Source organism: Fundulus heteroclitus, unplaced genomic scaffold, assembly GCF_011125445.2.
Source record: "Fundulus heteroclitus isolate FHET01 unplaced genomic scaffold, MU-UCD_Fhet_4.1 scaffold_73, whole genome shotgun sequence".
NCBI classification, from domain to species: Eukaryota; Metazoa; Chordata; class Actinopteri; order Cyprinodontiformes; family Fundulidae; genus Fundulus; species Fundulus heteroclitus.
In genome coordinates, this window is record NW_023397175.1 from 843260 (window position 1) to 915348 (window position 72089).

A 72089-nucleotide genomic window follows, 5' to 3' on the forward strand; every position below is an offset into this window, starting at 1 on the left:
GCAGGCAGACAGTCAGTTCGGGGCTTTCCAGGGGAGTATTCCAGAGGGGTCCGTGTCCAATAACAGAAAGGCAGAGATCCTGCGGCGGTACAGACAGGGAGATCCGAGAGGAAGGTCCAGGTGCGGTCCATGTCCGATAACTGGTGGGCTCAGCGATTTCACAAGGATTAGGCAGGTTCTGGTACTCACAGGCAGACAGGGCCGGGTATACGGGCAGGCAGCGCAGGTCGGGCAGGTTGGCAGGTCCAAGGACAGATCAGTCAGATTTCCAGGCGGTCAGGAGAATCATGACAGGGTCAGGCAGGCTCAGTAATGATAAGGCAGAACATGTCAGATAACAGACAGGCAGGCAGAATCAGAAACGCTGGAAAGTTCTTACCGGGTGGCTTGAGACAATCTGGCACTGGTGGCTGGTCAGATGGCAGGTTTTATGCTGGTGAGAACAGGTGGAACTGGTGAGGGAGGATTACAGGCAAGGTGGGGTAGGACAGGTGTGCTAAGTTATGATCAGACCCGCACCAGTGCCGAGATCATCACACATTATTTGGAGTCCTTTATCACTTAAATATAACATGTCTGACAACATGAAGTTCATTCCGATCTAAAGAAATTCAAGAACAGCTGAAAAAAAGCCATGATCCAAATACAAGGCTTTCAGACTCGAGAGAACCACAGTGACAACCATTACTCACAAATGGAGAAACATGGAATAGAGAAGAACCTTCCCAGAAGTGACCAACTTACCAAAATAACTACAAGAGCACATTGACTGCTTTTCCAGGAGGTTAGAAAAGAACCTAGAAAAAAATATCCAAAGTTCTGCAGAACTCACTGCCTCATTTAAGGTAAATAAGAAATTACCTTAATCAGAGAGTTCTAAGGCCAGAACCAAAGCTGTCCCAAAAAAAACAGTCACATTTATATAATATAAAGTCACATTTATATAATATATTCATGATCCCCTGTATGTTTATGGGGTAAAATACTGTTGATTGTTGAGATAAAATGGGAACATTTCCGAAGGTAGGTCCTGTTACATCTGATGTAAAACTAACACAGTTTACTGTAGTAATGTAATGGACTGAGGATGCTTCGCTGCTTCAGGACCTGGACAACTCAATTCAAGGAAAATATCTGCCCATCAGTTTGCAACCTTTAGCGCTGACTAGAGTTATTTAGCGCTTAACTGAGGAGAGTGGACTGTGGCTGATTAACCTCCAAATGTTTAAACCCAGAAAGTAAACATAACTTGATATAATAATATAAAGCATGTCAGCCCTGATCAAAATCACATTAAAAGCTGTAGGTAACTACCAGCAGGTTTATAAAGCCTGTTTTGTCATAGTTGTTTGCAACTTACAGGACAGTGTGACATATGACTGCATTCACACCATATTAAACAGTGTCATAAATCAGCACAGATTAAAGGTTAAATATGGTATATATTAAAATTCTATCTTTCAGTCAAACTTTAAAATGCCATTCATAGGTTTGAACAAACATGCTTCCATGGCCTGGAGGAATTATTGTAGCAAAAGCTGTGATGCAATGAAATAAGGACTTTTCCTTTTTTTATCTAATACAAAACTGAATGAGATTTTTAGTTTCAGAATGCAATTCCGCACATGGCCCTCGTCATCACTCAGTGCGGCCCGCGAATAGATCAATAATAATTTAATAATTTAATTTAAAAAATAAAGAAAAATGTAATTATACTTTTGGCCGATAGAGGGCCCACCGTACCCAAACAATAGCGGGCACGGGCCACTTTGCAACAGCGAGGAAGAAAGTCAAGAGCCATGGCAACTAGCAGTGGCACAAAAAGAACACTTGACTGAGAAATTCACATTTTTCAGAGAAAATGGGAAGAAGAGTACCTTTTCATCGAATCCAAAGGAAAACCAATTTGTCTAGTTTGCTTGGAGACATTATCAGCCCTGAAAGATTACAACTAAAGTTGACATTACAACACCTTGCATAAGGTTAAATATGAGAAATACACTGGAGCTGCCAGAACCGCTGTAGTAGCAGACCTCAGATCAAAAGTATGTAAACAGCAGCACTTTTTCACAAATACTACGACGTGTCAAGAGTCAGTCATCACAGCGTCTTATGATGTGGCACTCGAACTTGCCAAGGCAAAGAAGCCACTGTCGGATGGAGAAGTTGTTTAGAGGTGCGCGGTGAAAATGGCCAAAGCATTAACAACAACATAGCTAAAAACTTTGAAGCTGTGTCCTTATCCCGATGCACAGTAACGCGCAGGATTTTTGACATCCACGATTACGTCAATGTAAAAATGAAACAAGTCATGCAGGACTGCAAATACTTCTCATTAGCTTTGGAGGACAGTACAGATGTGATGGATGTTAGTCAACTGCTGGTTTTTGCAAGAACAATTGATAATGCATTTGATGTGCACGAAGAGTTACTGAAATTTGCATCTCTGCACAACACCACCAAAGTCAGCAATATATTCACCGCCGTTACGAGTGCTGTGGGTGAATATGGTGGCTTTGAAAAGCTCTCAGCTGTTGTTACGGATGGCGCATCTGTAATGTAGAGAAGACACAGAGGTTTCGCGGGGCTACTCAGGCAGAGCGGAGTAAACTGCCCTATACTGCACTGCCCTATCATTCATCAGATGAGTAGCATCACATTAATTGTGAGATGTAGGCTACTGTAGAACTGTTGTGCCGTGATTACATAAAATAGAACGACATACAAACAATATATTTCCTAACCGCAACTATTTTTTTTCTAATCTTTACAGGAAGCCCTCTGCGCAAAGACATTGAACTTTGGCCACGTTATGGATTTGGTGACAAAAGTCACTAATATCATCCGAGGAGGGAACAGATCGCTAGGTCACCGGGGGTTCATCACCTTTCTGGATGAAGTGGATGCCGAATATGGGGATTTACAACTGCATACGGATATTAGGTGCATGAGTCGAGGAAAGTGTCTGGAGCGTTTTTTTGCACTGCGCTCGGAAATACCAGCGTTCTTGGAGAACAGCATTAGTGGCGATACAAGTGTATACTCCGGTATGCTCAAAGATACAGTTTCTTTGTGACATAGCCTTTCTGACAGACGTCAGCGCGCATCTCAATCAACAAACACACTCTTACAGGGGAGAGATCAAGCAGTGTGTGATCTCTATTCTCAGATGACCGCATTTCAGCGCAAGCTTGAGCTCTTCATTGATGGCTTTTCTTCCCCTCCTGCAAATCTGGCACATTTTCCCGCGTGTGCTGAGATTCACAAAGAGAGCACCCAGTGCGAAAACAAATCCAGAAATACAGAGCAGACCTCGAAAAATTACAGGAGCAATTCAACAATCGTTTCCAAGATTTCCATGAGATGCAACCACGAATTGCGCTATTCACAGACCCCCTTTCTGGTGTGGTCAGCGCGCAACCATCAGAGCTGCAGCTCGAACTCAGCGAGATGCAGGCAGACCTGTTTTTTTTTTTCAAGCAAAGCGCAACGAGAGGGGAATTTCATTTTGGAGTCTTCTTCCTGAAGCCCGTTTTCCACGTCTCCGAGATTTTGCCCTTTTAATGGCCAGTTTGTTTGGAAGCACTTACATTTGCGAGAGCAGTTTTTCCACCATGAAGCACATAAAATCCAAAGAAAGAATAAGACTCACCGATAAAACACTGGTTCATTTGATATGCATTGACATCTAATCCATTGTGAGCCAGCAGGCCAAACCACAGCTCTCTCATTAGCTTTTATAAATGTTGGGCCTCTATGGTCTAGTTCTCTGCTATTATTGAATGTGAGCTATTTGCAATCAGTTTTTTAAAAACTTTTTTGTTCTATGTTATGAAAGAGTTCAGCTTTGCACTTTTTTAAGCAAATGTTTTGTCTTTGTTGCTTATGAAGGACATGTTAAAATGCATTTATTTTATACACAGAAACTATTTGCAATCAGTTTTTTAAAACTTTTTTGTTCTTTGTTATGAAAGTTCACATTTGCACTTTTTTAAGCAAATGTTTTGTCTTTGATGCTTATGAAAGACATGTTAAAATGCATTTATTTTATACACAGAAACTATTTGCAATAAGTTTTTTAAGCAAAATTTTTGTTCTTTGATATGAAGAAGTTCAAATTCCTTTTTGCACTTTTCCTTTTAAAGCAAACGGTTTGTCTTTTGCTTAAGGACATATTAAAATGCATTTATGTGCAGAAAATAGTTGTATGTTGGTGCAGTAAAAATACAGATATAAATTCATATAAAATTTGTTCTTATTGAGTATCATTTGTAGTGTCTTTCATATCCAATTATTTGAAGTGCGTGGTCATGTGGCCCTCCAATGGTCGTGCTGAAAAAAATTTGGCCCTCTTTATCATGGAAGTTGCCCAAATTAATGGTAATTTAATGGTTTCTGTCACATTGGGCAGAACAAGCCTTGATAAAATATTTCTAAGATACCTTCAGTGACATTGAATCCAACGTATCTACACAAGGGTCCAAAAAAAATAAATACCATATTCTCTGGTCCAACATAAAAAGTTGTTAGATCATCTGTACTTTTCAGGTCAATACAGTGCTGCTTATAGATGTCATGGTTTAGTTTTGATTCGGCTTTGGTTTACTATTATTCTCAGTTTTGCCACCTTGTTTGGGTTTTAGTTATGTTTTGACCTTATTCATTGTTAATTTTTAGTTTCCTCCTTCCCTTCCACTCACACCTGTTAGTAATTATTCAGTCAGATGCATTTCACCTGTTTGTCTTCCTATTTAAACCTCCCTCTGCCTCACTCTAGTGCTGGTCCGTCTTCTATTATCGTCCACTCCATGTCAGTCCTCAACCTCATCTTGGAAGATCAATTTCTGTTGTTTCATTAAGGTTAGTCCTGACTCGTTTAAAGACTTTGTGCCTCACTACTGTTCCTGGGAAGTTCTGCTCTGTGTTCTGGTGTCTCCAGAGATCAGCTAACCTGACTAGCCGCTCTGAGAAAGCTCTGCTCTGTGCCATGCCATCCAGCCTCGTTGGACTCTCTCTCCAGGCTGTCGGCTCCTGCCCTCACCTGCACCCCTGAGCCTCCGTATTTCTGTATCTCCGGTTACATCTCCCACTATCATCTACCCTACAATAAACCTCTCAAACTTTTGTCCTGCGTGTGTGTTCTGAGTTCATCGTAAAACAAAATCCTGACAATACAGGCTTGTTCATCATAGCAATTAGATGAATCCCAAAATAAAATCCCACATCGGGTTCTTGGAAAGCTAAAAATATGCCAGCTTTGTTAAGGAATTTAGAATTTTATTAACTTATTATTTATTCATTTAAGCCCAGTTTTCAAAGTACAATTTTAAAACCAGATGGGTTTCTTTTTAAATTTTTGCAGTGCTGTTGGCAAAATAACCTACAGATTTCACACTTTGAAATAAATCTAATTCATAGTAAATATCAATGGATGTCGAGCAACAGGTTTGAATTAATATAATTAATCAAGCAATTATCTTATTGGGGCACAAACTGGAAAACAGGAACTAAACCCTAACAAAAATAGTGAGTCTCAGTGGTATGTTGGCCTAAATGTTTGTCTGTAACACTGAGCTTTACAGTGAAGAAAATATTAAATAAGAGACCTTTCAACCTTCAAAATCCAAACAAACCTGATGACAAAGCACTTCTTATCATAAGGTCCAAAATGATTTATTTCCTCAAAAGATCAATGTTTAAATCTGTTATCCTAAACCACTTCTCCCTCCTGTTACTGCACTTGATATTGTGCAGTAATACTTTTTGGCCTAAGTCTGTAAATTAAATCACTGGTGATATACCAACATTTGTAAAGACAGCTTACGTTGAACCTCTTCTGAAGAAGCTTCATCTGGACCTTCATCTTCTAAGAAACTAATGACCTGCATCTAAGCTAAACTTAGTAGAAACGGTGCAAAACCAACTACTGATTGTTTCTGTTTTTGAACCGTAGCTTTTTTTCTCACTGCTTTGGACAAAGTGTTTTGGGACGTCTGCCCTGCCTCTTTTCTTAACCACCTTTATTTGGGTCTTGCCCACTTACACCGAACATCCTGTCCCAGACGAAACTGCCAGTACCTTCATGGAAACACAAACCTTTTTTTTTTTTTTTTGTCTGTTTTTAGAGGTGGTGCAGGACCCAATTCAAAAATAAGGCATCTTATCAGTTTATATCAGGCTGTTCTGGTGCCGGACCTTGCCAGCCCTTAAAGTTCTTCCTTTTGATTTATCCAGCTTCCACTACGGTTTGTTCCTTTGGAAACACACACGGATTATGCCTTTGATCATGTTTGATCTCTAATCAGCTAATGATATTTTTAAGGTCCATTTTCAGTTCCCTTCAGGGTGTTCTTTAATTAGTTGTTACTTTGTTTCTTTCTTTATGAGAGTAATCGGTACAATATATTAGCATGAATATTAGGTTATTTTTTGATTAAATTATTTCTAATGAAATAACTCCATTTGAATTCAAATGTCAGGATTAAATGAGTAATGCTGAATGTTGTCCACATTGATGTGAACAAATTGAGTTATCAAGTGCTATTTTTTAATGGTGAACGTTTGTGTGAGTCTTCATCTTGTCTTACAATGCAGACTTCCAAACATCAGTATCATTTGCTCCTGGTCCATGAAAAATAATTTTACATTATTACAGCAGCTTGTAAAGAATGAGATGTTCCTGTCCTCTCAGTGCAACATGTATATGTGAGTTTTCTTTTGTATTTTCTTTGATTTTCATTTGAAGCTGCAGAGTGCAACGTGTTTGGTCTAACCTAAATACTGGCAGCCTTATGAATAATAGCTTTGTGCAATAGCACAGCAGGCTGCGGCAGGTTTACTTGAGAAAAGTAAAGGCGATGCAGAAATCTCCTCACCCACAACCACAGGTTTGTCCTTTCATACCTGGAGTCTTCAGTCTGCAGCTGCTGCTACTAAGCTTCACTCATTGATCAGATTAAAGTTTGAAATCTACATTTGGTCCATCGTCAGAGTAAATTGTTTACTCAGCAGAGAGATTCTCATTCAGGAAAAAACAGAGTGAAGTTGAATCTGGCTGTAGTGAAGGAATCTCTCTCTCTCTCTCTCTCTCTCTCTCTCTCTCTCTATCTCTCTCTCTCTCTATCTATATATATATATATATATATATATATATATATATATATATATATATATATATATATATATATATTAGGGCTGGGCAAGTTAACGCGTTAATTTCGCGTTAATTCATTAGACTATTAACGGCGATATTTATTTTATCGCGCATTAACGCATGTTGCTCACATGCCTTCCGTCAGTGTCAGTCAGCACGCGCGCTGACTGCAGCGCGCTGTCACGGCAGCACTCTCTCGCTCCCCCTCCTCTCTCGTACATGGCTCAGCGGCGCCAGCCAATCAGCACGCAGGCTCAGCCTGGCCCGCCCACTCAGCTCCCACACAAACTTAACACACAAACAGCTGAGAGAGAGCGCAGCAGCGAAAAAACATGAACACGGGAAGTAGCACCGTTTGGCTTTATTTTAATACCGTAAATGAAATCAAGCTGTATGTTTCGTAAAAAGCCGGTTCATTTCAGTGGAAACACAACAAATTTATCTAAGCACGTGAAAAAACATGAAAACGTCGAGCCCCAGAAACGGAGAGAGGAGACGAAACTTCTCTCACTGCCCCGACAGACCCACAGACAGACGTCTCTGACTGAGGCGTTTCAGTCCTCCAGGGAACATCCAGGTAGATCAGTGGATGGATGGATGGATGGATGGATGGATGGATGGATGTTACTGGAGCCCACACATAACATGTAATTAAGACCTTGAAAGAACCCAGTACATATATTAAAAAGTGTTATTTAAGATAAGATAACATTAGCTAATCCTTTTTTTATCCCACGACGGGGAAATTTATAGGATTAAAGCAACAGGCAGGTGCACACAACACAGACAAAATTACATAAGGATTGAAATATATAAGAGGTGGATTAGCGAAAAAACACTGAACATTACATTATTATTATTATTATTATTATTATTATTATTATTATTATTATTTAATTGTAATAATAAAATAAAAACCACAAAACCCAAAAGGTCAACAGTTTCATGATACATCAAGCTTAGGGACTGGCTAATATACAGGAGGTCAAAAAAGGCAATATTTTGGCTGCAGTGCTTGCTGTTCTCTTATGAAGAAAAGATCAACTAGTGCACTAAATTCAATAGATGGGTTGAAAATATCCAGTATAAAATAAGTGCTACAAATGTTACAACACTTTTGTTCATATGGCAGCAGAACATTAAAATAAAAGTGCTCTTTACACTACTTTTGAATTCATTCTTGGAGTTTGTAAATACAATGCGATTAATCGCGATTAATCGCGATTAATCAGGGCGATTAATCGCGATTAAATATTTTAATCGTTGCCCAGCCCTAATATATATATATATATATATATATATATATATATATATATATATATATATATATATTCTTACATACGCACACACTGAAATGGAGGTGGGGCTTCAACGCTTACCATCAACTACAGTGAATCAGAATCATCTTTATTTGGCCACAACAGCGTGCACAATCATGAATTTCGACTCCGGTTACATGGCTCACATTTTACAGATATGTGGTGTACAGTTAAAAGCAGTATGCTTTTCTTTTGGGAGAAAAAGGAAAAAGGGGAGGTTGTGGGTTGTGAAGATGCAATAGACATATTTTTTCACAACAGTGTAGGTGAATAATCAGGCTGTAAGGTGTCCACTGTGTTCATCGGATTGACAGTCTTGGGGAAGAAACTGTCTATGTGGCTGCTGTTTTGGCAAAAAGGGCTCTGTAGCACCGACCTGAAGATAAATGTCTAAACACTTTGTGTGCTGTATGTGTGGGGTCTACAGAGGTGTAAGCAGCCTTTTGCCTGAGCCCAGACCTGTACAAGTCCTGACCTGGGTGGAGGGAAGGTCAGCCTCAATGATCTTTTCTGCAGACCGAATTGTGTGATGGCAGTGTGCGGTTTTCCTGTGTTTTGGAAACCTCACAGTGATTAACAAACACAGGACAGACGGAACGATGGCAGTGTTGAAGATTACCAGCTTCTTGAGTTGCCACAGGAAGTACAGTCTTTGTTGGGTCTTCATTTGTACAGCTTGTACTGCCCCGTTTCCACAGGCTCCACCTCCACCCCACTCTACCGTGTTAAGAGCATTTACATTACTGAGTTTTCAAGTCTGGTTTTTAAGTACCTAAAATCAAGGTTTAGTAGGAGCTATATATGATCCCAATTGACTGATGTTCTTTTCTCAAATTACGTCAAATTGCTAAATTTAGAACAGTGTGCATGCGCCATGGCCAAATTAGATTTAGACAAACTTAGAGTGGCAAAGCTTGAATAGTTTACTTGTTTGAGTCCTAAATATATTGCCTCAGTAAACATATTATGGTAACAACAAAACACTGCTGCGTTGGTAACTGCTGGAGTGACTTGCAATATAATTATGGTTTTCATCTTTTTTAAAGTTTCCTAAACCCCAAAGGATTGCCGAGAATTGTCAGTGTTGGATATTAGCTTGTAAATGAGAGGACTTAACCATGGAACCTGACCATATACACCTACTGTATGTGTGGTGTCTACATTTTGTCAATGGTAGGAGCCAACACTTGAATGTCCAGACCTCATACCGGTGGCTGCAACGTCTCTGCAAGTAGGCTATGTTCATTTGGCTTTTTGACAGTGGCATGGAAACATCATACAATCCATGAGGGGTGTTTATGTGTGTCAGTGAGCTTCAGTGTTGCGTATTATAAATGACTTTGGGCTTGTCTTTTTCTAAAGTCGCTTGCATGCAGAAGACCATCTAATCTGCTCTTCTACTCCTCAGGGGAATAATGTGAAAGAATCTTCCAAATATGCTCTGGTCTGATTTCTGTCTTCAGAGGCCTTCCTCTTCTTCCCATAAACCTGTAAGAGAGTTTGCTTCGTGCAACTTTTACAGTTTTTTTGGGCTTGTTTTTGAATGTTAAGTCACATTTTTGACCCATCCTCCTTGACAAATAATTTTTGTGTATAAATGCCATGCTATATACATGCATTTGTAATGATTAGAAGCTGCCTCTGTATCACAGTGTGGTGGTTTGCTCGTTGAGCTACTTTTCGGCTTGTTTTCATGGAGCAAGTTACTTGTTTCTCTCAGAAGATTGCTGATCTTGTTTGTGTGTGTATTTGCGTGAAGGTGAGGTGGAATCTGTCTGATTATGTGGGAGATTATTTAACTACTGAACCTTAAAATAGAAAGAAGACTCTGGGGAAGACGAGGCCTCTCTGCTTGCCAACAGGATTTCAACTTACATAAACAAACACCAAAGGATGAGAGCAAAAAGTTATGATTACATACAATGGACATGCCTTTTTATAGGCCGACATTTGTGCCTGTGTGCGCTTCGGTACATCGTTATTGTGCATGTGCTGAACATTCTCGAAACACTCATGCGTGTATGCGTGATCTCTCTTGGCAGATCTGCTCTGTATTTCTGGGAACAGTTCAGCTCAAAGCACAAAAACAGACAGATTAATCTTACTAGTTGACAGATCTTTTGGACACTACAGATAAACATTGTAAAGGTCTCCGTCCAGATGTTTCCTCATATCCTAGCTTGTACTCCCATTGCCTCTCATTAGCTCACCGCCAAGGACATTACAAACGTCTGAAAACAATCAGATATTTCCCAATATCTGCAATTACAGCAGGATGATTTGTTATTTAACCCGAACACAACCAAAACAGAGTTAAGTTTAACAGTTTATTGTAGGTTGAGGATTGTGGAGGAAGGAACCAAGGGTCTGTACTGAGCTGAAGCAGGAGGATGGTGAAGGCAGTAACCAGCAAGCAGGACGGAACCAGAGCATGGAGGCAGCAGAAGCAGAAGCACAGCAGAATGGAGACTTGGAACCAGGCTTGACCAGCGGCACGACAGAATGGAGACTTGGATGGAGACTTGACCAGCAGCACGACAGAATGGATAATTGCAAGGTCGGAGTGAGATCAGAACCAGAACCACAGCAGGCAGGCGGAGATGAAGGGACTACGGGCTGCATGGAAACTGGATGAGGTAAGCAGCAGAAACTGTAGTTGGCAGAAGTGAACAGGAATTAGCAGACGGACCAACAATGAAGGACTGAATACAGGGAGCTTAAATAGTGAGGCTGACAGGTGTGCTGAATGCTGGCTGATTGATGACTGACAGGTGTGGATGATTACTAAGGTGGAGACGAGACTGGGGTGTATGGAGGGTGAAACGTGCCGATAATATTTCCATGGTGCAGAAGACAAGGCTGCATCATGACACTGTTTTTACGTCTACTCTTTGCGATAAGCCCAATACTAATGTAAAACATAGGGCTGCAAAGATAAAACACTATGAAATTATTATGAAATTTTATTAACAATTCAACTAAAACAGATATACTGTTTAAAAACCACAGGATCATTAAGGCATTCTGCTCCTTCCCTAAAAAAGAAGGAGGGTGTGAGGCGCAGACAGATGTGCAAAAACAAAACATGGAATAATTTAAAGATAAAGCAAATTAATAAACAAACCAAAAAGAAAAACACTTAGTAAATTAAATGAATGCACCAAAGCAAATAAATCAAATGAAATTTTTTTGGATAAGTCAAACATAAACTACAAATAGTGGAACAAACTTTTAATGCTCAGTCATGCACCCCATTACAGCAGAGACATGCATGGTCCAATCAGCTGGCTGCTGAAGCATCAGCAACAGATGCAGTGGAGAAACAGCCCAAACTTTGAATTTGTAAAAAAAAAAAAAAAGATAGAGCGTCCCTTTGCGCTGGAGCATGAAGCACAGCAGTGCTGGGTGAAGGACCAGCTCAGCTCGATTCAAGATTCAAGAAGAATTTAGTGTCACCAGGTGTTACCAAGGTGAAATTACCTTTGAGGCAGACCCGGCTTAGGATGTACAGAAAAATGAAAAAAAAAAATAGCAAGTAACATGACACTCATGCACAGCAGACTTACTATTTATAGTTTTTTTTCCATACAACAGATTTAAAAACTTGTAAATGCTGTCTGTATTGTGGAAGTTCATTGCAGAGGTTTGTATTGTTAAAATCCCGAAGAACAATAATCAGAGAGTGGGTGTTTTTTTTCCACATCTGTTATCAGGTCAGACAGCTGCTTTTCTGCATCTGAAGTACAGCTTTGGGGTGGGATGTAAAAACCAGGCAAAATAAACTAGGAGAAACCCTCTTGGAGAATAAAAAGGGTTTGCAGTTTATAAAAAATGAATCCAGGCGACGACTATATGGCTTCTGAAACACAGAGACAACACATAAGAACACAAACCTTTTTTTTTTGGAAAAGCAGATTTCACCTCCTCTCTTTTTCCACCAAGAGCTCTATGTTCCAGTCTAGTGAAAATAGCTGGAAGCTCAGCATCTGTAGTGCGCAGTCCGGCATGTGTTCTCTGAGCCACATTTCAATGAAGCAGGGCAACAGATCCATGGAAGTCCAAGTTTCTTGTACACAGAAGGTGAGGCTTATCTGTTTTATTCACTAGGGAGCAAACACTTGCCTGGCAGATAGACTGAAGAATCTCATTAACTGGAAATAACGTTGAAACTGACCTAGATTGATTTGTCTCACTTTTTCTGATTAACATCCTTTAGGTAAAGCAATATTGCAAAGAGGTTAGGAAGGTTACAATGATCTCATTCTATAAAGGTACCAGTCAGGAGAAGTGTATAAAATAATCTGCATTGCTATTGTAGTGAAACCTGTCTAGTTTAATGTTATTCAATGTTGAGTTCACCTACTGAGGCCACCTAGTGACAAACGTTATATTTGGTCTATTACTGGTTCACTGACGCCATCTTGAGGTCACTTTTATCACTACACTTTGTTTACCGAAAGGAAAAAGGCCTGTTGATCCATGTGCTCAGAAAGAAGGCCCTTTTGTTGTGTTTTCTTTTATTTAAATGCAAGAAAGGGAAAACAGCATCGTCTGTAAGTACTGTTCTAATGTGCTTGTCACATAAATCATAATATGTAATCCGTTTACATGGTTTATGTAAAGATAGACATTTCTACATGTGTTAGCCTAGCTAGCTTTCATTTTTCTCTGTACCTATGTGTGTTGCAGTTTTACACAATTCTCATTAAACCCTGCTAAAGAACCAAATGGAGTGCTTCTTGGTGGACGGATGGGAAAGTGTTTAGCTACCTGTATAGCTGAGTTACTGCTGAAAGTCACAGTGCTTAGCGAAGCCAGGACAGCTAAACTGTATTGTACCATTGCCCAGTAAAGACAGGCAATGATAACCTGAGAAGATGTGGTGAAAAGATGAGACATAAAGTGATCATGAAAGCTGTCAGAAGACCACCATATTTTCCATATGTATAAGGTTAGAAGTAGGCTTACAAATTAAAGATATAAGGTTGGCAAGATTTCCCAAAACCTTGGAGAATATTTTAGGGTGTGATGAAAAGAAAAAAAAGTTTGACTTGGAGGGCTGTGGACAAGAGATGTCTTCATAATTTACAAAATTTGGAGAACTGGTGTGAGGTAGAGTGGCCAAATACTATCAAGTTTAGACATGGGATGATGGACTAAAGGAAAATGTATCCAAAGGTGTCTCAGCAACCTGTTAAAGTGTGTGCCTTTTATTTTTTCAGATTTTTAACTCTGGTACATCTGTTAACTACAGAACATTTGTTACATGTCATATGGAAAATAGTTTGGGAACATTTACCAAAGTCCTTGTTTTTGCTTTCCAAAAACCTAGCTTATTACGAGCTGACGTATCTAAATGTCTATAACGTTCAAAGCATTCAGAGAGCAACAAGCAAATGATGATTAATATGAATTCAAATAATGCACGAGATAAAGAATCATGAATAGAAAACAAATGCTATTATAAACTTGGATTTATTGGGAGGTAATTAAATTATATGAATAGGATATCATAGACATCATTGCCCTTATTGTAGAGGAACAGAATGAAAACAGAGAGAACTATTTTCATAATTTTACCTTTTCTAATGTTAGAAGAAGCATAATAGAGGCCAATTCCTTTTTTTTTCAAATTTTATTACAGTGGTGTCTCTTTACTCGGAAACTAAGAGATGAAACATTAAATCTGATCTTCATTTGTGTGAGTGTTACGCAAAATGCAATGAAATTATGATTATGACTTAGGTAAAATGTAATTTATAAATGTTTGGAGCTCTTCTTTAGGTAAAAGTATACTGAAAGGAGAAAACAGATTTATGCTTCAATCTATGGGGGCTGTATATCAATCAGGGTTGTCCAATTAGAGTTGGATTTCTAAACCTAAATAATCCAAACTACTTCATTTGATATTCTGTGTGCTTAAGCCTAATCAAGAAGTAAGGCTGCTAGCTGTTTAGTAAAAAAAGTAAATAAATAAATAAACACCATAACTTACAATTGTGACACCAGCGCCCCATTTCAGAAAGCTGAGTTAGTGGATATTCAGAATAATTCTGGGGTAAATTTCTCCATACCCTGGCTTTTCCATTTCAGAAAGCTCTGAAGCCTTTACCCTGAGTCCAATTATGACAACGAATTACTCCGTGAAATAACCCTGCTCGATAGCACGGTTTTGTTGTAAGAGGCGTGTCCTTTTCTTTTCGGTAAAGTTAAGGCAGCTAGCTTTTTGTGATATAACTGGTAAGTTCAAATTTATGGCTGCACCACATATGTTAGGTCCATTTTGTGCAACAAAAAAAAAGCCTATATGCAGTGTAGGGGCTGCTGCCAAGAGGCACAAACGGAACCCCAGAAATGTCACAGTTTTGCTCCTCTAGTTTTGCGCGGAGGGGGAGGGGAAAGCCAACAATTACAACCTTAGTTGTCCTTCTGGCAAAAGAAGCTCATGTGTAGATAAATAAATATACCATGAATCCTTGTATCTTAAACAGAACTGATATATCATGTACCAAAAATTATGGTACCATGCCAAAAGGAGTTTTATGTCTGCTTTTGTAGGTGAGTGCAGAGTTTAAGCGATCACAACGATCCATTTGGAGTCCAAATTCTTCTCTGTGCTTGATGGTCTTTCTGCAAACCTAATGAGGGCATATGCAAAGAAAGGTGGAGTTCAGGGGGAAAAAAATCAAGTCCATCATGGTAGCCATAACCCAGGTGTGATGCCAATGTAAAAGTAACACTGAAGATGACTTTATTACAGAAATTACTTTAACCATCACATATTTCATTTGACTAGAAGGATATAAACTATTGAAAATTGTGTACTTTTCACATACTACAGATATAAATATTTATTAGGTGAAATAATTATGTCTTTATTTAAATATCTAACAGCTTCAATTAGATGTTTGAATAAAATGTTAAACTTAATTTTAGTCATGGCATGATGAAATGAGAATAACAATTTTAAAGATCTTTCAAATAGACTGCAAGCCACTGATCACTTTTGTTGTGACTTCCTTTGAATTTAGCTAAGTTTTCAAGTGTGTAAACCTATAGTGGTGAATTTTTTTAGATTGTTCTCATTGTTTTCTGATTTGCATATTTAGGAAACCACTGCTGAAGTCAGATGAGAGTGCATCCTCAAAGGTCTCTGTGTGTACCTGAATAAAGATGCATAAATCAAGCGGAGCACTGTGGCGAAAGCTGATTGCTCCACTTGTAAAAGTAAAATCTGTCAAGATCTATTTGGCACTAAGACATCAATTCTTATTGCCACATTGCTAGACAGGACACAGGGGAAAAAACAAAACGCTGAACTGAAGTCCAGGAACAGCATCCGGACGTGCGTGTTCTTCTCCTCCAGGTGTGTCAGGCTCAGGTGAAGAGCAGAGGAGAGGGCGTCCTCAGCGGAGCGGTTCCGTCAGTAGGCAAACTGGAACGGGTCGAGTGTTGGGGGAGACTGGAGACGATGTGTTCCTTTACCAGCCTTTCAAAGGACTTCATCATGATTGGAGTCAGTGCAACAGGCCGGTAGTCGTTGAAACAGGTGACTTGAGGTTTCTTTGGCACCGGAATGATGGAGGCAGACTTGAAGCATGCTGGCACTGTGGCTTGCTCCAGCGAGGTGTTAAAAATGTCTGTGAGGACACCAGCCAGCTGACCTGCACACTCCTTGAGCACCCGCCCAGGTATGTTGTCGGGACCTGGGGCCTTCGGCGGGGTGATTCTCCTTAGAGCATTCCACACGTCGACTGTGTCAAGTCAGAGGACCTCCTCTTCCTGATGGGGAACAGCCATCACTGCTGGAGTGCTGTTTATTACCTCAAACCTCCCAAAGAAGTTATTTAGTCCATTGAGGAAGTCCGCATCAACTTCACCCACCGGGGGGAGGGCGTGTTGTATTCAGTGATTGCCCGTATGCCTTTCCACATGCTCCTGGTGTCGCTGGCATCATGGAAAAGCTCCTGGATTTTCTTAGTGTGGTTCCGCTTTGCTAACCTGATGGCACGGTTCAAGATGGCTCTCAAAGACCTCAGTGCCTCCCTGTCACCAGACTTGAAGGCTGAGTTCTGAGCTTTTAGTGTTTGACGGACCTCCACAGTAATCCAGGGTTGTTGGTTGGCTCGGGTGATGATGGTCTTGGTGGTGCTGACGTCCTCAATGCATTTGTTGATGTAGGCTGACACAGTCATGGTGTACTCATCAATGTTTATCTTGTCGTCATAAATTGCTGCAGCCTTGAACATGTCCCAGTCAGAGCACTCAAAACAGTACTGGAGTGCCTCCATAGCTCCCTCAGTCCACACCCTCATCTGCCTCGCTGTAGGTTTAGCTCTGATCAGCAGGGGCCTGTATGCAGGGAATAGCATAACAGAGAGATGGTCTGAAGAGCCCAGGTGGGGGCGGGGGGCTGCTTTGAATGCACCTTTAATATTTGTGTAAACCAGGTCTAGACTGTTTACTCCCCAAGTTGCAAAATCCACGTGTTGGTAGAACTGAGGGAGAAAAGTTTTCATACTTGCCTGGTTAAGATCCCCAGCAATGATGAAAACGCCCTCCGTGTATGCAGATTGCAGCTCAGAGATAGTCTGATAGAGGACACTCATAGCCTCTTTTGTATTCACGCTCGGAGGAACATAAACCGCTGTGATAATAACAACAGTGAACTCTCTGGGCAGGTAAAACGGTCTGCAGCTAACAGTTAGCATCTTGATGTCCAAAGAGCAAAAGATTGTGACTAATCTAGCATTTTTACACCAGGTGTTATCGATGTAAACGCAGAGTCTGCCTCCTCGGGTCTTACCGCTGAGTTTTTTGTTTCTGTCGGCGCGGAAGGTGGCAATCCCCTCCAGGCTAACGGCGTGGTCTGGGATTGATGATGTGAGCCATGTTTCGGTCAGGATCAGAGCGCAGCATTCTCTAAACTCCCTCTTTGCAGAAAGTTTGAGTTGTAGATAGGCCATTTTGTTTTCTAGTGAGTGGACATTGGACAGCAGGATGGAGGGGAGCGGCGATCTGAATGGGTTAGCCTTCAGCCTGGCTGCTAAACCCCGGCGACAGCCGCGTTTCTTCAGCCGGCTACACCGCTTTCGCTTGGCCCTCCTTCGGCATGAGCTGCTCGGTGAGTCCGCGGTACCGTAGGTCTCTGGGAATCATTCCCGGAGGACTCCGTAGCCGCGTAAACAGTCGATCGTAGTAGTGGTTACTAGTCCAAAAACAGTACATGGCCGTAACTCCAGCAGGTGCTGGCGATCGTGTACCAATCGGCTGGGTAGATGAGTAATTTCTAGCGAGTTTTGCATTATTTTTTTTCTGAAAAATGTCTGCCAGTGGTTGGAGCTGTCCGCCTAGCCGCTGCCCTAGAGCGCAGCCGGAAGTAAGGACCGCAGCCGGAAGTAAGGACTCTCCTTCAGTCTAATTGCCTTATCTCTTTTAACTTGTGTTAATCTGTCCCTTCTGTCTCCTCCCCTATTTGGGGAGAAGGTTGCATGCACCTGGCTCGATCCCCGCAGACAGCCACTGTGGGTCCCTGAGCAAGACCCTTAGACCCAGATTGCACTATGTGCACTGTGATAGCTGCCCACTACTCTCCAAGGGATGGGTTAAATGCAGAAGACAAATTTCATTGGAATGTACAATTACAATGACAAATAAAGATGTCTTGTTCTTCTATTTAGTCAACCCGTTCAGTTACACACATTGTCAGGTCCTCTGCTATGGTACCCCTGGTTCTGGTCTCAGCTTTGCCGTGTTCCTAGTTCCTGTTTTCCCCGCCAACCGGTAAGCCTTGTGTTCATTACTTAATAAATCACTCTTCATTTCAGCATGATTTCTTGCCTGCACTCTGACCCACAAACCAAAATCCAAGATATGATAGAACCAGTGTAAAGTAATATTTTGGTTTAGAGTGACCAGGTCAAAGTTCAAGCTCAGTCTAAATGAGGAATCTGTGGTAAGGCTCTAAAAATGAATGAATGAATGTTCATCGATGATCCCTATCCAAACTCATCTGATCTGTTTTACAATTAAGAAAATCAAATTTTGTAGATGTGCAAAGCTGGTAAAGACGTATCCAGAAAGACTTACTGTCGTGATGTCTGAATTTGAGCCCCCTTGCAAAGGCAACAACTACTGACGACAGGAAGGTTTACTCACACATTGGAGAAAAAGGGAATGTTTCTTTCAGAGGCAGAGGAGGAGTCCAGGACAACACAGACAAGGAGAGGGAAGTTGTAATTGGCAAGTTGTCATGTGTGGTTTAGATTAATAAAAGTTATTATCTCTCTTTCCAGGAGGTAGAAGGAGACAGCAGTGGAGTGATGGAAGGTGGGGAGGAAAGATGGGTGGTGATGGTAGTTTAGAGGAAGTGTTCACACAGTGTTTAGATCCAGAGGAGCGATCAGAGGAGATTAGTGAAGAAGATCTTGGTGGAATACTCCAATGAACTTTGGAATTGCGGAAGCAGAGGACGGAATCCCCAAATGAATCAGATACTGCGCAATCTTTTTTCTGAAAAGACAACAATGAGAAGGTAAGCAATAGAACACCAAAAGAGTACAATTTACAAACTTACAAGAAGGCATGACTACTGCTTAAGAAACAAAAACAAGCTGGCACATTTCGCAGGGGATTCACTCCACTGTAAACTAGGCTCCATCTCTGGGAACACACCTCCTCATCAACACACACTCACACACGCACACAGAAGGAACTGTGGCTGTGCAAAGTGACTTTCAAGGCTAAAAAGTGATAAAGAGGGTTTGTAATTGTTTGATATTGATAATTTGATAAATTGATAATTCTCAGAAGATTTATCAGAATAAAGAGAAGCATACTATTTCCAACCCAAAATGAGAACTGACATCTAAGGAATCATCATACGTGTGTTTGTCTAACTGGATTTTTTTCTACTGTTTAACTTTCCTTTGAAACTTCTGAACCTCTTATATAAAAGCAAGTGGATAATACTCGCAAATGAGCAACATTCTGTTCACACTGACAGTTCGCTGAGTTAAAGAGGAAAGATGTTCTGCATGAATGCAGAAGGTACACACCTGGACGGACATTAAACAGGACCCTCAAAGGTGTGCTGAATTGTAAATTTCTGTCATGTATGGGATGAACTGCCAGTGCATTTTTGGTTGAATTCATCCTACTTGAACTTGTCCTGCTCTCTAATTGAAAACTCCCTCCCTGGCATTGAATTAATTCCAGCAGACATAGGCTGTTATCAAAATGCAGCATGCCTACTCTGGTAAATAAAGGTCTGGTGTGGCAGAGGAGGAGGCTTGTGCCTGCAGTTGAGCCCGGAACACACACACACACACACACACACACACACACACACACACACACACACACACACACACACACACACATACAAACAAAGATATTAAATTCTATTATTTTCAACTGGAAACATGTGTGGCCTTCGCTGTGTACTGTACAGGTCACAGAATGAAGGACAGAGTGATTAGGAAATCGATAGTTCTGCGTTTGACCAAACTTCCAATGATTTTAGAAGACTGTATTAGCCCCAGGCTTCTCCTGCTCACTTGAAAACACTTCTTTCATTTAACTTATCTACATTCCAGGAGCATGCAGTCTTTCAGTGCGGAACCCGGGAGAGCTCACTTTAAGTGATATTTTTTTTCAGGTTGTGATCATTTGTGAGCACGTTTCCTTTAATTGAGCCCTCGAATTAATAAAACGTGGGCACGTTTTGATTTAATTGAGCTCTCAAATTAATAAAACGTGAGCACGTTTTCTTTTAATTGAGTCCTCGAATTAATAAAACGTGCACACAATTTATTCGAGCACACATTTTAATTATTCGTGGGTGCGTTTTGGTATATCGAGATCTCGAATATACTATAACGTGCTCATGTTTACATGTGTCAAGACAATATTGAGTGCACGTTTTACATATTGTGGCCACGTTTAAGTAGATCATGCACACAATGTTCTATAACCATGTTCACTAAATTGTGCTCTCGTTTTAATAAATTGTGCCCTCATTTTAGTAAATCGTGCGCTTGTTTGAGTAAATAGTGCACTCGTTTCATAAATTGTGCCCTTGTTTTACTATGCTTAAAACGAGAGCACAATATAGTAAATTGTGCACACGATTTAGCAAAACGAGCATACGATTTAGTAAAACGAGTGCACAATATAGTTAAACGAGAGCACAATTTAGTTAAACGAGAGCACAATTTAGTAAAACGTGCACACAATCTCTCAACATGCAAAACATTTTGCGATGACCCCTCTAGTGCTCCGTATTTCAGACACGCATAAGATGCATATTTTAATCAAGCCTTAACCACTTCAGTTGCAGTGGGATTGACAAGAAGAGTCAAAATTATCCTAAAAAAAATCTAAGATTTTCTCACTTTTTCTCACAACTCAGTCTAAATGTTTCCTATTCTTAGTTTAGCAAAGTCATCCCTATTTGCTACTTGTCATGATGGTGGATGGACAGAACCTTTTAAGGTTTTTCCAAGCTTTTCTTGAAGTCAGAAGTTTCCATAATTTTTTTCCAGTATTTAGTAAAAAATACTTTTTAAATGTGATGGGTCTCCTTCCTCAGTCTTCTCACAATAGTTTTCTGGAGATTTGGCCCATTCCTCTTAATAAAACTGGTGAAACTGGGTAAAGTTTGATGGTTACCTTGGTACCTTTTCAACTCTGCCCACAAATTGTCTCTACACTGTAAAAAGCAATACCCTCAATTAGCTATCAAAACTTATTTCTATACTTTACTTACACTTAACATTTTCAGTTCCAAAATTTCAACTTTATTTCATGAGTTACTGGCATTTCAACTCAAGATTTTAAGCCAGTTTAATAACATGTAAATCTGGACATGTTAACATAACTTAGCATTTTGAGTTTTAAAATACAAACCGGATCTCTTACAGACTTATCACAACCACGGATGTGGAAGCAATATTATTGCGAGGTACAAATAGTACTGAAATTCGGTTTAGATTTGATAAGGGATTAAAAATAAGATTTTAGTCCCCCATGAGAAGGTGCGGTTAATTAGCAGTTAATTATCAACTGAAGAAGCTAACCACAGAAGGACGTGAAAAGTGAACTGGCGGATGGATACTTTTTGTCAGCAAGTTAAGGACTTTAGCTAACTGGCGTTGTGGCATTCAGTGGGCTTTTTTGAAAGAGGAACGAGAGAAAAGCGAGTGAAACAAGGTAAATTTAATTTATCAAAAATGTCTTAAATGAATGTTTGTCTGTAGCATTTTTAACACATTACACTGAATCAACAGCTTAATTGCAGTCACGTTCATTGAGGCTGACCCATCCTAACAGCCCCACGGTGTAGCCTTCCTAAAATTATACACAGAAAAAATTTCAGACAGTTAGCAATATTTTTATCACATTTAATTCCACAGAAGCAAATTTGTGGCGCTCTGTTTAGCTTAGTACCGTGCTGTTTGCGGTCTCGGGGGTGGCTGTGTCACAGTTTCAGCAATTAGTTGGGACCTTTTTTTTTTTTTTTCTCCCTTTTTGCGTGCTAGCGTTTTACGTTTCTGGCACCTCACAATGAAAAAGACAAGGGTACTTCCAACAGAGCTACGATAGGCAATTTTTCGGTAATCTTAACTGCAGTTTCATGAGCTGAACTGACAAGCGGGGCGCGACTGTGAGTGGATATGGAGATGAGAGTTGTGTCTTAATGCAATGGAGCAGGTGAAGGCACCTGCATTATTAGTGACGGCTAAGTTATTTTTGATGAAATGCAATACAACAACCAAATTTCAGAAGGCGCTGGTGTGTCTTTTGAGCACAGTCGGGACAGGTCTTCTTAGTTCTGCAGTCAGTATCCTACATTTATGAACTGTAATGCAAACTTGGCAGTTCTACCCTGGAGTAGGTTTTCTCTTGGGTATGTAGTATTTTCTTAACTATTTATAATTGTATAAATCCTAGCTCAGTTAATGGCAAATTATTACAAGAAAGCTAAAAATGCAGTCATATCTTCTCCTGAAATTATTGTTCTAAAATGGATTACTTTTTGTCAGCCACTGGTGGATATGGTTATACCAGTGCGCAGTCATTTAGAATATGTACTATGTTTACACTCCCTTTCCCCCCAATCTGAACTACTTTTAATGTTTGTCATGCTTGCAGTTAATGACAAATGCTTTTGTATCATATTCTAAAAGTTTATGAACTGTGTTTTTAAGGTGCTGGTGGTTCAGTCATTAAAGACTACAACTGTGGATGAAGTGGAGCTGTAAGTTTTGTAGTTTTGCCTCCTACAATGAAAGAACCATTGTGAGTCATTACAAAGACACGCATGGATGTTGAAGACGGGGTTGGACATGCATTTACCCAAACTGTCTAACTGTGCTCCAATCTTATGTGGATTTTGCAAAACATATCCAGGGACATAAAAAAAGACCATATCCAGTTGCTAAACTACGCTGTAAACTCTGTACTTTTTCAGCACCAACCAACACCAAACAGTATTTTCTTCATTTAAAGAGACATTTGAGAATACGAGAAACTGTTAGTTGTCCATTTGTCATCCATTTATCATCCTTATGCTACTACGTTTGTTGATTTCGATCCTGACCTTGTTGTAAAATGTCACAGTCAAACCTTTGTAAATGATGTGGAGGAACACTTGGATGATTTAGTGTCATCAGATTTATTATTGCCTGATTCTGAAATTCAGCCTGTGCATAATTCTATTCAGCGGCGGATTGCATCCCTTTTATTTCACCTGCAAGCAGTCCTTCATGTGTCTAAGTCAGCAATTGAAGAAATTGTTGATGACTTGTTTGATGTGGGTAAATGTGCTGGACAAATAACTAGGCAGACGATAGAAAATATTTTGAAGGAGAATAACTGCAATTCTGAGGAATTAACAGCATCTTTAACTGAAGCACTACAAGGTGCAAATCCACTCAGTTTACTTTCTAGAGAGGGGCCCTTAGGCACATTTAAAAGGCAGTCATTTTATAGACAAAACTTTACTTTTATTCAACCTGTTAAATATGTTTTAAGTAGACACAGTAGGTCTCATACTGCCGTTTATGTCCCAATTCTAACAGTAATTTCTGAACTTCTCAAAAGATATGAGGTACTGCATGAGTTAAGGGTTAACAGGTCAGGTGAACACTTAGGGCAGTTCAAGTCATGTCTGGATGTAATTGTGATTTTCTTATCTTAATATTGTGATTTAATGCAATTATTATTATTTTTTTTCTCCTCCAGTTTAATTTATCATGTCTTTTTAAACATATACAAACAACAAATCAATTTGTTTCCTCGCCGTGCGGATTAGTTGCTAAAAGACCCACAGCATCTAAACTCGGAGCAGTAATGATTGTGTTCTGCCTACGATATATTTCAACCAAAATTGCAATTTTGACTTTTCTCTGCATTAACCACAAGCAACAAAAACGGCCTCTAAATAAAGATGTTTGCAAACAAGAGCTATTTACAACAAGAACTTTTAATGTTTCTATTAATCAGAATATTATTCAAGAGAACAGCTATTAATTGATTTGGACATTGATCCTTGTTGAACATAAAGTGAAACCAACAAGCAAGACTATGTATTAAACTTATTGACCTGTACTTAATGCTATGTATGATTATATAAACTGTAAAACGAGTAATAAAATTAGATTATCTCACTGCTGCAACTGTCTTCCCTTCCATGTGGAGGCAAACCCACTTTAAACATTTTACCGACACCTAAAGGACGTGTCTAATTCCCTAATTGGCTACATAGCCAAAAATTGCTGACCTCTGCGATTTGGAAATTGAGTTTGTTTTAATCGTGATTATATTGAAAATGCGATTAATTGTGCAGCCCTAATATCAACACACTTGGCCAAATGCACTCAATCTCTGTCTTCATTTCAGAGTGTTACATAGATTTTATTTTAATGTTGTCTATTAGTCTGTCACTATTGTATTTTTTTATTAATATTAGAGTTATATTGCTTGCCTCATGCTGCTGAATAAATTTAAATGTTAAGATACTAGTTTTTTTTTTTTTTATTCCCAGATTTATTTTGGTAGGTTTGTTATCCAAAAAAATAATTAGTAAGTCCTCTGGATGTTTTCTTCTTCAGACAGATAGATATATTAGATTCCATGTGCTATTTATGGTTATTAAAAAACATGAAATACATGCTCACAAAAATAAACTAAAAAGAAAAAAATCTGATCTGTTCAACTGTTGCAGGCAGATAAGGTTTTGTGATTTTTAAAACTTCTAAGAACAGGAGTGTAACATTATCCTAATGCCATATATTGAATTTTATATTTGGACGTAATTTTTTTCTTTCCATTTTCAGGTGAAAGTGGTCTACAATGGTTCTGTGTGTTGTAGTGTCAGAAACTGACATCAGACGTCTCTCAGTTGAAGCCATTTCCTCAAATGTTGAGGAACTATATCAGGTGTTGCGGACCAGCCTTGGTCTGAGAGGAGGATTCATTTTGCAGTTTCAATAATCAGTTGTGCAACCTAACGGACATCAAAGACCTTCCTGTGGACCGGGCAACTGTGAAAGTATTGTTCACAGTTGAAGACTCCACTGATTCTACACTGGACACAGGCAGCCTCCCTTCCGTCAGTAGTGGGGATTCTGTTGAATGACCTGATCTATTCCCAATTCCAGAGTTCTCGCATGACGTAGAACTGCAACTGACAGAAGGAAATTGTAGATATACCAAGGATGGATATGTGATGGCGATTTCTAAAGGTTTAATGACCGATATCCTTGACACGCTTGCAGACAGTATGTCAAACATTAGTGCTTATCCTGAGAGACAGCACTATGAAAATGTAGCCAAAGCACTGGTGGAGAAGCATCCCTGTCTGCGCGAACCAGGGTCTGAGAAAGGATGGTACTCATGGTTTCACAGCCTGAAATTTAAGCTTGGAAACTACTGGCAAAAGTTAAGAGCAGACGGATGCCCTGGAGTTATCATAAATAAAAGAAAAACAGTAGGTTCAAAGGGAAAATCTGTCAAGAAGTCAAAGAAGGGTGAGGTATACTGCTGTCCTGATCCACCTGAAGGACAAAATCCTGAAAGAATGGAAGAGAAGCGCAAGATAATGGAGACTGAAATGCAGAAAAAAGACCCTGATCACACGCTGTTAGAGGATCTGATGGTTGCTACATTTTCCAAGCGTAGAAAAGAGATCATTGGAGATGAACCACACATCACAGAGCTAATTTCCCGATGGCCAGCTCTGTTTCAAAAGAAATAGGTGATTACATGCTGTCATGATTGTTTACCGGTGTACTCAGGACGCGCACACGGGACTGAAGGTTTTTAAAGAGTTTATTAACAAGAGGTGCTGGATGGTGGATGATGAAGTCCGGAGGGTCAGGGTTGCAGAGGATCAGAGGTGTAGGTGACGATAGGAGCTGACGGCCCGGAGCTAGAGTCCATAACGACCACAGTGGCCAGGAAGCACAGTGGTACCAGTAGCGGTTCTCAGTAGACACTGACACAGAGCAGCGTATCTCCTGGGCGGCTAGTCAGAAACGCTTAAAATAAAACACAGAAGGTTATTTTTGTGCTTGACTATTATAATTCTGACTGCGATGTGTTCAGGACATTGCTAGCCATTCCCTTTGATGTGTGGTTTGACAAAATTTCAACGTGACTGTCACAACTGGAAAGACATTTTGGCGGTCAAGAAAGCGCTCTCTTTTTAAATCTACGCCTCACAACAACCTATACCGCTCCTTCAACGTTAACCACACCCTTCTCAGTATAAAAAACACAGCGAGGCAGGCTGATCGGGACACTCTAACATCTGAAACCATGAGGAACGACGAGGGCAGCAGTTTGACATTCTGCGGGCGGGATAGCTCTTTCACTCCATTGCGCCTCCTTCAACTGCTTCAACCGCTTCATCATCGGCGCAGCACAGGTCCCTGGGCAACGACAAATTCTCCCCGGAGCTGTAGCCCCCTCCTTCACCTGCATCCTCGCCAACTTCTGATTCTTCTGCCCTAAGCGACTGCGGGAGCAAGAGTATCCTCACCGCGCTAAAGAGGAACACCGTCGGCTGGTCCAGGCCCCCCGGATGCGTGAAAGGCAGCCCGGAGATCTTTGTTGTACAAGCTTACTTGTACGAATTGACCCTGGTCAAGCGAGTGCATGACCCCATCATTCAGGTGTGTGATCAGGTGATTCAAGAAAGCCCTGAAATAAGAGATCAGCTTCTAGCCGCCACGCATTGCTGGAGGGGTGTTGAAACCAGAGCATGCATGTTTTGTCATATCCTTTTTTTTAAATTAAATTAATGTTTTCTACAAATAGTTTGTGACATCGTATTAAAAGAATGTCTTTTCAATGTATCTGTTTTATTTTTTTACATCTTTTCTTTTTATATATGAAATGATTGTTTTACAATTAGTTTGTGATATAATAAATGAATGTCATTTCTTTCCTAATTATGTTAATAAAAAATAAAAGGTAACACTTTATTTGAAGGGGTGTACATAAGACTGACATTACACTGTCATAAACATGACATAACGCCTGTTATGAACATAAATGACTCTTTATGAATGTTAAGGACTGTTGTCATTAATTGTCATTCGGTAAATTATGACACAAGTAAAGCAAAGTTGACATTGTTAAAAATGTCTTTGTTATGACAACTTGACATTTACAGAGACACAAACGTCTTCATTATGACAACTTTACATAAACCCAAAACTCATAACCCATCATAAATATGTCATGACAGATCTAATTATAAACTTTTAAAAAGTTATTATTATGCATGTTTTTACATTAAATTACACTGTCATATGTGTTTGTTCTTAACTTTGGCTATCATGAGACCATTTAAATTGTATTATAAAAATGTCTCCTTATAGGACTAGTTATAAAGATGTCATTAAGTGTTTATAACCTGGTAAATGCCTTAATAAAATAGTCAAGAAAATTTTCCCTTACCTCAAGTAAAGTGAAACATATAGGACTAGTTATAAATATGTCATTAGGCGTATATATGCTGTCAAATGCCTTAATAACATTGTCATGAAAATGTCTCCTTACCACAAGTAAAGTGAAACATATAGGACTAGTTATAAATGTCATTAGGCGTATATATGCTGTCAAATGCCTTAATAACATTGTCATGAAAATGTCTCCTTACCTCAAGTAAAGTGAAACATATAGGACTAGTTATAAATATGTCATTAGGCGTTTATATGCTGTCAAATGCCTTAATAACATTGTCATGAAAATGTCTCCTTACCACAAGTAAAGTGAAACATATAGGACTAGTTATAAAGATGTCATTAAGCATTATTATGCTGTCAAAAGCTTTAATAACATGGTGCAATATCTTCCTAGACCTTTAAAACTATTTATTACACTGATAAATGCTTTTAAATACTGTAATAAAACCAATCCACAAGTAAACACAAACACTTTCTTTTATTTGATTTGAACAATACTATTATTTGTTCTTCCTCCAACAGAGAGTTCAATTTCTAGCAATGTTTCAGCACAAACTTCAGTACAAAAAAGAAAAAGTTCAACTTCTTGTTCAGTAAACTTTATTTCTGAAATACTAATTAAAACAACTGAAAAAACAATTACTTCTTTAACAAAGTTGTTTCAAAAGTCATAGTCTATATTTACTTGAGATATTGGTTAACATCATGGAAAATTCTGCCCAAGACACCATTATAATGACAGACACCTAACCAGTGGTGCCACTCTATCATTTTGAGGTGACTCTGTAGTGTCTCAGGAGTTCGATTGCCTCTATGACGCCATATTTCCAACTTGTAATTCTGCTGTGCACGCTCAATGTGTTGAGTATGAGCACCAGTGACTGGGTCAACAAAGTTTTTTTTATGGCAGACAGAGTACTGGTGATATCCATACTGGGAAAGCTGCCCCCTGTAGGCCCGCCATACATCTGTGAGGATAGATGTCCTAGGTCTGATATGTCGTCGTATTTGGCGTGTAAGGGTTTGCCTTGAGCGGTGCTTGACCAGTTTCAGAATGGGTTTTCTAGAATTTTCATCAACCTCCAGCATCCCGAAGACCCACTGGCGTTTGCGATGCCATGTTTTGCCACATCTGCCATGATGGTACTGAAAGGTAAAGCAAAGGAGACAAATACTTAAAATTCCATAAAACGAGGGAACATCTCCCAATCCAGTGTTTATCCTACCATTTTATAAGGGGGCACCCTGCCAAAAAAATCGATGGCCACCCCCAAGAAGGTCAGGGAATATTGTAAATTACTATAGGTCTGTAGAGGAACATGGTTAATTTAATTATAATTAGCTGTTCTAAATTGTGCCAGATCGCATCTGGAGCTATTTCTATCTCTAGGCTCACACAAGGTAGACATTAATCCGCCAACAGGTACAAGGAGAGCTTAACTTTACAAGTGTATACCCAGTGCCAGGCGCGGTGGTTACCTGCTGTAGAAAATTTAGGAATTTGTCACAAAAAAATTGAGTTACGCAAAACTATCAAGGGTAAAACGTCCTGTGTTTGGGTTCAGAACATCCGGGTGTGAGGAAGCTTTGTGTTTCTCCTAAGCTAAGATGTCCCTCCTACTTTCAGCTCAGTCACCTGGGTTTGCACGCAGGTAAAGTCACACTATCGCCATTGGAGACAACACACTGAGTTCCAAAAATGTTTTATCACTTGGGCTGGGAGCGCAGGATCCACAAGGATAAATGTGTGCTTATCTACAACAGAAAAGGACACATTTGTTTATTTTATGTCGTTCCCTGGTTAACTCAATAAACTGAGAATATTTAATATAAGTATGACTTGATTATCATCAACATTAATGCCTCTATAGGCATGGTCCCACTGGCTCGAACTGGCCGTGCACAGCAGGAGTCCGCTCACTCCCAAGTATCTCAGGAGTGTTTTTTTTCCAGGCCTTTCTGCCTTGCTCAAGAGTGGGGTCAGTGTGTCCTGGCCTGAGAGAAGTTTTGAGTGAATGCCCTTTTTTTCAGAGATTGGCAGCAGGAAGTGGAGAAATTAGGTTTTCTCCACGGAAGTCCAGAAGAATTGAAGACCAACATATAAATATTATGGACCACTATGAACAGAGTGGGGCAAATCCAAATATGTTTTTTTTTTTTTTATCGTGAAAACCATCAACCATTCCTGAAGGGTAAAAATAAGCATTAGGAAATCGGAGTGTTTAAATTTATTTTCACAAAATGTATATCTGGTTATGTAAAAGGTTAAATTAGACCTGCATAAAGTATTACAACTTACCTTTTGTTTGTGAGCAAATTTGCTCTCATCAATAATAACGAAGCGATGACGACCACCAATTTTCATTCCTCTCTTCCTCAGGCGCACAACAGCAGCCATGCACACCTTCAAATGTAACAAAATACATCAACAAGTTGACTTGTAATATTGCCTAAAAATGATATTTGATAAATGTAATGTATTCGGGGGTTTAGGGAAAAAGTGTCTTTGTATGTGCATTTCTACGTACTAACTATCAATGTATGTCCAATACATTGATACATTGATTATTTTTTGAATAGTGTTACTGAGTGAACCTAGGACTGGGATATAAATTGATTTTAATGCTTAATTCAAATTAGCAAATTTGCCATTTATGAAGGTTTAATTTTTTGAAAATCCAGATTTTTTTTTTTTCCCAATCCACTCCATGGCCCCCCCTCCCTCCATCTACCGATAGATATAAAGTGTAAATTGTTTTGGTAAAAGCTTGCATTGTTGAATATATGTTTAGGAAAGTATACTGTGGAAATAAGCCATCAGGATGTCCACAAAATGCGGCAAAAGTCTTCAGCTGATCCAAAATGCTGAAGCAAGAGTTCTGATAGAAATCCACAAAAGGGATCATATTTCTCCAATTTAAGCTTCCCTTCATTGGCTTCCTGTTAAATCAAGAACAGATTTTAAAATTCTCCTTCTAACGTATAAAGCCCTTAATAATCAAACTCCATCATATATCAGAGCTCTGATTACCCCGTATGTTCCTAACAGAGCACTTCGCTCTCAGACTGCAGGTCTGCTGGTGGTTCCTAGAGTCTCTAAAAGTAGAATAGGAGGCAGATCCTTTAGCTATCAGGCTCCTCTCCTGTGGAACCAACTCCCACTTTTGGTCCGTGAGGCAGACACCCTGTCTACTTTTAAGACTAAGCTTAAAACTTTCGTTTTTCATAAAGCTTCTAGTTAGAGTGGCACATGTTACCCTGAGCTATCTCTATAGTTATGCTGCTATAGGCTTAGGCTGCTGGAGGACATCAGGGTCTATTTTTCTCACTCTGCTGAGTTCTCCTACTGTTCTTCAATTTGCATTGCTTGTCATCATTTCAGCTTTTAACTTTTTGCTCTCTCTCTTTTTTCTTCATAGAAGGGACACCTGGTCTGATGTTCTGTTAGCCATGACATCATCCATGAAAGACAGATCACCCGCTATTACCATCCAATGTAGAACAGATTACTGGATCAATGTGTGCTTCTGTGCTTTTTTGTCTGTCTTGTTGTGTCTCTGCTCTGTCTTCTGTAACCCCAGTCGGTCGAGGCAGATGACCGTTCACACTGAGCCTGGTTCTGTTGGTGGATTTTCCCTTCCGTTAATGGGGAGTTTTTCTTTCCACTGTTGCTTCATGCTTGCTCAGTATGAGGGATTGCTGCAAAGCCATGTACAATGCAGACGACTCTCCCTATGGCTCTTTGCTTCTTCAGGAGTGATGATGCTTGTCAAGACTTTGATGCAATCAACTGGTTCCCTTATATAGGACATTTTTTGACGAATCTGTATAATATGATTGATTTTGATTTTGTAAAGTGCCATGAATTGGCGCTATATCAATAAAATCGAATTGAAAATACTCGAAAGATGAAACTTTTTTTACCCTAACACTAGGGTTTCTGCTAAATGTAATTGATCATGGCGCTGCCACACAAAAATAAAAGCTGCCACACCTTCAGAATCAATTCAAAAATGTTAAAATAATGTAAAGCATATGATATAGCATAACTATATCATATGATGTAAGTTTTGTTGCACCATTAGTCACAATAAAGGCACTTATCTTTGTTCAAGCAGAACCTTCTATTTATTTTAGCCTTATTTTAAGGTTTACTCTTCAAGCCCAATAGGGAAATCCATTTTGGTTTGTTAATAGGGTTTTTTGTCAGATAAATTATGTGACTGATTTCTTAGTTTTATATACTTTTTAAGGAAAAAAATCTATTAAAATTATGTATCACTCAGCACTAAGTGAACTAAATAAATGTGTAGTACTATTGAATTCAACTACACATTTTGACTTCAAACAATTAAATTAGATTTTTTTTAACAGCAAATGAATAACAGTAACAGATGAATAATTAATGCAAAAACCTTTCTTAGAATTGTAGTCATTCTTGTGAGTGTCTTGGAACTTGCTGCTATTCCCTCTGAGATCATGGTTAGTTGTTTCAGTTGCAAACCTTGTGAAAACCTGAAGAAAAAGACATTAAGTAACATAAGTGAAATGGAATTGTACTATCTTAATGATAAAGACATGGCCTGCTATTGACTCAAGACTTACAAAAATGAATGTAAATTTTTTTTTCATTGTTTTATTTTATTTTTATCAATAACATGTAAACTGTACCTTAACATGAACTCAAGCTATTTTGCCAAAGGGGTGTGAGACTTTGTGAATATGGACCCATTACGCACTGATAATGGGTTGCTTTTGTGATGCTTACATACCCTAATGGGAGAAAAAAGGAAAAACCCGGATCAAGGTTACATAACAGCTAACGTTTTGCTGTACGAGAAAGCCAAGTTAACTTTGCTATAGCACTGACCATACAGTTTGTTTTGCGCTATTCCTTTTAAGCTGTATTACAAAATTTGTACCAACTAGCTAATTGCTAAGTTTACAGTTACGTATATAACGTTAGATCAAAGCTTCTGCTTACCAACGCAGCCCATCGTTGCGATCGCATTTCATAAGTTTCATTCTTCGATTGCATTTTGCACAATTCATCTTCCTCTTCAGAATACCACATCGCTGCATCCATTTCACTATTCGTCTTTTGTTTGTCTTTGTATCAGGATGCCTAATATTTTTAAGAAGTCCGCGTAACAATCGTGTCATTTCTACAGCCTGCGATCATTCAGCCCTGTATTTTTTTGTTTTTTTTTGTTTGTCAGCCCGGTATTTTGGGTTAGGACCCGAAGAAACTTCTTCTGGGCGCTCTTTTACGTTGCCAGACAGAAAAGCGACCCCATCTGTTTATGTTAACATTACAAACAAACGACACATTGGAAAGAATTAGACAATATTCAACATTTACCGTTACGATTATGTAAAGAAATATTTAAAACAACACCAACCAAACTTTTTAAAGTTTTTTTTAGGAAAAATGCATTTACAATTAAGAACAACTCAAAGGGTAATAAATTATTGTATATACTTAGCAGTGATCCAGGTCAAACAACATTAGAGACTCTAAAACCATGCTGGGAAAATGAAATAAAGCAAGGTTGGATAATCAATAAGAAGTTAAAAGAACACAAATAAGTAACGAAACCATAAATTCAATGGTAACATTAACACAGATTCCACTATGGATTTTAACAGATGCAAAAGTAGATTTAGCATTTATGGACCAAAAATAAATTAATAAAGATAAAAAGGAAAAAGAAGTCATATTCAATTCATATAAACTGCAGGAATACATACAGTAAATAGTTTTTCTTAATATGTATAGATATTGACAGATACATCAAAAAACTCTGCTGGCAACATAGGAAAAGCAAGTGTTGTACCAAAAGTGCAAAGAAATCAAATCAATAAGGGACTATCAGTATACACGGGAGAATTTTTATCCATTCTATTAGCATTACAGTGGATAAAGTCCTAAAACCGTTAAAAGCATTGGTAAGTTTGGATTCAAGTTCAGCACTTATACGTTTAAAGCAAAGTCACTCAGAAAGCAGACAAGATATTTTAGTTGAAATACAGCACGCGTTGTTCAGAATTCAGATGATGGAATTATTTTTTTAATGGGTACCAGCAGCCATTGAAGACCAAAATGGCAACAACAAAGGAAAATTAATTTTAGTGTAATTACAAGAAAATCAGAGGCAAGAAGTGTAGTTAAACAAATAAATAAATAAAAAGTGACACAATGAATGAAAAGAAGCAAAAAAGAGTAGATTGTATTATATGATTCAATATGATACAATCAAGAGAAATGAGAACAGGACAGAGAAACAGGAGGGATGATAAATTAATAACATAATTAAGGTTTGGTCACACAGGACTTAATTATATATTGCATATATTCATTTTAAAAAATAAACAATATGGGAAGATGTCAACATTGTGTAAATATTGTTATATTAGCATGTGGGAGATATGAAAAAGAAAGAAGATTGATGATAGAAGACCATGGAAAGATTCAAGAAAAAAATAATGTAATAATTATATTGCTGAAAGATTAAGACAGTAAAAGTATCATATTTTTGATTACATTTTTTAAAGCAACAAAGATGGGTAGTGAAATTTGAGGATAGCAAAAAATTAAATAGAATTCACTAATAATCATTCTGTGCCCCAAGCCATGTCGGTAGATGGCGGTAGTGCACACATGGTGTTTTTTTTTGCAAACCGCCAAAAAAAAAAACTCCATGAAGAAGAACACCACCTTCGTCTTGTGTGCCTGCCTAATGTAAGCTAGAAGAAACGACTGGACCAGACCATATTTTATTTGCGGTGTAAAAGGGAATAGAGTTAACTCCCCAGATAAATATAAAAGGTAGGCTTATGCTTAATATTTAATTACATTTTTAAGAAAAAACAGTTTTCGTTCTATGTAAAGTTGAATTCAGCTAGCTTTCAGTTAACGTTAGCTAAATTCAACTAACTCTTTATCTGGAACATTAGTCCTTAATATTGTACACATTCTAGAAATTCTGGCATTTATATTTTTTCTCAAATTTAAATCAAGCAAACAATAAACTACCAGGTCAAAGTTACGTTTTGTGTGTTTTACTAAAGCAACTTGACTGATGTCACATGCTGCTTGTGTTCTTTTTTTGTGCCAATTTTAGCGAGATGGAGACTCGTTTTGGCAAAAAGACACGCGATGGGGGGGGTACAGGACGCTGTCGAAGACGTGCAAGAGGTTGTGGAGGAGGCTTTCGTGGACAAGCCACAAGATTTAGAACTTGTCTCCGTTGGTCGAAAGCCAAAGAAGAAAATGAAATATTCCCCAAGGAAATTGTGTAAGTTATTTTTGGTGTACTATTTTCTCTAGAAGGGCGTGAAATTTACTCATCGCACCAACCCAGTTAATACAAAAGTTAACATTTTAGGCTGCTAAAGGTTTTTAATTTGTCTGTAAACTATGTCATCTGATGTTCAATCTGTTATTTAGTAACGCTTCAATGTCTTAATGCCTTTTGAGAGCATATTTTCGCCTGAAGATTTCATAGTGGTGTTATAACACCATCTAAAATGTTTCAGTTAAGCATTATACATCCATTTTTCATTGATAAGCTTATTTGTCAGTATGTAGAAATGTACATACAAAGTAATTTCTGGTTCAGTGAATACTTTTGTGAAGTTAAATAAGTTAAATCTTATTGTGTAAATGTATCACTATCTGCGCAATTACGCACAATAAACCTTCATAAAGGACTGTTGCTTTGCTGATTTTTATCTTATTTATAGCCTTTTTCTTACAAATTCATGCTAGCGTATCCAGTCAAACCAAGCTAATATCTTGTTGTCTAACAGTTTTTTTAATCCGCATTCTGCACTCTGATTGGGGAACTTTGCTTCACATTACGAGGACGCATTGGACACTGATTTTTATCCGTTTTCTATACGGTTTTGGAGGGCAAACCACTATGTTGATGGTATCAGTGGAAAATCTAAGATCTCACGTTTTGGATTAAAAAAAAGGAAATTAGTAGCTATTATGGATTAAGAGATACACCCAAAATTGTACAGTAGCCCTTGAAGGTTTAATAAGCCTCTTGCAAACATACATAAGCCATTGTATTTGTTTTTAAATATTTTATGAAGGCATATTAAGTGACAAAAATACACATCTTGTAGGGCTGGAAGATATGGCTCAAAAATAAGATTGATTTTTATTCTCCCTTAAATTTCTTAATAACAATTAAGAAGGCCATGAATTACTTTCAAAAGCTGACTTTTATTTGAATTCTATGTGCAACTAAATCCAACCTGTGAAACATTGTGGAAAAACAATAATTTGTAGGCCCTGCCACTGAAAAGGATTAAACATAACACACTTAATGTGTACAGATAGTGGTATTATACTTTAAGCTAGTTTTTTAGTTATTAGTGTACATCTAAGAACAAAAAATCATGACCTGATCTTACTGTGAACTATGAAAGCCCAATAAGTACGATGATCAAAAAAGACAGATTTTCCTAAAAGCAAATCTTAAACAGAAAATTTCATTTTTCATAAAATCAATATATCACCCAGCCCTACTTTCTTATAACCTCACGTGCCTTCGATCTAAACAATAAATGTTATCTTCTAAATAGAAACATTAGTAGTCTATATCAACTTCAACAAATCTTTCATCAGAATAGTTTAATTCAGCTCCAGTAATCATGATACTTGTGCTAACAAAGACAGATTTCATTTTGATACTTATATTGTTTTTTTATGACAACCATTTAAGCTCTTACTGCCCATTTATTTGCCTGTACAGTAAACAGCAAGGGGCATTTTTGAGATGGAATTTAAATAAAAAGTTTTAATTAATATTAAAATCAAATGTATTTACCCAATACATATTTCCAGGGTCACCAACGGGGGCAGTGGAGTTGACCAAACTGAAACAACAAGCAAAGATGGATAGACAGAAGATCGATCACCTTGAGGACCGCATTAAATACCTGGAGGAGGCCAACAGGGAGCTGAAAAAGGACAAAGACTTCCTTCTTACACAAAATAAGGAAGCCACTGTGGCACCTGCATCTAGCAGCAAGTCAGGTACAACGGTCATAAAATCAATAGAAAAATAGTATGGATTTTGAAGTGTAGAGCGACATGGTTATGCTCACTGTGAGACGTTGTACATAGTGCACCAAAAAGCTATTATTTTATAGTCATAGGAAACCAAGCATTTAAGATGCAGACGTCCACCTCAAACCAAGATGACTCACATGTAATTTTAATAATACCCCTTTAAGTAACCTGGCTCTGGCCAGATGGATGTAGTTCCGCCGACCTTCACACGGCTCCACACATCCATCTGGACTTGCTGCTATTGTGATGGATTTCCATAACCCATAAAATGGATGGACCAATCATATTTGCCGCTTGGGATTTGTGACATATGTCTGAGTAGCAACCTTTTGGATTCAGGCAAAGGCGGCTCGCAGTTTACTGTATTTTCTGGATTGTCAGGCACACTTAAAATCATTACATTTTCTCCAAAAATGATGGTACACATTTTTAATCTTGTGCACCTTATGATTACCATAGTTCTTGTGCTTACTTACTGATATCATGTGGTACAATGCACTCAAAATTTTGTCGAAATATGTAAGTACGGCTTTGTCTATTGTGTAACCAATGTTTCCAATGGCATGAGGTTCCAGTGGTATTCTGGAATACTTACAGAATACTACAGTGTGAGCACCTTCTCTTAAACCTTTACTGATAGACCTCTCTCTTCTCCACCTCCAGGCTCTAGAGAGATTGCTCAGGTTCCTCTATCTTCAACATCTACTACCCCCTCCTCTTCTTCCACAGACTTAAGCTCCTCATTATCTTCAGAGGAAGAGGAAAAGAAGAAGAAGAAGAAAAAGAAGACCAAAAAGTCCAAGAAACACTCTGATTCGTACAGCCGTTCAAGAAGTAAGCACAGCCAATTTGTGTAGCTTCAATAATATACATATATATTTATACAATCCACACTCTGACTGGTCATGTTGCATTTTATCCATCTTTCACGACAATCTCATGGCTCCAACTACACATCCACACACAGTGGTAGAAGTTAGTGCTTCATAAAATACTGTCCATATAGCAGTATGATGAATTAATTTATTGGTAGTATAAATGGCCAACTAAAAAATAATTGATTTGAGCAAAAACAAAATCAAGCATCAAGACCTACAATGTGAACGTAGCCTAATATGCCACTTTTAATTTTTTTTAATTTTCCTTCCACAGGACATGTGTATAATGCATTGTCTGTTCTGGTCTCTTACTGGCTTCAATGTTTGCGATGCTGCTCTTTTGTCAAGATAAAATGCAAAATTCTGTGCTCAGTTTTGGGAACCCTGGGAACTGTCATCTGACAGGTTCAGGAACCATGAAGTAAACAATAGCTAGGAGAAAAGGAGCAAACTTGACAAAAACATTGTGAATGGAGAGGACCAGTGTTTTTATTACTTCCATCCTAGGTCACAAATGAGAATGATTTAGGTTGATTTTATTGTAAATACTTACTTATAGCTCTTTTCACTGTCTAAAACTGATGATACAGAGCAACTTTTTAAACAATGGTGCTCAGTAATATTGCCGTCAGTGGTATTGAGTAAAGGTTACTGCTTGGGCTGAGTGATATGGCCTAAAACCAATTTTGCAAAAATTGGATAATTTCCCAATTACCCCCAACCAACTGCTCCAAAAAAAAAAAAAAAACTCCAACAAACCATGCCTAAAGTGGATGTTGTTATTGTTTTTTTTTTGTTTATTTATTCATGTTTTTTTTTAAGTGACCACAGTGGATGGAGTTATCAACCGCTATGAGAGTGCCCTGAAGAGATTCACTAAGTTTGGATCTATGAAAAAGGCCTTCAACAAGATTAAAGTTGACCGCAACACCATTGCGAGGACAGCTGTTATTGCTGAGCTTGCAATAACTTTTCCTGACACCTTCAAGGAGCTGCTCCCAGGAAACCACAATAATGAGAAGATCTCCCAGTTTGCAGAGCGTTGTAGGAATGCTATAACAAAAGAGATGGCTAAAACCATTGCAAAAAAAGAAGTTGAAAACTCCTCCCAATAATGTACAAGTACACTTACACTATTACTTTTAACCAACTTGGGTTTTTATTTTTTTAGTTGAGTTGTGTTTTTAGTTTTTTTAAATTTGTATTTCAGAAGTAAAATCTGCTGAACAAGAAGTTGAACCCTCTGTTTGGGGAAGAACAACTTTTTCTTTTTTGTTAAAAGTACTGAAGGTTCGTGGTCAAACACGGCCAGGAATTGAACCCTCTGTTGGAGGAAGAAAAAAATTGTTCAAAGCAAATAAAAGAAAGTGTTTGTGTTTACTTGTGGATTGGTTTTATTATGGTATAATTTATTATGGTATAATATTAAAAGCATTTATGAGTGTAATAACAATTCAGGACATCCTTTTGTCATGTGTAAGTAGTTTTAAAGGTCTATGAAGAGATTACACTAACAATTTTATTAAACTTTTTGACAGCACAATAACACTTAATGACGTATTTATAACTAGTCCTATATGTTTCACTTTACTTGAGGTAATGAGGCATTTTCATGACAATGTTATTAAGGCATTTGACAGCATATAAACGCCTAATGACATATTTATAACTAGTCCTATATGTTTCACTTTACTTGAGGTAAGGGAACATTTTCTTGACTATTTTATTAAGGCATTTGACAGAATATAAACACTTAATGACATATTTATAACTAGTCCTATAAGGAGACATTTTTATAATACAATTTAAATGATCTGATAATAGCCAATAGACATTTGTGTCTCTGTAAATGTCTAGTTGTCATAACAAAGACATTTTTGTCTCTGTTAATGTCAAGTTGTCATAACAAAGACATTTTAAACAATGTCAACTATGCTTTAATAGTGTCATAATTTACCGAATGACAATTAATGACAACAGTCAACAGTAATGCTTTTCAGGTCTTTCAAAATGAGTACTGGACTAATTCCAAACGCTGCACAAAACTCAAGATGGCGTTTAAGCAGGGCGACCATGTCAGAATCTCCAAGGTGCATGGTGCATTTGACAAGAAATATGAACGGAGTTTCACAGATGAAATCTTTACAGTTACAGATGTGATACAGTGATCTCCCCCCGTATTCAAACTGAAAGATTTAGATGGAGAGCCCGTCCAAGGTTCTTTTTACGCAGAAGAGCTTCAAAAGGTAAGAATGTCAAAAAACAAAATGTATCAAGTGGGTGAAAAATTAGGCAAGCGCACTGTGCGTGGAGTCAGGCAGGTCTTAGCGCATTGGAAAAATTGGCTGGAGAAAAACAGCTGGGTGAGAGTCGATGATCTGCGTGATGTATAAGCGTTGCATACCGGTGGGTGACATTGCAATATGGACCGCATAACTGAGGAACAGGGATTTTATCTAACACTACCGTCCAACGCTAGCATTAACATTTTTAAGGATGATAACATATTGAGTTTCCGCATGGATTTAGCCAGGCCTATTAATTTACAAGGTCAGTGGCAAGTGGCTTTGACGGAGGTTTCATACCCTCACACATGGCATAACGTCCCCTCAGAAAATGCTTATTTTGAATGGCGGAAAGTGGGTGAGGAAAAAGTCCACCGCGTACAGATTGGAAGTGGATACTACACTAATTTGAATCAGCTTATCACAAGAGATTGAAGCCCATCTGAGAAAGATAGATTCAGATATTTATTTCAAAGTTAACCGCACTGCAAACATACTCACCTACCAGGCAGGAGCTCAGAACCACCTATGTTTTTACGCTTCAATGGCATACATGCTCGGCATGGAACCCGGAAAATGGGTCAAATTTGACCACTGGCACGCCCCTCATCCTATAGATTTTAAGGCAGTCTTCTCACATATGGTGGTCGACGCTCACGCACCGCTATTGCGAACGGTTCAGGTTCAGGGTGTGTTTGGAGATATTATCACGGAAACCTTTCATAACCCTTACTATCTCCTGGTTGCCAAGAAACATATTGAAAATATACAAGTTGAAATAAGAACGGATCAAAACACCCCGGTGAAATTTACATACGGTAAGTGCATTGTGAAGCTGCATTTCAGACCTGCGGCCTCACACCTAACATTCAGGTAAAACGGATTGTGCATATAAAAACACACGACTGTGGCTGGAATCATTTACAGCTGTGCAACCAGTTGCACCAGCAAAGTTGCAACGTACTAAAATGTGATGGAAAAAAAAGTAGTGAGAATCAAGAAAACATGGTTTTCTTGAGAGAGGGCTCACACCGTTCTGACTCCTATTACCAAAGCCAGGTGGGCAGTGCTTTACCCAGTTTCTATGGCGCACCTGTTGTGTACGGTCAGGGGATAGGATCCGTATTTTCAAAATTATTCAGTTTCCTTTCACCCCTAGTTAAATCCGGCTTCGCTATAGCAAAACCGCATCTGAAAAAGGCAGCCACAAACATCGCCTCGGACGTCATAGGTAAAGCTATGATGAAAATAACTGGCTTGCACGGGGGTGTGAATAACCAGGAGGGGTCCAGGGTTATGGTTCTGTCAAGATGGGCTAGAAAGAGTCCTCCTGGGCAACGTGTTTGGCGTTCACAAATACTCGTGCAGCATAAAAAGAAGAAATCAGTCAGCAGGAGCCGAGCTAGAAGAAGGAACTCCGCTGCGAGCAAGGATATCTTTAGTTGAATTAGTATTTTTCATTAAAAATCAATCATGGCTCTTTTACATCAGAAATCATCAGAATGCACCCTTGCTGAGCTCGACCTGTTCACCCTCCCCATGACTCAACTATCTATCAAAGATAAGGTCTACACCAAAATATTACCCATGTCAGCTATTACAGACACCGGTCCGATTGAGTTCTTTATCCCCGGAAATGGTAAAAAATACCTGGATTTGAACCACGCCTTGCTGCATTGTCCGTCTTAAGATCACCAACGCAGACGGAAGCAACCTGGCTAACGATGCTGCCGTCGGACTCATAAATTACCTACTTAATACAATGTTCAGTCAATGCGATGTTATTCTGGGAGACAGGTTAATTTCACAGAGTAGTGCGACTCATCCGTATAGAGCAATGGCTGAAACTTTACTCAACTATTCAGAAAACACGCTAAAGAGTCAATTTAGCGCAGGTCTCTTTTACAAAGACACTGCGGGAGCTATAGACTCGATCGCTATAACAGCTGGTCCTAATTGGGGTATGAACAGAAGAGCCTCTTTCACAGCTAATTCGAGAGAGTTACACCTGATGGGGCTGCTTTACACAGATATTTTCTTCTGTGAAAGACACCTCTTGAATTCTGTTGACATGAGGGTTAAACTAACCAGAGCCAGCGACATGTTCTCAATCATGGGACCTCATGATTCAACCTTCCGACTGACAATTCTGGGGGCTTCTCTTTTTCTTTCTTTCTTTTGTCTCCCCGGCTATCCGACAGTCCTCCTGGGCAACGTGCCTCAGCATTAATGAGAGGAAATGCCCTCTATTTTCTTTCACGCGTGAATGTGAAAACATATTCTATCCCTGAAAATTCCAGGATATGTACTCAGGAGAATCTGTTTTTGGGAATCATGCCTAAATATGTTGTTTTGGGTATGGTAAACCACGAGGCATTCACAGGTAGGAGAAGCATGTCACCTTTCAACTTTAAGCACATGGATGTGGAATATTTAGCTCTCTGCAAAGATGGCAGTCAGGTCCCTGCCAAAGCGTTTCAACCTCAATTCAACGATGGTATTTCAGTCAGGGAATATTACAACATGTTCACCGCTATAGGTCATCATTGAAATGACCTTCCTTTAAGCATCGCTCGCAAGGAATTTAACGACGGCTATTCCCTGTTTGCCTCTAATCTCAATCCGAGTGAGGACGCAGATGCTCTGTCACGGGCGTGTAACGAAAATTTGAGACTGGAAATGAGATTCAGGGTCCCGCTGCCTCATACAACCAAGCTGATTGTGTATGCGTGTTTCGACTCAATTTTGGAAATCAACTCGAAAAGGCAGGTCTTGGTGGATTTTTATTAAAACATGAATAACCACGAGCTCGAAAGTCTGATGCATTACCTGCTGGGGGACTTATTTTATGGCGTTTGGGCATCCGACCAGTAGTACAGGGGACCAGCCTATTTCATCGTCTACACTCATCCTTCACACATGCCTGGAGAACACTGGCTAGCTTTGACTTTGGAAGAGAATATTCAAGCCACCTTTTGCGACTGTTACGGATTCAGTCCTGATTTGGAATTTTATCCATCAAGCATAGTGACATTTTTAAAAGATAGATCCTCCAAAATATTGTATCATAATCGTCAACTTCAAAACACTATCAGCCGTGTACGGTCACCTGTGTCGTAAAGCCTGTGGGCTTTCTGTGCATGAAATATTGGCTACCTATGACAATGATGTTTATAAAAAATATGTCATGGTATTTGATTTTGTGAAAAAATATCCGCAATGTATCAAAAATAGGGCCTTGTGCTCGTTTAATCACGGAACTTGTTCTTTACTAATGTTTAAAGATTGTTACAAACTGTAACTAGCCTAAAAGGAAAGAAAACACTGTACGCATGAATACTTTGAAACATTAAAGTATCTTTATTACAAATTATTTTCTCCAGTTTTTATTTCATACAGACTTTTAGGGTGAAAATTTCAACCATGTGGGGTTTTTGACTCTTTTGCTTTGGAATGCGTCCATTTTCTGGGTTTGGATCCTCAAACTCTATTCCAGGGAATTTAGGGGACAACACAATTTCCCCTTTTCGTTTCATGAGAGGTTTATCACCGTTCTTCTCCGGTACGGCTGTTTCTATCACGTGTCTGTATTGGTCACGGGCTTGCGGATTACTGACCGACGACAGGAATGTTTAGCTCCTTCAGGGCTGCCATGAACGGGGTCCAACCTACAGGTTCCTGGGTCTGTGTTTTCCTCTTAAATGGAAGCAGAAGGTTTTTCAGCAAATTAACCAAATGTGATCACACGATCACACGATCCTGATAAACAAATTCGTGTTTAGAGGTCCAACCACCACCACCACTTTCGGCTAACTTTTTCAGTATGTATTCTGCCTTTTTGCGATCTCTGTTATGCAGAGCTTTTAGAACCTCATTAGCGGTTTCGTCCAATTCTGCAGGAGCGGGTGTAGAACCGATAGAACCAGTCAGTGTAACAGCCTTTCAGAATTTGAGCTTTATATTCTGACTAAAGACACATAATTAAAACAAAGGTTGTCAAACAAAATTCCATCATAATGTTTGATTATAAGTAACCCAAGAAAAAAAACAAAAAACATCTCCAGATTGTGCATAAATGAATTATAATAATTTAAAGTAATTTAAAACAATAATAATAATTTAAGCAGGGTTGAAGGGTGGGACTTCCGGGGTGGGACATCGCCCGGATGTGGAAGGTGGGACATCCGCCTGAAGTAAAAGGCGGAACATCAGCCGGAAATGGAAGGCGGGACTTTCAGCTGTCACTTTTGGAATGTGGGCGTGGTTTTGAGTTTGATGGAAGGGTACTCTATAGTTTTTTCTTATCTATTGGTTGTCCCACATGGCAATCATTCTGACATGCTCACGTAACGCCAGTGTCTGTGCTCTTTCCATCTCAGTTTTCACCTGCTGGCTGCGCATGAACACTTCTAGAGTTTATGTGTCTGGTTATCTTAGTGGATAGGTTAGCAGTGAGCCATTCATTGTGGCTCCGTTGCTCTAACTGTGTAGACTTTGAACATGGCGGAGAGAAGCAAACCACATTCACTCAGTAGAAAAAAAATAAGACCAGAGTGGATTTGGGAGATGTTTTTCACACAATTCCCCCAAAGAGCGGAAGAGCGGGTAAGACGGTCTTGCACATGTGCAGTTATTCAAAAAGGGACTTGGGGAAACTTCCAGAAAAATTGCTGACCCTATGTTTAACTGTCTAAGACCCTTAAGAAAGAGCCAAAGGTGTTAGCTAACCATCGGTTGTTGTAGTTTCCCAGAGTATTGTCTTCTGGCTTTCCTCAACGACTTTCTAAACGTGTACTTTGGCTCTCTAAGCCTGTCCTCAATAATGCTTCAAGTTCTTCCAGGATTGCCCTGGATTTAGCTCCATCAATTTTTCCATTAATGATGGCCAACTTCCTTGTGCCTAATGAATAAAAAACATTACACAGCATGGTGCTAGCATATCCATGTTTCACTGTGGATATCCATCCATCCATCCATCCATTTTCCTACACGCTTGTCCCTGTGGAGGACGCAATGGGTGCTGATGCCTATCTACAGCTGTCAATGGGCGAGAGTCGGGGTACACCCTGGGCAGGTTGCCATTTCACACAGCTTCTCTGCGCCTAATGAAGAAAAAACATTACACAGCATGGTGATAACATCACCAGGTTTTATTGTGGAGAATGTGCAGAATTATATTTTCCTCCAAAAATATTTTTTTGCTTGTAGGCCAAAAGAATAATAATTTTGAATTTCAGTTGACCACAATACCTTCCTCCACATGTTTGTTGTTTTCCCTACATAGCGTATATTTTTTATGTCTTGCTTTGTTCGTATCACTAATGGTTATCCTATCAACAGACTCTCCCACCTGAGGTGTTGATCAGTGCACAGCAGTCACAGTGCACACCTCTGGTAACTCCTCCAGAGTTACCAGCGGACAGAAAAAAAATGGTTGCTTCTCTGAATGTTCTCCCTGCCCCGCCTCCTTTTATATTAATATCCATTTATAGACATGTGTGCTATTTACTTCTTCTGACTTCTAAAGACATTTGTTTCCGCTATTTTATTATGGGGTAAAAGAGTAAAGGGAGCTAAAGCATATCAGTAAAAGATTTGGAGATTAATGTTTGTAATAACATTGGACAGTGTATTGGCTTTCTGAGTCATGTGACATGAGTAAAGTTTTTACACATCAGTCAGTTTTTACCTGTACTTTAAGCAGTGTCAAACCGTCACATTAAAATTCTGTTTGCCTCTTCGCTTTGATCAAATAAGGAAATGCGTTAAAACTGCTGATCAAGTCGGCGTCCCTTTTGTTTCCCACTGTGTTAATGATCTGCCGCTGTTGTCCCACTTCTCTGTCAAATAGATAATTTGAGCTCATCCTCATGGCTTAAAAAGCATGCAGTGACCTTGTGTAGTGACTCTGTTGTCATTACATGTTCAGATGAGAGCACTGATGTGATATCTCTTGTATCTCTCTCAATTTTGCTGCCTTTAATGAATTCAAAACACTTTGAGTCAAAACAAAATCCTAATTTCAGAGATTTAGGCAGCGTTCCCACACTGATGTAAACACAGCTCCTACACTCAGTCATTAGTACGGAATTTGTCACCAGTGTTATGTTCTGAATCATGCCTTTTTCTGCATGACTCAAAAAGGCTTTATTTGCATTAGCAAGGTTAGGGTGAACTGGCTGCTTTAGTCTAGTTTTCTGTTTATTTCTGTTCTTTGAGTTTGTTAAACAGAGCAGTGATCCATGAAAGGTTACAGTGGGATTAGTTAAACTCTTTCAGTTAAAGTCAGACATTTACATACATTGCATTAAAAATAGTTTCAAGTTGTAACCCTGCTTTTTCCCGTGTTGTTTAATATCAACGCCATTACCTAAAAACAAAAACAGCTTTTGAATATCCGTCCACTGTAACAACCACCATAGATGAAAGGGTTAAGTGTATAATAGGAGAGTAGAAGTGATAACATTTGAGTAAGCTGCTTTTCATTCCTTCCAGTCACTAAAACTGTTAAAAATCAAAGTTTCATCTTCAGAACCCTTTTGTATAGTATAGTATAGTTAAAAATATTGTAGTGAATTTCAGTCAAGCCCTCTGTTATCCCACAATGTTGAACAGAAAACATTTTTTCCATTGACTGAATCAGAAAACTTTTTTTCTAAAAAGATGGGATTTAGGGATGTGATTCCACTTAGATTTTCTAGTTTTCCACAAAGCAGAGGAAGTGTTGTATAATTTAGAGTATGCACTATCATTGCTGAAATACTCCCCTCCTTGTCTATGAATTAATAAGTGTGTTCATGTTCTCGGGCCAGAACGTCATGCTACAATTCAGCAATCTAACCCTTGTGGCTTTTCAGTGGAGCTTAAAGTGTTCTGTACCAAATACAGGTTTGGTAACATTAGGTCCATTCACAGGTTACTCACACGTGTTACTTACTGTGAGCAAATATAGCAAGTGCAGTATGACTGACACCTGTCATTCTCCTGAGGAAGGCAAAAACAAGCAACTGTATGTATAACCCAGTTCGTTGCAAATATTGTTGAATTTTAATCCCAATCTATTTTATTTAGTTGACTACAAAATCTGTGAAAATATAAAATCCTTCCTCTAGGCAGGTACATGGTAAAAACACACAAACACGTTAATTATCCTTCCATTGTCTATGCCTTGCTGCTGTTATAGCAGGGTCACAGGCACGCTGCTGCCTATCTGTAGAGGTCATTGGGATAGAGGCAGGGCACACCCCAGACAGCTTGCCAGTCCATCCAACCACACACACACACACACACACACACACACACACACACACACACACTCATCCCCGGGGGCTGTCAGTCATAATTCTGGACTGAAGGAGAATGCTGAAGTACTCAGAGAAAACCCATGCATGCATAAGGAGAACGTGCAAAGTCCATGCAGAAAGACCCCAGGACCTTTTTGCTACAAGGCAACAGTGCTACCAAGTTAGTCCACAGCGTTTTGCACTTGGAGTTCGGAGCCAAAGCGTAAACAGTATGAAAATGAATCTCAGGCGCCACCTCTACTCCTGAGGCTCATGGAGACAAAACCAGACAAAGCTTGCAGGAACTTGAAAAGTTAGAAGATGAACAAAAACAATTGCACTACCAAATCTTCAAACAAGGTGATCAGGCTTCTGTTCCAAACAGGGCTTGAGATTTTTAGCACTAGTTTATAAATTCATACAGACCCTGAGCCATCATCCGATCTCAGAAGTCACCTCTTGAGCGATTGAGCACTGATGATGATTGAATTTAAAGAGTGTACATTAATGTCACGTTATACAAGGCAAGTTTTCAACTAGAGATGGTTCCAGTGAAATCTTTCTATCTGAAACCAGTTTTCTAAGGTCTCAGATATGCAGTGTGAACCAATCGAAGCACAAGGTCCTGAGAATAAATTTATTTTAAAAGCGTACTGAGTTTTGAACACGCAAAAAAATATCACAAATAAAAACAATATTTGACAATTACCCATCAAAAACAACTCAAGTTCCAACAAATCCCGGGATCAAGATCTGTGCAGTAAAATACTGTGAGAAGGCCTTTTCAACAGTCTTGGTTAGGAGAGGGAAAGGTTCTCATAAGCGTACAAGAAAGTCTGATTTATATGGCTCTGTAACACTACATATACTATATTGCCAAAGTATTCATTCACCTGCTGTGACTCACATGAGCTTAGGTGACATCCCATTCCTAATACATAGGGATTTATTGTGACGTTGGTCCACCCTTTGTAGCTAAAACAGCTTTAACTCTTCTGGGAAGGCTGTCCATAAGGTTTAGGAGTGTGTTTATGGGAATTTCTGACCATTCTTCCAGAAGCGCATTTGTGATGTCAGACACTGATGTAGGACGAGAAGGCCTGGCTCTCAGTCTCCGCTCTCATTCATCCCAGAGGTGTTCTATTAGGTTGAGATTAGGACTCTGTGCAGGCCAGTCAAGTTCATCCACACCAGACTCTGCCATCCATGTTTTTATGGACCTTGCTTTGTGCGCTGGTGCAGCCATGTTGGAGAAGGAAGGGGCCAGCTCCAAACTGTTCCCACGAAGGTGGGAGTATGGAACTATCCAGAATGTATTAGAGTGCTGAAGCATTCAGAGTTCCTTTCACTGGAAAAAGGGGTCAAGGCCAGCTCCTGAAAAACAACCCCACACCGTAATCCCCCTCCACCAAACTTTATACTTGTCACAGTGCAGTCATAAAAATACCGCTCTGCTGGCAACTCGGGAAACCCAGACGCGTCCATCTGCTTCACAACACTGCATACAACGCTTTGCATTGCACTTGGTGATGTATGGCTTGGATGCAACTGCTCGACCATGTAGCTTCCTGCACACTGTTCTTGAGCTAATCTGAAGGCCACATGAAATTTGGAGGTGTGTAGTGATTGACTCTGCAGAAAGATGGCGACCTCTTTGCACTATGCGCTTCAGCATCCGCTGACCCCACTCCGTCAGTTTACGGGGCCTACCACTTCGTGACTTAGTTGCTGTCGTTCCCAATCACGTCCATTTTCTTATGATACGGCTGACAGTTGACTGGGGAAAATTTAGGAGTGAGAAAATTTCACGACTGGATTTGTTGCCCAGGTGTCATCCATCCTATCACAGCTCCACACTGGAGTTCACTGAGCTCCTGAGAGTGACACATTATTTCACAATTGTTTGTAGAAACAGTCTGCATGCCTAGGTGCTTGATTTTATTCATCTTTGGCCATGGAAGTGATTGGAATTTCCCCACTTCTGAGAAAATTCACACATTCTAATTTAGAGCCAAAATAGCTTGAAATAGTTTAAGTATGAAACCAAAATCAGTTGTAGTGGGTCTTTCAATTGGACTTCAAAGCAAATAACCAATGTTTACCATAATCATTACCAAGTGTGTATTTATTTGACTGAATCATGTGTGTTTGATTTCATTTAATAACGTTGGTCCCCCTTTGAGGTCAAAAACACCCCACAGCACAAAACTGCAAACAGGGCAAATTGTGGCTACATCCTGCTCTCCAACACATCTTTGATGTTCTCCGTTTGATGTGTGAGGTCAAGCAGTGGTCACAACTTCAAAAATACAGGAGTTGAAACATTTCAGATTTTTTGCCCATAAAGCAAAATAAGGAGACAGAGGCTTATCTGGTAATTTTCAAGCGAGTTCTGAAAAGCCTGACAACCATAACTCCTAAATATAAGGAGGATGAACTGATTAACAGGATTCAGCATCTGAAGACCCAAAACACAAAGACAACATATTACTGCTTCTACCTATTGAGAAGCCCAAATGTGGCTGTCGTCATTTCAGCTTTTAACTTTTTGCTCTCTCTCTTTTTCTTCATAGTAGGTACACCTGGTCTGGCGTTCTGTTAACTGTGACATCATCCAGAGAAGACGGCTCACCCGCTACTACCATCTAATGTAGAACAGATTACTAGATCAATGTGTGCTTCTGTGCTTGTTTGTCTGTCTTGTTGTGTCTCTGTTCTGTCTTCTGTAACCCCAGTCGGTCGAGGCAGATGACCGTTCATACTGAGCCCGGTTCTGCCGGAGGTTTTTCCTTCCCGTTAATGGGTGGTTTTTCTTCCCACTGTCGCTTCATGCTTGCTCAGTATGAGGGATTGCAGCAAAGCCATGTACAATGCAGACGACTCTCCCTGTGGCTCTACGGTTCCCCAGGAGTGACTGCTGCTTGTCGGGACTTTGATGCAATCAACTGGTTTCCTTATATAGGACATTTTTGACCAATCTGTATAATCTGACCCAATCTGTATAATATGATTGAACTTGACTTTGTAAAGTGCCTTGAGATGACATGTTTCATGATTTGGCGCTATATAAATAAAATTGAATTGAATTGAATTGAATTGGCCCAACGAAATAAAAGGAAGAAGAGTGTTGTCATGTTTTTTAGTGCTTTAGCCCACATGCAGAAAGTATTAGGGAGACCAGCACTCAGTTTAAGAGTTTTTATTAAAGGAACAGAGCAAATACACGGAGCTATGACTGGACGCCGGGATCGAGGCCTGAATGTCTGGGCGGGGTTGACTGTAAAGGAAGGAGACCAAATGAGATGACGAGAACAGCGAATTGTGGATAATGCGCGGCTTACCCTTAGTTGGTGAGTGTCGGACTGGGAAGGTTATGGTCAAGGTACTACTGTTGACTCTGATGTGTGGGTGGTGATTGGAGGGCGGCAGATGGAGTCTGGCGAGGAACCCGAGGCAACAACCGCAGGCTGAAGAGACAGATGGAGTGACCAGAGGGCTGAGCAGGCGAGCGTCCGTGGGTATCCGGGAAGGGGGTCTCACCCCGGCTGGTTATTTGCCAACTAGTTTGAAGAGGAGAGCCAGCGCGAAAAACTGAGCAAAGGAATCCACGGATCACTCTTCACAAAAATCTCCGGAACTGGTATGTGCATCCAAGCATGCCAAAGCTGTAGCAAAAACAGGAAAAAACAGAATGTAGTGAGAAAACCAGAACAGACTCACGTCTGGCCTTGTCGTACTATGACTGGTTAAGGCTCCGGCGTCTTCCATCTGTCACAGCTCTGCTTAAGAAGGCCGCAGATTCTGCTCCCGATGAGCCGCAGGTGTGGGGCACGCCCCCACAATCACCAACACCACCTGTGACAAAGACTCAGAACCAGAGCAGTCAGACAGCACCCTGACAAGTGTAAAGTGAAGGAAAATTAGGAAGATGATGATTTCAGATTCTGACATCATCATCAAGTGTCAGAAATAGAGAAGAATGTCTCTATAATAAATATATATGATAGGAAAAGGGATGAATAAACCAATGAAAAAGATTCTAAGGTAGAAGGCCAAGCAGACCTGGCTGCATAAACAAATTACAGGGGGGGCATTCCATTTTTCTAGGGGGGGGCACACTTAAAATAAAAAACAAACAATAAAATAGATATATATATATATATATATATATATATATATATATATATATATATATATATAGTGGAATGTATTAACTTTGATTCATTTTTTAGTACACATTTATGAAGGTATAACATGCTTTTAATGTGCAATATATTTGCTTTGAGGCCTGTCTGTTTATCAGAAGAAGAGAATGTGAATAGGTTCTGTGTATGAGTATCAGGAGAACTTTCAAGGCCAGTCTGAGGCAGTGGGAAAGAACAGAAACTCCGGTTCTGTCATGTTTTTAGATGAACCCGAACGTAACCACACACACAGAGTACAGTTAAAAAGAGAGTTTATTGAAGATGATGAATTGTGGAGGAAGATGACCAGAGTTCAGACCAGGCTGGAGCTGTAAATGGCTGGAGCTGGCGAGCAGGACGGAGCTGGAGCATGAAGACAGCTGGACCAGCAGCACAGCAGCATGGAGACTTGAGAACCAGGACTTGATCAACAGCACAGCAGAATGGAGACTTGTGAACCAGGCTTGATTAGCAGCATGACTGGATGAATACTTGCATGACTGGAGTGAGAGCAGGACCAGAGTCACAGCAGACAGGCGGAGAACTCTGGCTGGATGAGAACCAGATGAGGTGAGCAGCAAAGAGCAACATCCACAAGAGTAATCAGAAACCAACAGAACGAACCGACAGGGGAGGACTGAATGCAGGGAGCTTAAATAGGGAGGCTGACAGGTGTGCTGAGTACTGGCTGATTAGTGACTGACAGGTGTAGATGATTACTGAGCATGGAATCAGGAGCTGTATGGAAGGTGGAGAGTGCCATGAAATGTCCATGGTGCAGCAGGCAAGGCTGCACCATGACAGGTTCACATGCAGCTGGAGAAAATAATGAGGGAAGATAGTTATTAGGGAGTAAGATTGTCAGGGTTTTGTTTACCGACGAACTCAGGAAGCGCACACAGGACTAAAGTTTAAGAGTTTTATTTAAATTAAGTATGCTGGATGATGAAGACCGGAGGTGCAGGACCAGAACAGAGGTGGAAAAACAAAAGAAAATAGAAACTCAAGTACTCTAAGAAAAACAAAGAACCCACTAAATAACTCTAAAACCCCAAAAATCCTAAGTAAACCAAAACTGAAATCGAGCCCAAAAAATAACAGAAGGCACTGGCCTTAAGGGCTCAGGCAAAAACGGCTGCTAAGCAAAAAAGAAAGTCTTCGTGGAGGTCGTCCTGGACGAGGCAGGCAGCGGAGCAGCATCGCCCGACTAAACCCTCGAGGAGGGCGGCCCTGACGAGGCAAAGTCAAGCGGCCCGGAGACCGCGATCGGCGGTTCTGGCCGAACAGAAAAGACAGAGGCGGCCACCGTGGTGGCCGGCCCCGACGAGGCAAAGTCAAGCTGCCCGGAGACCGCGATCGGCGGTTCTGGCCGAACAGAAAAGACAGAGGCGGGCGCCGTGGTGGACGGCCCCGACGAGGCAAAGTCAAGCGGCCCGGAGACCGCGATCGGCGGTTCTGGCCGAACAGAAAAGTCAGAGGCGGGCGCCGTGGTGGACGGCCCCGACGAGGCAGAGTCGAGCGGCTCGAAGTTGCAGTCTGCGGCTCCGGCCAAACAGAGAAGTCAGAGGCGGCCGCCGTGGTGGATGGCCCCGACGAGGCAGAGTTGAGCGGCTCGGAGTCCGCAATCTCTGGCTCCGGCCAAACAGATCAGTCGGAGGTGGTGCCAAGCTACAGGTCTCGGCGGAAACCGAGGCCAGAGGCCGATCCTCCTGGATCCCCTCACGTGGCCTGGGCACGTGAGGGCCTCCTGGACCTCCTCGTGGGTCTTTGACAGAGGCAGGTCCTCCTGGACCTCCTCTTGAGGAGTGGGCAGAGGCAGGTCCTCCTGGACCTCCTCCTGAGGATTGGGCAGAGGCAGTTCCTCCTGGACCTCCTCGTGGGACTTGGGCAGAGGCAGTTCCTCCTGGACCTCCTCGTGGGACTTGGACAGAGGCAGGTCCTCCTGGACCTCCTCTTGGAACGTGGATGGAGGCAGAACAAACTCCTCGGCGGCCTCGGGCAGCGACGGGCCACAGGCTTCGGAGGGCGGCGCCGGACTACAGGCTTTGGAGGGCGGCGAGGTTGGAGGCAGAAGCGCGTCCCTGACGGACCTTCCGTGCCGGTGGTTCCGCCGTCCTTGCCGGGAGGAACCAGATGAGGAATCCGGGGCAGTCTCAGGGGTAGCCGCTGGCCAGCAGGGCAGGAGGTTGTCTCGGTCACCGTAGTAGAAATCCCACAGATGGCTCCCCTTGATGCGTGGGGCTCTGTTAGGTGGGGCGATGAGCTTCACTCGAGGGGCCAGCTGCGAGTCATGGAGGTGATGACCGAGACGACGAGAGGCTGAGCGGCTTCCCTCCCTGGGCTCCGAGGTAGCCGTAACGACGCCCACGTGGACCACCAGGGGAGTAGAGTTGGCCCGGATCGGTGGCGTCGGGTCCTGGGCAGAAGCCATCTTGGCGTACCTCTCCCTCATCTGGCGTTCGCACATCTCCACATATGCGAGGATGTCCGGGTCGTCAACTCCTGCAGGTAAGCCCCATGTGGTTCCTGAGTTCATCTTGGGACTGGGCCGTACTGTCAGGGTCTTGTTTACCGACGAACTCAGGAAGCGCACACAGGACTAAAGTTTAAGAGTTTTATTTAAATGAAGTATGCTGGATGATGAAGACCGGAGGTACAGGACTGCAGAAGGTAAGGGATGTAGGTGTTGGCAGGAGCTGACGGCCCGGAGAGAGAGAGTCCACACTCGCTAGGTGCTGCTCGGCTAGCAGGCCTCATAGCAACACCAGGACTCCGGGCGGCTAGTCAGGTTAGCAGTTATCCAGAGACACCAGGGCACAGAGCAGGACTTCACCAGAGCAGCTTGACAGGTTAGCAGTTCTCAGGAGACACCAGGATACAGAGCAGAGCTTCACCAGAGCAGCTTGACAGGTTAGCAGTTATCAGGAGACACCAGGGCACAGAGCAGGGCTTCACCAGAGCAGCTTGTCAGGTTAGCAATTCACCGAAGACACCTGAACAAAGAGCAGAGCTTCTCCAGGAACGAACCACAGAATAAAAAGACTTACAGAGGGACTGGCATGGAGTGGTGGATAGCAGAAGACGGCCCAGTGCTGAACTGAAGGCAGAGGGAGGTTTAAATAGAGCACTTCACAGGTGGAACAAGGGTCTGGCTAATTGACTGGTAAATTGTTAACAGGTGTGTGTGACTGACTGCTGAGGAGGTGAAGTGAAGATGACAGAAAATAACTGATGACATTGAAAACTAACAATAAATAAAGTCAAACCTAACCCACATGAGATGAAAAAATTAAAATAACAGAAAAATGAAGTCAAACCAGAACTCAAGCATGACAAAGATAGCGATAGGATGTGTGCGTCATTCATTGTGTGACTTTGTATAATCTATGTTCTAACTTTAATAAAAACCAGTCGGAGCGGGAGAGAGACGAGAGTTGTTGCCCGCAGTCGGCAGGTGTATCATCTCTCCCTTTTGCAAAGGTGAAATGGAATTCTGCGTCCATGGCTGAGTTATTGTTTTAAAGTCCTGCACAACGAATTAACGAACGCAGGGAAGCATGTCAGCTTCAACAATATATATATATATATATATATATATATATATATATATATATATATATATATATATATATATATATATATATATACTCCGAGGTAAAAAAATAAATAAAGACAGCTTACAATCCAGGGCAGGCACGGCCCCCCAATGCCCGCCCATGCCGCCGGGTCTGAGGCCAAGCTGAGATGAATGTATATTTTCACTCAAAGGCTCAAACATGGAGATGGTCTTCCATCGGATGATGACAGCAAATAGAGAGAGAGAGAATGTATCCGACCATATGCAAGGTCTCCTATTATTAACATAAAGTTCACCTTTGACCTAACTGATGAAGTACTGAACATGAAAAACAGTGAGAAATAAAACATGCCAATCTAATAGACCTGCAGATGTGTGTTGATTCTGAGTGATCTGCACCAAACAAGTAGAGGTAGGTAGAGTCTGGTGGAACAAGTTTCTGTGACACTATGAAACAAACAAGCTCCCATTTGAGATTCATGGGGTAGGTGTGTTTCTCTCCTCCCACTGATATATGATTCACACACTGTGTGGCTGCAGATGAGTCTTATCTTCTTTAAAGGTCACTGTCCATTCATACAGCATATCCTGACAAAACCAAGAAAGTATGAAACGCAAATATTGCTAGAAAAAGTTAAGCAACATGAAAAAACGAAGGTGGGCAATAATTTTTTGACATGGGAAGTTAACAGATGTGAATCATTTTTACTGATAGAACAATAATGAAAGTGTATTTCAGAGTTATGGAACACCTATCTGTTTGACATACACTAGTTTCTCATAACTCATCAACATGTGTGACACTGAATTTTACTTATGATCTGAGTAATTGATGATTTTATTTATTTATACTTGCAATCCTTGATGTGGATAAGGTCTTACTGGGCTTAAATTTCAAATGGATAGAAAAATTCTGTGAGTGTGTTTGAATAAAATACAAGAGGCGATCTTGTAAATGTCAAATCATTCATTCAAAAATATCTTCCTCCATAAACTTTGGTATATAGCACTCTGTGATAATTCAAATACTCAAATGTAAAGTCAAGTCAAAATCCCATTTTCCACTGAGAGTCTCAGGATTTTAACTTGGCAAGCAAGATGATATTGTGTAGCACTCTCAGTTCTACACATTATCAATTTGGGCCTGTTTCCACTGAACGCATTCAGGAAAAGGAGCAGAGGTGGGGAATCCAGGTTCAAAAGGTAAAAAGCCCTTCCAGAGATTAGTTCCAACCAATTGCATTTCCAGCTCCACACCATAGACAGGGACAAAAATCTCATGGTTAAGTGAACAGGATGAAAGAAATCCAAGCAGAGTTTTTACCTTCCGGACGCAGGATTCCCCACCTCTGGAAAGGAAAGACATTAGGCAGAACGTTCTGAGCTGATTGATCGAAGCAACACCTGGTGTCTGTCAACCGAAGGTTGATGTTAGCTAACCACAGTATTGTTGTGCAATTATACACTGTTTAAAGTTAATGTTTATTAAATAACCCTCTGTCTGTTAAGTATTGTCTGGTGATGATCAGCTCTTAAGCTGATATCAAGACAATGGTTGAAAGGGATGAATTTGAGCACTAGCGATCTTTTAACAGCAAAACCTGCACACACATAGAATAAAGGAGTGACACTTCTTTTCAAGTCCAAAAATGTAATAACAGAAATAAAATGAACATCCAGAGAACATCACTATGTAATGCTGTTTATCTGAATTAACTCAATATGTCGATTAACAAATCCTCTCTACTAGGCTACTGAAACTTAACTAAACTCCTAAGCAAAAGGAAGATAAAAGGAAGCTAAGCTAAGGAACTATTTACACGCAAAAACAGACAAAAGACAAAACAAAAGTGGTTGGTCATAATCAGAATAATTCGGTGAATCCTTGTTCACTGTAGATCTGATAAAAGAAAAACATGGAGTGGAGTTAAACATATTTGCCATGTATTTCAATCCATTCACAATGCAAGGCCCAAGTTAAACAAAACATTATTTGATTAAATAATATTTTGTTTAAGTTAAAGAACCAAAGTTCACCTTAAAGAATGTGAATTGTGATTAAATTAGCTTAACTAATTCAGAACAACATTTGACGTGTGTTTCAACCCATTCACAATGCAAAGCACCAGTTAACCAGAACATTATTTTGAGAAAATAACATTCTGGTTAATGATTTGCCCAGTAAAATCATTTAAACCCTTACAACTGAGTTTGTTAATGCGATTCTCCCTCCGGGCGTCTGGGGTCGCTGTAGCAAATCGGTGGCTAAGAGGTTACAACATAAAGTTATCAAAATTGCCTTTACCAACATTAATATTCAATAGTAATGCGGGGATAAGGCTCATAGCACCATCGAAGGATGGGGGAGCCGAATGATTAAGCTTTGTGCTTTAAACAAACTCCTTTTGAAATGTCCGGGACCGGATGTTAGCGAGGCTAATAGCATTAAGGCTAGCGTGAGCTACCTATTAGCCCTTTTCTAAATTATTATATGTCCAACGAGTTACAGACATTTCCCAATAAACCTTTTTACTTCACCCTCAGCTTCCTGTCCAAACCTGTCTTTTGTCTCGTGTCAGTTCTGCCCAGTTTGGCCATTCACGGAAGGAGCGTTGAAGGAGGGAAGTTGTTGGCTTGTTGGTGGCTAGCGTTTAGCTCTGCAGCACCATGTGGTCGGGGTCGGAGGCCTGATGTCCTGCAGACAGTCTCTGACTCCGCTGCAGTCCGATTTAAGCAGGGGTTCTTCTCAGAATTCCACAGCGGGTCATTCTGCTGGCTTTTCAGCGGAATCTGGGGTTCTTTTCCCTGTACAGGCTGAGGAGAAATACAACAAAACTGTTTTTGGCATGCAGGATCCTTCCTCCTGCATCTGAGGTTAAGACAGCAAACTTAACTCTGATCTGCCCGGACATGTTGTCCGGGCGACGAGAGGTTCTCTCCAGATGCGGCCTGTATGTTCTTTTAGGCCCGTGCAGGGCCCATGGCCTGAAGTGGTTTCCTGATCTGCTCCAGGAGGAGGTGGTCTTAGAGAGAGGTTCTGAGAAGGTCTGAAGCTGCAGAAGTGAAGAGCTGAAAAGAGAGTCTGAAGAGATGTGCTATGACTTTTATCTGTAGGGAGTGGTCACAGCTGACCTCCTGCTGAGAGAGAGTGAGGGAGAGGCTTTTCTGCTGTCTCTCTCTCACTTGTGGCTGTGTGATCAGAATTACAATCTGATTCAGTCAAACCATTTTGATGATCATGGAGGTAATATCACAACAGTATCAAATGAAAATTAAGCAGCAGGCGCTATGTAAAAACCAAAGCAACTTTCCACTGGTCAAATCACCTCCTGCTGTTCTTCTTTCAAAGAAGAAATTTGATTCTGACCAAACAGATGTTTTAGCACATGTGTTTCCTTCTGTTTATTTTGGTTCAGCAGTGGGCTCAGCAGCACTTGCTTTCATCACAGCTGTATGTCCTGCCTCAAATCGTAACACTGTAACATGATTGGCCCAAACTGATTGTTGGTTCTGTCCTAAACAGTTGAGGTGGAAGCGAGCCAAGATGTATTCTCATGTTTGTGAAGGCACAAACACTACAAGAATTGCAGGCAAGGTTACTGGGTTATAAATCCCCAGAATTTGGTTTATCCCTGTAAAAGAAAGCTGGGCAACTCTAAATAGCCATGTTTCCATTGTAGCAGGTCATATATTTAAATCAGCCTAATAAAAGATGAGGAAGTTGTGCAGAAAATTGCACTTCAACTTCAGTCCAGTGAGTGGTGGTAATAAGGAACCAAAGACCAAACAGTCAAAGCCAGACTGAGAAGCTGTTTCTACCACTTGTTTGCAAAACAAGATGGAGAACACGCAACTGTTTTTTCTCGTGGGAAACCCAGCAATCTGCAAGTGAAAGAAGGCAGGCGATTAACCAACAACGTCTTAAAAGACAGCAACAACTTTCAAAAGGCCTCCCCCGTCATTAACGGGGAGAATGAGAAGTTTTGTGGATAACCATCACCAGCAGAGAGGACAAAGGCTTTAAAAGGTAAAAAGTCAGACGACTCCAGAATTTTTTTTCTTGAAAATAAAATTTTATTATCTGGGGGTTTCAGATCTCGCCATGCTTACCCGAGCAGAGGAACTGCATTCACTGCTCTTATGGAGGATTTATATAGTATAACCGAAGCATGTTTTTATATTTTGTGCTTTCATAATGCTTCTGTATGTTTAGTGCTTTGTCCCACTTGGATGGTTGTTTGAAAGTAATACACAAATCAATAAAGTGGATTTCAGCGACATAAACTCTGAACTTGACATCTCAGTCGTTCTTTTATTGTCATGATCTCTGCACTGTTGTCTGGTCTAATTTCTCATGTCACACACCTGTTTAGCACTGCCCATTCCTCATCACCTCAGATCTGTTCCACTTGCTCCCATTAGTATTTAACCAACTTCTATACTAGATTTCAGTGCCAGATTATTTTGAGCCATTGGTGAGACTTATTCCAGTGCTATTTGTTCTGATTACCTGATCCTGACCTGTCTGCCTCTCGACTTCTGAGACTATCTGTTCCCATCTGATTCTGATTGCCTGACCTGTCTTTCGACTCCTGCCTGACCTGACTACCCGCCTGATCTCTGCCCGTTGTTTACCGACCGGATCAGTTTCCTAACTACCGAGCCTGCCTGCCCTTGTTCAGTCTGTCTGCTGATTGTGTACCAAACCTGGAACTGTGTCCCGACCTCGTCCTGGATCTCCCTCTGGCACCTCATCTGACATCTGACCACCTGGCTCTGACCTTGGATCTCGTCCTCGACATCGGCTTCTGGTTCATTCTCCTGATCATCCTGCTCACGTCTGTCTTCACCGTTCTGACCTCCTGCCTGTCCTCCGACCTCTGTTCCCCCTCCGCCTGGAACTCACTGAGCGGCAACTGCCGCACCGGGTTGGCGACCCGCCAGCTGTGTCTACCTCAACTTCTGAACCAGAGCTGAACAATGGGACCAGGTTAGTCACCGACACGTTTGTGCTCAAGCACCCCAAGCTAAACGAGGTCACTAACATGTTGTTTCCTCCTGCAGAAGTTTCCGCTGTAGACGCCGACGCCACCCGATCCGTTTTTGAGTTCAATAAACTCTGCCTTGAATTCCGGGTCCACCTGTTCCGAGCCTAACATTTATATTCATTACACTTGCTCTGATCTTGTGAAATCTACACTAAAGTTTTCATCTTTATTACAAAACTTTCAGATGTTTTTTCTCCAGATGTGGAGCATTGATCAATTTTAACAGAACTGTTTCACTCATATCACTTGCACATGTAAAAGTGTTTCACATAAAATCCATGTAATATCTGATTTTGGTGTCTAGTTTGAATTTGAAAAGGTTTATCTTATTGCTCCTGCATTCGATTTGCCTTTGACCATAATAATAATTGTATACACTGCCATGTAGCTGGAAAGTGTTTAGGATTTAAAAACGTATGAGATCACTCAGTGAAGGAGTAGGCCAGCGGCCAGTCTGTTTAGTTGTTTTTTTTATTTGAGTATCATCACATGATAAACATTTCTACAGACTTTAGAATATAATGTGCTACATCTGGATTGTGATTCAACATAAAAAAGGGAATTATTTTATGCAAAAATACCTGAAGTTGGCCCTGTTTTAAAATTTTTCAAAAACTTTCCTTAAGTTCTGTTTCTTAATCATTCAGTTCCATCCAAATAAACATGCAACAGGGCTGGCTTTCTTTATTAAAGAAATAAAACACATACAATCACAGCAAAACTGGAACTGTGCATAATTACAAAACAGGGTACTCTGGGACGTATTAATCCATACAACAGAAAATTATGTTTTTTTTGCTTTTTGGTAATCTTACCCATGAGTGCAAGAAGGCTCACTCTGTATTGCCTATCTTTTTCTAATATGCTGAGTAGCTGCTGCACTCTAATCCTAATAAATTATTTTTTGTTTCAACTGATAAATAACTGCAGAGAATCGCTAGCTTAAGAGTTACACGGCTGATTTATTCTTTCAATTATATCTTAAGTTGCAATGGATCCAAAAGCAGGAAAGGGTTTAGATAGATATTTAAATAAAAAAATTTTAACAACCTGCATCCGGCAACCGGCCATAGCTGTACAGCTATGATTCATTTCTGAACTACTAAGCACTGACTACCCCACTTATATTTCTTTCATCATCATAATAATCAGGTAAATTCAAGTATATATATATATATATATATATATATATATATATATATATATATATATATATATATATATATATATATATATATACATGGAGCCCGGCCGGGCTCAGCCCGAAGAGGCAACATGGGTCCCCCTTCCGATGGGCTCACCACCTGTCGGAGGGGCCAAATGGGTTGGGTGCATTGTGTAACGGGTAGCAGTAGAGGGCGGGGACCTTGGCGTTCCGATCCTCGGCTGCAGAAGCTGGCTCTTGGGATGTGGAATGTCACCTCTCTGGTCGGGAAGGAGCCTGAGCTTGTGCGCAAGGTTGAGAGGTTCCGACTAGAGATAATCGGACTCACTTCGACGCACCGCTCTGGCTCCGGAACCAGTCTCCTTGAGAGGGGCTGGACATTCTTCCACTCTGGAGTTGCCTATGGCGAGAGGCGCCGAGCTGGGGTGGGCATACTTGTTGCCCCCCATCTCGGTGCCTGCACATTGGGGTTTTCCCTAGTGAACGAGAGGGTGGCCTCCCTCCGCATTCGTGTGGGGGGACGGGTTCTGACTGTTGTTTGCGCTTATGCGCCAAACAGCAGTTCAGATTACCCATCCTTTTTGGAGTCGTTGGAAGGGCTACTGGAGAGTGCCCCTCCTGGGGACTCCCTCGTTTTGCTGGGGGACTTCAATGCTCACGTGGGCAATGACAGTGGGACCTGGAGGGGCGTGGTTGGGAGGAATGGCCCACCTGATCTGAACTCGAGTGGTGTTTTGTTGTTGGACTTCTGTGCTCATCATGGATGTCCATCACAAACACCATGTTCAAGCATTAGGGTGTCCATATGTGCTCTTGGCACCAGGACACCCTAGGTCGCAGTTCAATGATCGACTTGGTTGTCGTTTCATCTGATCTGCGGCCGCATGTCTTGGACACTCGGGTGAAGAGAGGGGCGGAGCACTCCACCGACCACTACCTGGTGGTGAGTTGGCTCTGATGGCGGGGGAGGAAGCCGGTCCGACCGGGCAGGCCCAAACGTACTGTGAGGGTTTGCTGGGAACGTCTGGCGGAGTCCCCTGTGAGACGGAGCTTTAACTCCCACCTCCGGGAGAACTTTAAACACGTCCCGAGGGAGGCGGGGGACACTGAGTCTGAATGGACCATGTCCCGCGCCTCTATTGTTGAGGCGGCTGGTCGGAGCTGTGGCCGCAAGGTTGTCGGTACATGTCGCGGCGGCAACCCTCGAACCCACTGGTGGAAACCAGCGGTGAGGGAAGCCGTCAAGCTGAAGAAGGAGTCCTACTGGGCTTTTTTGGCCTGTGGGACTCCGGAAGCAGCTGATGTGTACCGGCAGTCGAAGCGGCAGGCGGCTCGGCTGGTCGCCGAGGCAAAAACTTGGGCGTGGGAAGAGTTTGGAGAGGCCATGGAGAAAGACTTCCATACGGCTTCGAAGTGATTCTGGTCCACTATCCAGCGTCTCAGGAGGAGGAAGCAGTGCAGTACCAACACTGTTTACAGTGGGGGTGGTGTGCTGCTGACCTCGACTCGGGACGTCGTGTTTCGGTGGGCGGAATACTTCGAAGACCTCCTCAATCCCACCAACACGTCTTCCATTGAGGAAGCAGAGCCTGAGGACTCTGGGTCGGGTTCTCCCATCTCTGGTGCTGAGGTTGCCGAGGTTGTTAAAAAGCTCCTCGGTGGCAAGGCCCCGGGGGTGGATGAGATTCGCCCTGAGTACCTTAAGGCTCTGGATGTTGTGGGGCTGTGTTGGTTAATGCGGCTCTTCAGCATTGCATGGACATCGGGGGCAGTTCCCCTGGATTGGCAGACTGGGGTGGTGGTTCCCCTATTTAAAAAGGGGGACCGGAGGGTGTGTTCCAACTACAGAGGAATCACACTCTTAAGCCTCCCTGGTAAGGTCTATTCAGGGGTTCTGGAAAGGAGGGTCCGTCGGATAGTCGAATCTTGGATTCAGGAAGAGCAGTGTGGTTTTCGTCCTGGCCGTGGAACACTGGACCAGCTCTATACCCTCAGCAGGATTCTGGTGGGGGCATGGGAGTTTACCCAACTCCCATGCCCCCATGGGAGTTGGGGGCATGGGATCTGGAGAAGGCATCTGGAGAAGGCATTCGACCGTGTCCCCCGAGGGATCCTGTGGGGGGTACTCCGGGAGTATGAAGTACCGGACCCTTTAATAAGGGCTGTCAGGTCTCTGTACGACCGGTGTCAGAGTCTGGTCCGCATTGCCGGCAGTAAGTCGGACTCGTTTCCGGTGAGAGTTGGACTCCACCAAGGTTGCCCTTTGTCACCGATTCTGTTCATAACTTTTATGGACAGAATTTCTAGGCGCAGCCAAGGTGTTGAGGGAATCCGTTTTGGTGGCCTTAGGATTGCGTCTCTGCTATTCGCGGATGACATGGTCCTATTGGCTTCATCAGGGCGTGATCTACAGCCCTCACTGGAGCGGTTCACAGCCGAGTGCGAAGCGGCCGAGATGAAAATCAGTGCCTCCAAATCCGAGACCATGGTCTTGAACCGGAAAAGGGTAGAGTGCCTTCTCCGGGTTGGGGGGGGATGTGCTGCCCCTAGTGGAGGAGTTCAAGTATCTTGGGGTCTTGTTCACGAATGAGGGGAAGATGGAGCGGGAGATCGACAGGCAGATTGGTGAAGCGTCTGCTGTGAAGCGGGCGCTGTACCGGTCCGTTGTGGTGAAGAGAGAGCTGAGCCAAAAGGCGAAGCTCTCGATTTACCGGTCGATCTACGTTCCTACCCTCATGTATGGTCACGAGCTTTGGGTCGTGACCAAAAGATTGAGATCCCGGATACAAGTGGCTGAAATGAGTTTTCTCCGTAGTGTGTCTGGGGTCTCCCTTAGAGATAGGGTGAGGACTCAGAGTAGAGTCGCTGCTCCTCCACGTCGAGAGGAGCCAGTTGAGGTGGCTCAGGCATCTGGTCAGGATGCCTCCTGGACGCCTCCCTGGTGAGGTGTTCCGGGCACGTCCCACCGGGAGGAGGCCCAGGGGAAGACCCAGGACACGCTGGAGGGACTATGTCTCCCGGCTGGCCTGGGAACGCCTTGGGATTCCTCCTGAGGAGCTGCCCCAAGTGGCCGGGGAGAGGGACGTCTGGGCCTCCCTACTGAAGCTGCTACCCCCGCGACCCGACCCCGGATAAGCGGAAGAAGACGGACGGATGGACGGACGGATATACACAGGGATGGGAATCGAAAACCGGTTCTGAACAGGAACCGGTTCCGTGTTTTCCAATTCCGTGGCATCGTTTGGCAGCTCGCTAAATGATTCTCTTTTCCATTCCGTCGTGCCGTGGCTCTTAGCAGCACATCGTTAGCACGACGTTTTTTTACGGAAGTTACGTCATGTTTTATACGCAAGTTACGCACACGGCGTTCAGTAAGCACGTGTGCGTAACTTGCGCACAACGTGACCAGGCTTTAAAGCAAAACAAAAAAAATGCCGCCCCATCGGGGGAAGCGGTCGAAAGTTTGGTTTCATTTTAAGGAAAAGAAAGATGGCAACGAGGCGCTTTGTAATCATTGCAAAATGGCATATACCTCCGCGGGAGGAAATAGATCCAACAGGCAGAAACACCTGCGCAAACAACATGGCATACAATTTAATGAATGCCGTGTTTTTGATTCTTACCGGACAGAAGCTAAAGTTACGACCAGCATGGACGGCAACTCTGTGGTAAGTAGCTAGTTTTACATCACTGGCTGGTTCCTAGTAAATCATATGCCATTTCTGGAAATAAACCAGTTTCCTACTTCTCTTTGGGGTTATTAAGGGAGTGTGCCTTTATCGTTAATCCAGCCCTTCTTTGGTAGCATGTTTAATTAGAACCACTGGTAGCTGGAATTCTTACATGATTCTAGGCATTGCAATGGATGTAACGAAACATGCTATGAAGTTGCCCCGCAGTTCAGGGAGCGAGTGAAAGTTGATGCTCGTTTATTTAAATCAGGGGGAGACAAGTTTATTTCCCAAAATTGTACAGTAACGCTTTTTCATTAAACGGATGCCTTCTCTGTTAGATTTAGATAACTGAGGTTATCTAAAGGGAGATTAATAAGCAACTGTCACAACAAACTTACATTTTCTTGTATTCTAAGCAACTCATCTACTGTATTAAAGTTTGTTCTTATATTCCTTTTTTTATTTAAACAAATATAAATTTTACTCCAGTTGCACATTTGCTATGGACATCATGACCGTGTTAGTTTGTAAGGTCGTGTGATTGTTAAGTAAACAAAGTTGATGCTCATCATCAAACTGTTCTCCTTTTTTCCCCAAATTGGAATCGAAAAGAGAATCGAAAAGGAATCAAATCGTTTCACAGAATCGATAAGGGAATCGGAATCATGAAAATCTTTTCAATTCCCAACCCTATATATACACATATATATATATATATATATATATATATATATATATATATATATATATATATATATATATATATATATATATATATATATGCCACACACATGGACCCTGGAGTACCTGAAGCAAGGTGAACAGCACTCTGGAAGCCTTTACTGCCAGCTCCATTAGGCTGTGGAAAACTACCCTTGAGGCCAATTGCCTCAAGGGTAGTTTTCCATCTCCGTTGAGATGCTCCCTCCCCTCTGCTGTTATGCATAGACCTGAACCTTCTCAGCCAAATAATCAACAAGTCTGGCTATGGATACTGACTCATAAATGGGGCCACTACCAGCTACCCCCTGTATATGGACGACATAAAGCTGTACGCTAAGAGTGATCAAGACATTGACTCGCTGTTCTGCACCACCTGGATCCACAGCAGGGACATGGGAATGTCATTTGTGCTGAAGATATGTGGCCGGATGGTGATAAAGACAGGGAAGGTAATCCACACAGAGGGGATTGCACTCCCTGAAGGGAGAATAGCAGATGTTGACGAGAACAATAAGTACCTTGGAATACCACAAGCAAATTGCAACCACAAAGAGGCCACAAGGAAAGCAGCAACGAGTAAGGCAACTCTGAGAGAACAGCTATACCTTGACAGTAATCAGATACCCTGCTGGGATAACAAGTTGGCCAAAGGAGGAAATCTAGACCACTGATGTTAAGACACAAAAGCTACTCACCATGCACCATGGATTCCACCCCCAAATCCAGTATCCACAGGCTATACACGCCGTCCAGCATCTCACACAACTGTGTAAGATATTAGCAGGGAAGGATTACATGGAATGCCATAACCAAGTGGCTGGTATAGTTTATAGAAACATCTGTTCAGAATACCAACTGGATACCCCCAGGTCAAAATGGAAGTCACATCCCAAGGTGGAGAATAACAGAGCTAAGATCCTGTGGGACTTCCAGATACAAACAGATAAAATGGTAATGGCCAACCAACCGGACATTGTGATCATTGATAAACAGCAGAGGACAGCCGTTGTGATCAATGTGGCCATCCCAAGTGATGAAAACATCAGGAAAAAAAGAACACGAGTAACTAGAGAAATACCAAGGGCTCAGGGAAGAACTAGAAAGAGTCTGGAAGGTGAAGACAAGAGTAGTGCCGGTGGTCATCGGAGCACTCAGAGCAGTAACCCCCTCTCTGGACAACCCTCAAGCTCCCAGGCCTCTGGTAGAGGACCCGAGCTTGAGAAATGGAGAGCCACCCACCTCCTCAGGAGTATGAGGGGTGGGTGAGAGAGAACACCTTTTAATACAAAACAAAGAAAATAATTACTCCACAGGTACATGATGATAGATGATTGCAGAACATTGAAGTGAATGAAGAGGAAGAGCTTTTGGCAGACTGCCTCTAAACATCTGTCCTCCTGAAGAGCTGCCTGCAGAAAAAAACATGAAAAATATAAAGGGTTCACACTCCACCAAGTAAAGTTTACATGAAAAGTCAGTCTTAGGGAAATGTGTATTTTTTTATGTACAAGGAAAGTGAAAGTGCTTTGTTTGATCATTAGTACTCCATTAAAATATTTTTCCCACAGGTACCTCAAGCAGGGAGTCAAATGCCTGACCATGTGGGAACTGTGTATGATGTTCTTCAGAATATGACATAAGAAAATGCTTTCTTTCACTTAGGGTGACCAAACAGCCTCTTTTGTCTGGACATATCCACTTTTCAAATTCTATTCTTGGCCTCTGAGCGGGATTAACAGCTTAGTGAAAATAAATAAATTTATTGACCCACAATGGGGAAATTTGGACATGACAGTAGCAAAAACATATAGACAATGTAATGATCCTGGCTCTGGAGCTGATACACAATTCAGCACACTTGCTCCACTCCTCTTGTTCTGCAATTAATCCTCAGGTTCCACCTGTCTCACCTCCATATTTACCCAGTCCAGATCAGCCCCCAGTGCCAGATCGTCTCAAGCCATCCCTGGTGTACTTTCCAGTGTTCCGTAGTCTGCCCGTGTTCTTGTTACCTGACCTGATTCCACCTCCATTGACCGAGCCTGCCTGACCCCTGAATTGTTTCTGCCTGCCCGCCCGTATGCCTGACCTGATCAGCCTTTGGACCACCGATTCTGTCTCTGCCCTGGATTGCCTGCCTGTGTACCAAACCCCCGCTCTGTGTAAGTCTCCGAGTCTGCCTGACCCCTTTTGCATCTCTGCCCTGCCAGTTAACGGACCTGGATTTTCCCTCTGGACTGCCCCTGTTTGCCTGCCGCTCAACGGCCTCGCAAGCTCCGTCCGCCATCAGACCTCTGCCCACAGACCCGAACCGGCCTCTGAGCCGGCCCCAAGCTCTGAATCCCTCTACCAGGGGGTTTCCCGTTGGAGCGCTGTCTGCTGCGTGCTCCCCATGCCGCACTGCCTGTGCGTTCCCCATGACGCGCTTGTAGCTCAAGAAATAAAATCACTGAAAACCTCCTACCTGTTTGTGTGCATCTTGGGTCCTAATTCCCGTACGTTACAGAACGATCTGGCCAAAGAATGGACTCAGCACCAAATGATCAGTGGTGAGAGGGCATTGAAAGATCCATTTCAGAGTTAGAAGCCGGTATGACCAAGATTTTAATTCTTCTCTGCAGCCAGGCTGCCCCGGCTCCGCCACTTCCGCAAACTCAAAGTCCCGTCGCCACGTCAAACGCGGTGACGTCACTTCCTGAGCCGTGGCTCACCCTGCCTAAGCTCTTTAAAGGAGATCCCGAACAGTGCAGGGCATTTCTCACTCAGTGTGAGATTCAGTTTGAGCACCAACCTTCATCTTATCCCACTCATCGCTCTAGGGTGGCATATGTTATTTCTCTGCTGTCTGGAAAGGCAAGGTTGTGGGCAACATCGGAAGGCTCAGTAGGGTGGGGGGAATCCCTACTGAGTCGTACCAAGGTTTCTGCCTCTCCTGATTTTTTTTATTTCTGTCTCTGCCAAGCCCCATAAACTGTCTGTGTTTGTGGATTCTGGGCCGACACTGAGTTCATGGATGAGGGATTAGCCAGGAGGCTTAACATCAAACTCCATTTGGGTCCGTCTCCTCACAGCATCCTGGCACTGGACGGCCACAAGTTACATCATTCCCACCTTGTCACAGAACCATCGATCTTCTCATTGGAGGTAATCATAGAGAGAGCCTAACCTTTATGATCATTAACTCTCCTCAGGTCCCAGTTGTCTTTGGCAGCTCTTGGCTCAAAAAACAAAACCCCCTCATAGACTGGCGGATAGAGGAGGTCACTGGGTGGGCTCCTTCTTGCTCTGTCTCCTGTTTAAGGACAGCCCAACCTCTCCGGTCGCCTGAAGGAGAGCCGGATGAGATCTATCCCGACCTGTCCACTGTTCCCTCTGACTCCTACGACTTTAGAGAGATGTTTAATGAAGCTAAGGCCACCAGTCTACCGCCTTACCGCCCGAACGAGTGCTGCATTGAGCCGCTTCCTGGGACTGCTCACCCCAGAGGTCGCCTTTATTCCCTATCTGTCCCTGAGTCTGAGGCCATGCAGAAGTACATCGACGACTCTCTTAGGGCTGGCATTATCCGTCCTTCTTCCTCACCTTCTTTGTGGGGAAGAAGGACGGTTCACTCCGTCCCTGCATTGATTACAGGGGGCTGAATGACATTTCGGTGAAGAACCGTTACCCCCATTCCCCTAATGAATACTGCGTTTGACCAGGTCAGGGGGGCCAAGTTGTTTACCATGTTGGACCTCAGGAATGCTTACCACCTTTAACACTCCTACGGGTCATTATGAGTATCTGGTTATGCCATTCAGGTTCACCAATGCCCCAGCCGTCTTCCAGAACCTCGTGAACGAAGTACTTAGGGATATGATCAGGAGGTTTGTCTTTGTCTATCTTGATGACATTCTGATTTATTCAGAAGACCCCACGACCCATAAGCAGCATGTGCGTTCAGTCCTGCTTCGCCTGTTACAGAATCAGTTATATGTCAAGGCAGAGAAATGTGAGTTTCATGTTGCCTCCACTACCTTTCTTGGGTTTATCTTGGCTCCCGGTCAGATGGCCATGGATCCCGCCAAGGTCCGTTCGATTATTGAGTGGCCCACACCTGCTGACCGGAAACAACTTCAGAGGTTTCTGGGATTCGCCAACTTTTACCGATGTTTTATTAGGAATTGTAGCCAAGTGGCGTCTCCGCTCTACGCTCTGAACTCTGTAAAGACAAGGTTTGCCTGGAACGACCAGGCAGATCAAGCCTTTCGGTGACATAAACATCTGTTTACCTCAGCCCCAGTGCTGGTGGCCCCCGACCCTGAAAAGCAGTTCATTGTGGAGGTTGGTGCCTCTAGTTCTGGAGTAGGGCAGTACTCAGTCAGAAGGCTGAGGATGGTCGGGTACACCCTTGTGCCTACTGTCATGGTTTTCAGATGACGAGCCCACATGCAGATACGATCGGGAAGCAAAGCACAGTTTTAAGATGTTTATTTAGGAAACAGGCAGATATAACGGACGGGACTACGGACAACTCGGCAGGGTCAGAACATCACGGCTGGAGAGACTGCAAAGAGAAGAAGAGTAAGTGACTCTGGAAGGTGAACCAGGAGAACTACTAGAAGCTGCGCTGCTTACCATAAAGCTGGGCGGACCTAACCGGGGAGAAGTAGCGCCGAGGGAACTCTGTGATCCTACCCCTGTTGGTGTTTGGCGGCTAGTGGCTGAGGGTGGCTGATGTTACTGGTGAGGGATCCAGAGCGAGCCTCCTCGGAAGTGGGTGACAGATGGATTGACCAGAGTGAGGGAAGAACCAGCAGAATCCGAGAGGGGGAATATCAGGCCCCGCTGAGTAACATCCAGGGAGTATGAGGGGTGAGCCAGAGCAAAATCTGAGCGAGAGGATTCTGTAGGTCTGGTTCTTCGGACAAGACGTCAAGACAGGTGAGTGCATTCAAGCACAAAAACTGTGACAAAAACAGGGAGATCCAAAATTAGTCAAAGTTCAAAGACGAAAAACTCAAGAGCAGGTTTCCAGGAGTTGGGTCAGAGGCCACGTCGTACCACGACTGGTTAAGGCTCTGGCGTCTTCCATCTGTCAGCGCTCTGCTTAAGAAGCCAGAGGAAGCCGCCTGCAACGAGCTGCAGGTGTGGGCCACGCCCCCTCAGCCAACTAGGCACACCTGAGGAGTAGAGTTAGAGCAGGACAACACAGAGAACCCTGACACCTACTTTTCCAGAAAGTTATCTCCCCTCCCGGCCATGGTCCAGTCTGTCTATGGACTTTGTCATGGGCGTGCCTGTTTCCGAGGGCAACTCGGTCATCCTGACCATTGTGGACCGCTTCTCTAAAATGGTCCACTTGGTTCCCCTACCAAAACTCCCCTCGGCCAGAGATGGGGTTCATCCTGGCGAGGGAAGTGTTTCAACTTCACGGGTTGCCCTCCAACATTGTTTCGGACAGGGGTCCCCAGTTTGTGGCCCATTACTGGCAAGAGTTCTGTGCCATGCTGGGGATCTCAGTTAGCCTCTCCTCTGGTTTCTATCCTCAAACTGACGGCCAAACGGAGAGGCTAAACCAAGAGGTGGAAGCTAAGCTCCGCCTCATCTGTGGATCCAACTCCACCAAGTGGGCCAGTAATCTGCCTTGGGTGGAACCGCCATCAATTCTACGCCCTCCAGTTCCATCGGGCTCTTGTATACGGGTTCCAACCACCGGTGTTTACCATTGAGGAGAGAGAATCCAGGGTTCCCTCAAACCATTTGTCTGCCCTGAGGTGTCAGCGTGCCTGGAGGAAGGCTAGAAGGGTCATTCTCGCCTCCTCCCAGTCCCAGGCCCGGGCAACCAACCGCAGGCAGATCGCAGCCCCGCAATATCAGCCTGGGGATAAAGTCTGGCTTTCTACCAGGAACCTTTCACTTAAGGTAGATTGCAAGAAGCTGGCACCTCGATTCGTTGGACCCTTTCCCATCTCCAAGGTAGTGAACCCGGTGGTGGTCCATCTCCGCCTGCCTCCGTCAATGAGGATTCATTCTACCTTCCATGTGTCCCAAGATAAGCCCGTCAAGACTTCCTGCCTGTTGCCCGCATCCACGCCCCCACCTCCCAACCAGCTCGTTGATGGTTTTCCTGCCTACACGGTGAGGCGCATTCTCAGGTCCAGAAGGTGGGGTCGAGGAATTCAGTATCTAATTGATTGGGAGGGCTATGGACCAGATGAGCGTCAATGGGTTCCGTCCCGGAACATTTTGGACAAGTCCCTCATAAGGGACTTCCACAGCCCGTCCAGACCAGCCTAGGGTGTCTGGAATCCGCCCTTAAGGGGGGGGGGGGGGCTTTGTAACGATCCTGGCACTGGAACTGATACACAATTCAGCACACCTGCTCCACTCCTTTCGTTCTGCAATTAATCCTCACTGGTTCCACCTGTCTCACCTCCATATATACCCAGTCCAGATCAGCCCCCAGTGCCAAATCATCTCAAGGCAAGGCAAAGGCAAGGCAAATTTATTTATATAGCACAATTCAGTAAAAAGACAATGCAAAGTGCTTTACATGATTAAAATATAGCAAAATAAAACAGAATAAAAGCAAGTAGGAATAAAATATAGATAGAAAATAGAACAAAAAAGTGGTGATTCAGTTAACTAGGACAGTTGAAGGCAATTTTAAACAAATGTGTTTTTAATCTTGATTTAAAAGAACTCAGGCTTTCCGCACTTTTACAGTTTTCTGGAAGTTTGTTCCAGATAAGT

General features: G+C 41.8%; 1 protein-coding gene and 1 long non-coding RNA gene across 4 annotated transcripts; one reads left to right on the plus strand and one right to left on the minus strand.

Moving 5' to 3' along the window:
* The first annotated feature begins 17293 nt into the window (after window positions 1–17293).
* LOC118561828 (coiled-coil domain-containing protein 106-like) lies at window positions 17294–38795 on the plus strand. 3 transcript variants are annotated; one of them, XM_036134066.1, is made up of 6 exons: window positions 17294–18255; window positions 18768–19006; window positions 34574–34747; window positions 36310–36501; window positions 37201–37371; window positions 38238–38795. In XM_036134066.1, the coding sequence occupies exons 3-6, from the start codon at window positions 34609–34611 to the stop codon at window positions 38528–38530; spliced, it is 795 nt and encodes a 264-aa protein (XP_035989959.1). In that variant the 5' UTR covers window positions 17294–18255; window positions 18768–19006; window positions 34574–34608; the 3' UTR covers window positions 38531–38795. The 3 variants fall into 3 exon arrangements, with proteins under 3 accessions (XP_035989959.1, XP_035989958.1, XP_035989960.1); XM_036134065.1 differs by having other exon boundaries at window positions 17294–19006; XM_036134067.1 differs by lacking the exon at window positions 34574–34747 and having other exon boundaries at window positions 17295–19006.
* Window positions 27710–32137, minus strand: LOC118561829. Its single transcript, XR_004930299.1, has 4 exons — window positions 32121–32137; window positions 31865–31964; window positions 29749–29853; window positions 27710–28595 (listed from the first exon to the last, which is right to left on the minus strand). It is a non-coding gene; the product is annotated as an uncharacterized LOC118561829 (long non-coding RNA).
* Window positions 38796–72089: the final 33294 nt, after the last annotated feature.

Coding starts and splice junctions, on each gene's coding strand:
- LOC118561828 (XM_036134065.1), top strand. CDS start 34,609: ATGGGGGGGGTACAGGACGCTGTCGAAGACGTGCAAGAGGTTGTGGAG. Junction 34,748..36,309: donor ATATTCCCCAAGGAAATTGT/GTAAGTTATTTT, acceptor ACATATTTCCAG/GGTCACCAACGGGGGCAGTG. Junction 36,502..37,200: donor TGCATCTAGCAGCAAGTCAG/GTACAACGGTCA, acceptor CTCCACCTCCAG/GCTCTAGAGAGATTGCTCAG.